The 72,089-nt window shown below is 38.5% G+C and overlaps 2 protein-coding genes, 1 non-coding gene and 1 pseudogene across 3 annotated transcripts; 2 read left to right on the top strand and 2 right to left on the bottom strand.

The window, feature by feature from the left end:
• Positions 1–17,549: 17,549 nt before the first annotated feature.
• LOC126016411 (kinesin-like protein KIF23) lies at positions 17,550–28,800 on the bottom strand (annotated as a pseudogene).
• Positions 28,801–30,227: 1,427 nt separating this feature from the next.
• LOC126015541 (putative olfactory receptor 2W6) lies at positions 30,228–31,175 on the bottom strand. The gene has a single exon (XM_049778082.1). It carries the CDS (start codon positions 31,161–31,163, stop codon positions 30,228–30,230), a length of 936 nt encoding a protein of 311 aa, XP_049634039.1. The 5' UTR covers positions 31,164–31,175.
• A 15,650-nt stretch (positions 31,176–46,825) lies between these two features.
• On the top strand, positions 46,826–46,931 carry LOC126017009 (U6 spliceosomal RNA). The gene has a single exon (XR_007498688.1). It is a non-coding gene; the product is annotated as a U6 spliceosomal RNA (small nuclear RNA).
• A 10,972-nt stretch (positions 46,932–57,903) lies between these two features.
• On the top strand, positions 57,904–58,829 carry LOC126016412 (putative olfactory receptor 2W6). The gene is given in 2 exon segments (XM_049778981.1): positions 57,904–57,964; positions 57,967–58,829. Coding segments are annotated over 2 exon segments (924 nt in total).
• The last annotated feature ends 13,260 nt before the right edge of the window (positions 58,830–72,089 follow it).

The raw sequence follows: 72,089 nt of genomic DNA on the forward strand, positions 1-72,089 counted from the left end.
ATCCTAAATACAATCAAAAAGCTTCTAGAAACAATAGATTCATATAGAAAGTGGCAAGCTTCAAAATTAATGCACACAAATCAATGGCCTTCTTATACACAAATAATGACAGAGGCAAAATAGACATTAAAAAGCAATCCCATTTACAAAACCAAGGAGTCAACATAACTAAAGAAGTGAAGGACTTATACAAAGAAAACTATAAAATATTGCTTCAAGAAATAAAAGAGGAACAAGGAAATGGAGATATATACACTGCTCATGGATTGGAAGGATTAGCATCAATAAAATAGCTGTACTATCCAAAGCATTTTAATTTAATGGATTTAATTGGACCATTAAATTGCATTGGATTTAATGCAATTCTTCTAAGAATTCCCATAAAATTTTTCAAAGAAGTGGATCAAACAGTCCTGAAATTCATCTTTAATAAATTAATTTTTGATAAAGGGGAAAGAAACACAAAATGGAGGAAAGAAAGCCTCTTTAACAAGTAGTGTTGGGACAACTGGTTAGTCAAATGCAAAAAAGCAAACAAACCTTTATCTAACACCATGCACAAAAGTCAAATCAAAATGGATTAAAGACCTTGATATCAGAACTAAAACTATAAGGTATGTAGAAGAAAAAACACTCTATGACATTGAAACTAAAGGCATCTTCAAGGAGGAAACATCACTGTTCAAATAAGTGGAAGCAGAGATGAACAACTGGGACTACATGAAACTGAGAAGCTTGGACACTTCAAAGAAAACAGTGACTAGGGTAAAAAGATAACTTACATAATGGGTGAAGCAATTCACAGAACACCATCAAATAAGGGACTAATATATGAGAGCTACAAGTTGCTGAGAGAGCTTAACAAGGAAAAAACATCTAACCCCATCACCTAGCCTACCGGCCTAGATTTTGTACAAAAACCAAGATCTCTAATTCCAGAGGTCAGACTTTGACGACTGTGACTGAACAGAACTTCTGGGATCATAAGGAAAGACGTTATACTAGGCTTTCTTCTACGATTCATGCAAAAACCAATATTACTAATTACAAAAGACTGACTACAGCAACCATGATAGAGCAGATCGTCTAGAACATAAAGACAGACTATCCTAGACTTCATTCTAGGAACTATCCTAGACTTCATTCTAGGATTTGTGCAAATACTAAGATCTCTAATGACAGAGGACTGATTTGTCAGCCACAACTGAACAGAATATTTCATGGCATCATATAAAGACTTTGGAGTTCAATAATGAGCATTTCCAGAGCCTGTAGTTGTTACCATGACAGTATGCTTCAAGAATGGAGAAACCCCATATCTCTTAGGACAAGGGAATTCCCTTTCTAAGATCCTCAATACTTACTGTGCCTATACAAAAACAAAACAAAACAAAACAAAAAAGCCTTGCCACATTAGTCCTTCCCCTATTTCTTTCCTTTCCCTTTTCCTTTTGTTCTTATTATTGTTTTTTCTTGTTGCTGTTGTGTTTTCTGCTGTGGCTGGTTCTGTTGTTTCCAACAGAACCACAGAACTTGAATCAACTTGGTCTGCCTCAAAAATTGAGGGGGGGGAGTGGACACTACCAGGAGAAAACAGTCACTTGAAATTTGAGCAAAAAAATTATCAGATCTAAACACCAAACCCAAAGTCAACGACAACAGTATCAATACCCAATTTACAACAAGCTATACACAAAGGGTACCTGTTACCCTAGCAGTCCAGAGGGCAAACGGAGAGGCATAGGATGCATGCTGGAAACATGGGTGGAGGGAGGACAACACTGGTGGTGGGAATAGTCCTGATTCACTGTCACTAGGTACCTTAAATATAATGTGAAAGATTTGAAATGCACATTGGTCACAATAAAAATTATTTTAAAAAATGGGGGGTGAACAAATATTTTTTCAAAGACTAAAGATGACCAAAGGCATATGAAAAAAAGCTTCACATCACTAGTCATCAGGGAGATGCAAATCAAAACAACAATGAGATATCATCTCATGCCACAGACTGACACACATCACAAAGAAAAGAACAGGGGAGTGTGTGGGTGATGCTATCCCTGTGCCTTGGTTGCTGCAGCTTCGGTGAGCAGGAACCAGGGAACAAACAGAAGGGATCCAACATTGCCTAGGGATGCACAGGAGGGACCATGCAAGAGACACCATCACTGTGCCTCAGTCACTGCAGGGTGTACATACACACTCTGGTTGTAACCTCGCTGCTCTACAAACCCTGCTGACACGACTATCACAGACAGTCCAAGGCAGAGCAGACCCAACTTTTTTTCTCCCTTTGAAAATATATATCTCCAAAACCTAACTAGATTCTAACACCTCTACTATACTTGGATAAATGCGTGCACCTCAAGTAAATAAACCCTAAAATAGATCTATCTCCAACCACCTCCTACACAAACAGACCCCTTAAAAAAACCTGAAATGACAGCAGCCCAACCCAACCTATGTAAAGAACAATGGGGAAACTAAAGAAGACACCAGCAGCTGGGAATATGGAGAGAAATCCTAATAAATTCTCAAGTCCTCCAAAACATATGAATTTCATAGATGAGGACCTAAAATCAGCATTTAATGTCCTAGCAATGGAATTCAAAGAATCACTAGCTAAAGAAATTAAGAAATTCATAGACAAAAAAAGAAAAAAAGAAATTCATAGACAAACAATTCATCCAACTCAAAGAAAACTCTATCAGAAAATGAGAGTTCATACAAATGGAACTGGGGGAACTAAAAAACATGCTAACAAGCCACAGTAGCAGAATTACACACATAGAGAATCGCATGGATGGACCTGAGAACAAAATACAAGCCAGCAACAACAAAGAATTCAACAAAAAAATGAGAGACGAAACATTGGAAGAAAATATTAGGTATTCAATGAACAAAGACAAAAGAAATAACCTACGAATTGTAGGAATACCAGAAGAGAAAGATAAAGGGAAAGGGGAAGAACAAGTAGTGATGGGAATAATAGCAGAAAATTTTTCCACCCTTTGAAAAGAGGCACCTATACAAATCCAAGAGGCAGAAGCCAATGGAAAAAACTGGGACAGCCATTCTTATATCAGACCAAATTACATTTTACCCTCAAAAAAGTGTTCAGAGACAAAGTGGGTCACTATTTATTAATCAGGGGAACATTAGACCAAGAAGTACTAACTCTGATCAACATTTATGCACCAAATGTAGAACCAGCAAATATGTAAGGCATTTGCTCACAAACCTAGAGAAACATAGAAGGAAATGTGATAGTAGTAGGAGACTTCAACACACTGTTATCACCACTAGACAGATCCACTGGGCAGTAAACTAGCTAAAACATAAGGGCCCTAAATAAGAAACTAGAAGAACTAGGTCTAATGAATTATGCAGAGCCTACCATCCTCAGAAAGTGGAATACACATTCTTCTCAAGTGCACATGGAATCTTCTCTAGAATAGACCACACCTTAGAATATAAAACTAACTTGCAAAAAGTCACAAACACAAGGATTAGAACAAGCACCCTATCAGATCAAGATCGACTAAAAAGAAAAGATATTGGAGAAAATCCAATATCTGGAGACTAAACAATGTGCCGCTCAACAACAGCTGGGTCAAAGAGAAAATCAAAGAAGAAATAAAAAGATTCCTTGAGATGAATGACAATGAAGAAACAAATTTTCAAAATCTGTGAGACATAGCAAAAGCAGTAATTAGGGGGAAACTCATAACAACACAGGCCTATACCAGGAATGAGGAAAATGATAAAATTAACAATTTAAAGGGACACCTTATGTATATGGAAAAACAGCCAGCAAAGAAACCCAAACACAGGTAAAAGAAAGAAATAATAAAAACCAGAGCAGAAATAAACAACAAAGAAACAAAGAAAACAATGCAAAGAATCAATGAGACCAGAAGCTGATTTTTTGAAAGAATAAAAAAGATAAACAAACCGCAGACAAGACTCACAAAGAAACCAGGGGGAAACACCCAAATAAATCAGGTCACAAACAAAAGAACAGAACCTTAAGAAATCCAAGACATACTAAGGGCTATTATCAACAACTGTTCTCAGTTAAGTTAGAGAACCAGAAGAAATCAACAGATTTCTGGAAAAGTATCATCTTCCAAGACTTCATAAAGAGTATGTAGAAAGCCTAAACAGGTCAATCACATTTAAGGAAATTGAAACAGTAATTAAGAATCTCCCAAAGAACAGAGGTTCAGGACCAGATGGTTTTAAATTCTATAAAACATTCACTAAGTACAGAAGATTGACTATGACAAATGCACCTGGGCAGAACTTTTCCTGAGACCAATAAGAAAGACCCAAGTCTAGGCTTCAGCCTAGAATTTGTACAAAAACCAAGATCTCAAAAAAAAAAAAAAAACCAACCAAAATCTCCAATTCCAGAAGTATGACTTTGACAACCGTGACTGAGGCAGAACTGCTGAAACCATAAGGAAAGACTATATCCTAGGCTTCATCTGAGGATCTGTGCAAAAACCAAGATCACTAATTACAGAAGACTGATGACAACAATCGTGATGGAGCAGAACTCCTAAAACCAATAAAGAAACTATGTCCTGTGACCTGTGCAAATCTGCACCTGTGCAAATACCAAAATATCTAATTACAAAGTAATGATATTGTCATCCACACTGAAAGGGACATATTCTGGCACCATAAAAAGACCTTGGGGTTCAATAATGATCATGTCCGGAGTCAGTAGTTGTTCCCATGACAGTATGCTTCAAGAGTGGAGAGAACCTATATCTCTTAGGCCAAGGAAATTCTCTTTCTAATTTCCCCAGTACTTACTGTGCCTATGCAAAAGAGAGAAAGAGTAAAAGAAAAGCCACAAAACCTTGCCACATCAGCACTCCTTCATTTTCTTTTTCTTTCTTCTTGTTGTTTTGTTGTTGTTGACTTTTTTGCCTTTGCTTGTTTTGTTTTTCTTTTTTTTACTTCTTTTAAGTTGATATTTATAGCTTCTAAGGATAGAATCCTCCCAGATTTCTTTCTTTTCTTTTCTTCTTTTCTTTTCTTTTCTTTTCTTTTCTTTTCTTTTCTTTTCTTTTCTTTTCTTTTCTTATCTTTTCTTTCTTTCTTCCAACAGAACTACAGAACTTAAATCATCTTGTTCTACCTCATAAATTGAGGGGGAAAGTGAATGGTACCAGGAGCAAAGTCACCTGAACATGGAGTAGAAATAAAAAATGATCAGACCTAAACAACAACCCCAAAGTCAACAACAACAGTATAGATACCCAATCTACAACAAGCTACACACAAAGGAGACCTGTTGACTAGTAGTTCATGGGAAAAGGAGGGGAAGTACAGAATATATACTAGGAACATGGGTGGAAAGATGACAACACTGGTGGTGGGAATGGCCCTAATTCACTGTCACTATGTCCCTTAAATATAACTGTGAAAGAGTTGTAATTCACATTGTTCACAATAAAATTATTTTAAAAAACCAACATGCTATTGAAATAAAGATTAATCCTCAAATTTGTGGAATAGACTTTAGTATTCAGAGAATGTTCCCCAAACACTCAATTAATCTTTGATAAAGGGAAATAAATGCAAAATAAAGCAACACATGGTGTTGGGACAACTGGTCATCCATATGCAAAAAAGCAAACTCAGACCTTCATCTAATACCATGCAAAAAGGTCAAATCCAAATCAGACCCAAAACCGTAAAACAATATGGGAGATTGGTGACTGGGAGAAGCTGAGGAGACCTGTTGGTTTTGTGTGTTTCTCTTCCTGGTCTCCTGAAGTTCTCCTCAGAGGGCCAGGAAGGGCCAAAAAAAACTGTCTCATGGAGCCACTCAGGCTGAAAGGCCAAGAAAGGAGTGAGTAAAAACCGGCTATCAGGGATGCCAGACAGAGAGGTGACTCCCTTATTTTTGAAGGAGTCCACCCTGCTGTGAGATTGGCGATTGGGAAAACCTTAGGGGACATGTTGGCTTTTTTGTGTTTCTCTTCTCTGGTATCCTAAAGCTCTCCTCAGAGGGCTAGGAAGGGCCCCCCAAAAAAACTGTCTCCTGGAGGCCCAGAAGAGCATGGCTGCTCCACTTCATGGCCCTGCGCTCTAACTAATGAACTCCACAACAACACGCAGAAAAAAATCACACTACAAGCGTGACAATAAAAAAACCTGCAGGCAAACACCATGCACAAAGAATGAAGATGATAATTCTAATAACCCAAAAAATACCAGCCATCTGATTAATCTCTCAGATAAGGAGTTTAGAATAGAAATATGGAAGATCCTCATGGAAATCCAAGAAAACATAGCTCTAGCTGAACAGAACACAAAGACAGAAATCAGAAAACTCCAAATTGAAATAACAGGTTTGAAAAACACGGTAGCTCAACTGAAAAACTCAATGGAAAGCCTCTCCTACAGGATAACAGCAGCTGATTACAGAATCAGTGAACTGGAAAATCAAATGCAGAACTACTCCAAAAACAGAAGAGACAGGAAAAGAACCTTAAGGCAAACGATCAGATAATGGGAAAGTACTCAAGGAATGTGAACAGATGAAAATAGAAGACTTTGATAAACTCAACAGAAACAACATAAGAATCATTGGAGTCCCAGAGGCCCAGGAAGGAGATCCCAGTCTCCTTTTTATCCCCAGAAAAATCAACAGTCAAATACATAATCACAAAGAAAATTTCAGAGCTAAAGACTGCATGCAATCAAATCCTGCATGCCCAAAGAGTACCATCTAAAGAGGCCCAAAGAAAAACACCCCAAGACACATCCTAGTTACAATGACGAATCCCACAGATAGAGTTAGAATACTGAAAGCAGCAAAATCAAAAAGGGAAATTACATTTAAAGGAGCATTCTTAAGACTTACAGCAGACATGTCACAAGAAACCCTCAAGATCAAAAGACAGAGGTGGGATGTAGCAGGTCAGCCCCTGAAGAGGTTGACTGATGGTGGGATGGAGAATGAGGCCCTTTTCTTCCAGCTCGGAGCACGCGTCTGCCACCCTGTCTAGCCCACGGTTCTGAGGTGAAACGGCGGGTAAACAGCTCCCCCTTTTGTTTTTAGTAAACAAACAATATTGTCTACAATTATTAAAAGAAAAATTAGTCACTAATAAAAGAGCGGCTGTTTGCATAAGCGCATCACAGGAAAATGTAAAGAAAAACTTCTAACCTAAGCACAGGGTGTCTAAAACCAGAAACATGTATCAAGGAATCAACTACAAGCTCCTGACAAGATAAATCTAAGACGGACATAGATCTTTCGAAGAGACACCAGAAAGGTTGTGTAGCAGGCAAGGAGAAGCACCTTTTCTTTATTTGTTGTTGTTGTTGTTGGTGGTGGTGGTCGTTTTTGGGTCACACCTGGCAGTGCTCAGGAGTTACTCCTGACTCCACGTTCAGAAATCGCTCCTGGCAGATACCGGCATTTGAACCAATGACCTTCTGCATGAAAGGCCAACGCCTCGCCTCCATGCTATCTCTCCAGCTCCATTTTCATTCAAGTTCAGGTAGACCAGAAAGCCCATCTTTGAGGGCATTGAACTAGGCCTTTATTTCGGAAGAAGTGGCACATACACCCTCTGCACAGTGGGGAGCCACTGCAATGATGATCAATAGGTATCTGAACTTAGTCCAAGTTCTTAATCCGGTCTGAAGTCCATAAGATGTCTGAAATTGATGTCGACTATTTATAGATGGGAGCTTAAGTCACAAACCAAAACAAAATGTTTAAGGCAGAGACCCTCCCTGTGTAAATAAACAACTTGAGGGCCCATCCAAAATGGATGGAACCTTCTATAAACCTAGTATTTTGCCTATGATGCGCCCACGCAAAAAACCCTGAGAACAGACAAAAATATCATTTGGGAAATTATAGACAATAATATCTAACTCACAAACCTAAAGTCAAGAAAGCAAAACCTTAATGTAATACAACATCGATATTAAAAACTAAAATAGAAAAACATTAATTACGATAGTCAAAAGAAGTGTAGTACCAAATATAACTTCAAAGGATTACAGTTATAGGAAAAACAACAGATGTAATTTCTACAGAGTTCAATACCAATCTGTAAATATGAGGGGTCTGGAACTCCAAAAAGACCGGCAGAAGACACTTGATGGGTCTGGAAAAGCGGGTTGAAGCCTTGTATAGGAGATAACATCAAGCTGAATGAAGAAGGAAGGCCAGTACAGTCATCCATGTGTTGGGGCATCCCCAAGCATTACATCATTACATCATAAGTTGGTTGGGCTTCTGTATTTCCTTTGGGATCGGTGCAATCTTGGGGTAGCCATTGTAGAAACGGTCAACAATAGCATTTTGTATGTGGATGGAAAACCAGAAATTCAGATAGCACAGTTTAACTGGGATCCAGAGACTGTGGGTCTTGTCCATGGATCTTTTCTCTGGTGTTACATTGTGACACAAATCCCAGGTGGCTTCATTTCCAACAAGTTTGCAGCATATATGGTGTAAAACTCCAACAGTCACGGATTTCTTCTTCCAATCGAGATCAGGAAGCTTGTAGTTGTGGGTGAAGGAGATGGATTGCACATGTGAAATCCTGAAAATTAAAATGTTAAGGACTAGGAAGAGAGAAGGAAGGATAAGGAAGACTAATTTGGGGAAGATAAAATTAGGAAAAAGGAAACTATATACAAAATATGTAGAACAGACAGACACTAAACAAGACATACACACACAGACTTCACAAAAATATGGCCATAACACTCACTCATACTAAAAAATATTTGTTGGAAAGGATCCAAAATAAAGCAAAAGAAAAGAGAATTCAGCTGAATCAACTAAAAGCTCCTTAAAATGTAATAGCCGGCAATTGTTTAGATAAATCATTTCAAATTCAAAAAAAAATTTTTTTTATGGTTTTGCCTAGCAGATCTGAAAGAGAATTTCATGCGTAATACAAACATGGAAAACTCTACTATACATGTATATCAGTATATATACAAAGTTATTGTATAACAGTAACTTTATGATAATCAATCATAGGCAAGAAGCACTGTGAAGAAAGTCCACCTAAAATTATCATTATGTCAGCGTCTTAAAACCTAAATTGAGGGAAATAAAGCAATGATGTTAAAATAAAAAGAGTGAAAGTCGTTAAATGAGTATACCTAGAAAGAAAAACAACATTAATATGATGAGAAATTTCTCTTTCAGGTGAACTTGACTAAATTAATTTGTAAAATTCCATGATTAACTGAGACCTAGAGCAATAATGAAATTAAGACATAAATCCATCCTACAAGGAAACACATTGGGGATTCATGATTTTCAATCTATAGTCATTGATCATGCCTGTGGAAAGAATCCTAGAGCATTAATAGCAACTGATAAGGAAGTGAAATGATTATCTGGTGTTCATATTAGATCTTTAAGAAGTATAAAACAGGATGTATGCTGCTGTGGATTTCACCAATGTATTAGGGACTTTTTTGATCTTCTTGTCATCAAAATTGATCCAGTGTTGTTTTGCAGCAATTTTACAGTATGAAGTACAGTGTCCATAGTGAACTTTACCATAATGGTTTGACACCGATGATAAGTTGTATTTCTTAATCTTGCTTTTATTCTCTGAAGTGAATTCCTCTAAATTGAGGTCTTCTAAAGGAAAATCTACATAAGTATGCAATTTTTTTTATTTGTTTGCCATCAAAGGCAAAACGTTTCAAGTGTATTATAAGTACTGGTGGCAGTTTCCATAAATACATTTTCTTTGAAAAATCCCTTCTATTTTTGCAACTGTTGCACAGAACTTTGTTGTCATTTCTTAATTCTTCTTCCTTAAAAAATTCAGAGAGGCATTCCTGTAATGTACATTTATCTGTAGATGTAACAGCCAAAGACAAATGAACAAATGTCTCATAAACCTCAGACTTTTGGTGGCAAGTGAGACACTGGAGTATAGATTTGAATTGTCCTTGAAACAGATCATAAATAATAGATTTGTGAGCCTTTTGGTGTTCTGGACTAAATTGTTCATAATTTTCATTTCCCATGAGATGTGTAGTTTTGTCTGTCATTAGATTTACAGTAAGCAAGTCCTGATGTAATCCCTCTATTAGGAACATCAGTAGTTCGTGAGGATCCTGCTGATTGTGTCCAGCAAACTGGTCGTTAAGTAAACCAATTGTTACTTTGAAGCTTTCAGGGTTAATATATCTATGAAATCCATTTCCCATGGTTTTTATGAGCCGACCAAATTCTTTGGCTAATTTACCTTCATGCCCCATCGGATTTTTCTTGTTAATATCCTTTTTATAATGATCTTTATAAAAATACTGAGTTAAGTCTGAAATATTATACAAGCATTGCAATATTGAGTTCATGTAGCAAGAGTTTCCTATATTTTGGAGCCCAGTTAAGACAGGTTCCTGTCTTTCCCTTTGCATCTCGGAGTGTAAGGGTTTATCACTACCATCAGTCTCACTCATTGTATGGTGTGTGACAGCTAAATCATTCCCTGCCCCAGAGACCTCAGTAATATTACTGCTGTTAGTGTCTGAAGTATTCTGCTTTTTCTCTCTAGGGGAGTTTGTAGTCTGAACCTGATCATTTGTGCTAGCCCGATTTCTAACAAGACGTAATGGAACCCAAAATTTCTTGGGAGGGTCATCATTTATAGAAACATAGGCATAACCCCTTCCTCTTAGGAGAAGATAGCCAGCTATCCATTTTTCATCCTCCTTGATCCAAATAGGTTTATGGGTTGTTTCTTGTCTCTGAATATCTTCTTTAAAATGTCTTTCCGCTGCAGTGTAGCTTTCCCCTTGGGGTAAGTTAAAGTAATTTAGTGTGATAAGAGTCAAAGATAGCAAATCCGTTGGTGGTAAACCTCTTTTTCTATTTTTTTGCAATTGAGTTTTTAAGGTTCTGTGAGTCCTTTCTACAATGGCCTGTCCCCTACAATTGTAAGGAATTCCTCTGAGATGTCTTATCTGCCATTCCTTACAAAAAAATTCAAAAGTTTTGCTAACATAGGCTGGCCCATTATCAGTTTTTATAGAATATGGAATACCCATCACAGAGAAACATTGTAAAAGAAAACTACAAGCAGCCTTAGATTTTTGAGAAGACATGGGAATTGCCCACATAAACCGAGAATAAGTGTCCACAACATGAAGATAAGGTTTCCTTGGAAATAAATCTGTTTGAGTTATATCCATTTGCCAAAGTTCGTTAGACTGTAAGCCTCTTGGGTTTGCTCCTGCTATGTGAGTCTTTTTTGTTAACGGTGCACATACGTTGCAGTTTTCTACAATTTCTCTAGCTTGCCTCCATGGAATTTGGTAATTCACATGTAAACGGCGAGCATTTGTGTGTAGGGCTGAATGTTCCTCTATAGGTGATTTAAATATAGGCATTGCTAGCAAGTCAGCAGTTTTATTTCCTTGAGCCATAGGTCCTGGAAGACCTGAGTGGGCTCTAATATGTGTGATGAAGATGGGCTCAGTTCGTTTTTGAAGAAGCTGCTGTAATTGTTTAAGTAAGTCCTGTATGATCAGGTTATTAGCATTAAGGGATGCAGTGGCTATCACATGACATAAATTTACCACATACAAAGAATCAGAAACTATATTCATGGCTTCAGATACATTTTCTAATAGGTAAATTAACGTTGCTAATTCAACTTTCTGTGCAGATTTATATTTGGTATCTATGGTCATATTAATGTTGTCTCCAGTTATTCCTCCTTTTCCATTTTGGGATCCATCAATGTAAAAAACCTTGGCATTGGGAATAGGGGAATCCCGAACAATTGAAGAAATAACAAACTGAGTTTTCTTTAAAAAGTCCCAAATTTTTCCTGCTGGATAATGGGAGGATATTTCTCCTGTGAAATCTGAGAGGGCCCTTTGTAGAGATTCATTAATTGGCAATATTGACTCAATTTCCTTTTTTGGTACTGGCAAAACTATTATATTTGGGTCAAAACCTAGTAAAGATATAGATCTGAGTCTTGCCTTGATAATAATCTCTGAAATCAGTTGCAAGTAGGGGACTACTGAGCGAGGTTGTTTGTTATGTAAATACACCCATTCCAAAGGTCCTGACTGTTGCATCAAGGCCCCTGTGGGGGTTTCTATAGTAGGGAAGATTAACAGTAATACCTTTTCTCCTGGGATGAATCTTGAGAGAAACGATTTTCGTAATCTGCTCAAGAAGATGTCCAATTCATTTTTGGCAGCTGTTGTTAAATATCTCGGGCTATCTAAAGCAGTGTCACCCTCCAACGTTTTAAACAGATTAGATAACTCTGCATTTGGGATTCCTAGTGCAGGGCGGAGCCAATTTACGTCACCTAAAAGTCTCTGAAAATCATTAAGCATTCTGAGGTTTTCTTTTTTGATAGAAAATTTTTGTGGACGTATAGACGTCCGGTCCAAAATAAAACCCAAATATTGATACGGTGGCATTATCTGTATTTTTTCTAAAGCTATTTTCAGTCCTAATGTTTGTAAACAGTCAGTAACATAAGAGTATAATTCCTGTAAATCTGTTTCATTGTTCATTGTGAGCAAGATATCATCTGTATAATGAAATATCATGGCTTGAGGAAATTTTTCACGAGCAGGACTCAAAACCTTATCTACAAAAAACTGACACATGGTTGGGGAATTCAGCATGCCTTGGGGGAGAACAGTCCATTGGAAACGTCTGCAGGGATGGGTATTATTGAGAGAAGGAACTGAGAATGCAAAACGTTTTTTATCATCTGGGTGTATAGGAATATGGTAGAAGCAGTCTTTCAGATCAATTATAATTAGTGGCCATTCCTTTGGAATAACTACAGGTGATGGTAAACCAGTCTGCAATTTGCCCATAGGTATCATGGATAAATTTATAGCTCTAAGATCCATCAAAAGTCTCCATTTACCGGATTTCTTTTTTATAGTGAATATAGGTGAATTCCATTAAGAAAAAGATGGTTCAATATGTCCTAAACTTAGCTGTTCCTCCACTAATTCTGTCAGCACCTTTAATTTATCAGTTTTAAGGGGCCACTGACCTGTCCAAATTGGTTCATCAGATTTCCATTTTATTTTTATTGGTGCTGGTGTTTTTACGGTAGTGGCCCCCACTAAAAATTTTTGGTTTTTAAATCAAAAGAAGGTTCAGGCTCTTCTGGAGCTAATGGGATGTGGAATTCTGCTTTCCACTGTTTGTGTAGGTCACGGCCCCACAGGGATGGTGAAAATGGGCCCACGTGAGGTCTGATTATTGCTTTTTGATTTTCTGGGCCGTAAAATAGTATAGTCCTCGTACTCAACAGACAGGAACTCAGGCCTCCTATTCCTTCTAGGGAATACGGGATTTCCTGAAGAGGCCAATTTTCTGGCCATTCTTTATCAGAAATTACGGTAACTTGAGCACCCGTATCTATCATTCCATCAAAGGGTTTGCCTTCCAAGTGAAGTTTGATCATTGGGTGTTCATCTTTACATTTAGTAACCAGAGCCACGATTGGGTTTTGAGCAGCACCCGGATCTGTGCTTCCAAAACCTCCAATTCTAGTCTTATCTGATGTCCCAAATTTGACATAAGCACTATTACTATCTGGGCAATCGCTTCTCCTTTTTTAAAGGTCCATGTAACTGGTACAGTAATAACTACAATGATTTCTCCCATGGAATCTGAGTCAATGACACCAGTGATTACTGATATACCCTTTATGTTGAGGGAACTTCTGCCAAGAATCAAACCCCTGGTATCTGGGGGTGGCGGCCCTACAATGCCAGTTTCTAACATGTAAGGGCATGCTCCTGGGTAAATTGTAATGTCCTCTGGGCATAATATGTCTAATCCGGCACTCCCTGAAGTAGAGTGGATTAATTCCCTTATCGTGATGAATTTTCTTGGGCTGGGCTTGGAAGGATTATTGTCTGTGAACTTTGCCCCTGATTTGGAAGGGCCTGGGGGGAGGCCCTGTAGGCGTTTCCCTGCATCTTGTATGTGTGTTCTTGGGGAGCTGAATTTATAAGGAGACGACAATTTCTTTTGATATGTCCCTGTTTTCCACAATGGTAGCAGGCGATTTGCCTCCTGGGGACTGTGTTGAAACCTCTACTTAGGTTATTATTAATGAGGTTTCTGGATCTGCAATCTTTCGCCCAGTGGCGACCCCTTTTGCATTTTGGGCAAAGACCTGGTTTCCGGAAAGTGTTCTGTCCCCGAGGGGAGTAAGGCATTTTTCCCTTGGTAACTGGGAAGGTTTGTACTGAGTCTAAGTGGGGTGGGGGTTGGGGTTCCACATAGACATTCCGGCAGGCATAAAGGTAATCATTCAGATCTGACTTTTCATTTAATGTATTCAATACTAATCTACAGGCTGAATTTGCATTATGATAGGCCAAAGATTTTACTAGGAAGTTTCTAATCTCCTCATCTTCCACCTGTAACTTCAGAGCATCTTTAATCTTACCTACAAACTCTGCAAATGACTCATAAGGGCCTTGGGTAATTTTTAAAAAGTTTCCTCTACCAATGCTGTTAGAATCAATTTTTTCCCATGCTGACAATGCAATCTCCCTGATTAAATTTAAGATTTCCTTAGGTAAAGCTGCTTGTGTCTGAATATTTGCAAATTGATTTTCTGCCATCAATAATTCATACGATAGAGTAACACCTGCCACTTGCTTTTTCATACCATCCGGACTATATAATTTAGCTTTTACGCCTTCTGAATAGTACATTTCCCATTCAGTTCGCCGTTTAGACGACAGGCATATTTCAGCGATTCTTTTAAAATCATACAAAGTCCAAGATGAGTTATGACTCCAAAGTCTTAATAACTCCACACTGTATGGCGATTTTGGCCCATTTTCTTTACATGATCTTTTAAACCGATCTAATTCTTCCATCTGATAGGGTACATAGTTAGAAACATTTACCCCGTCTATAGGGGATAAGGCCTGATTAGCAAAATTACTCTGAATAGAGCTCTGAGACCGAGCATGTGGTTCATCATTTGAATCTGCTCTGCTCTGCGATTCAATTTTGTGACTAGAAGGAGGCATCCCTCGTGGAGTTAGCACTGGAGGTAGATCATTATCTGAGTCACTACTGTCAAGCAATTCACTAGAATCAGGCTTAACATTCTGAGTTGTTTTTCTTCCAGCAAAAATTTCTATATTGTTGATGGTGGGGCTGGATTCGTCAGCCTGCACCTTGGTCTGAGTTTTCGTCATATAAATTTCCTTATTATCTATACTGGTTTTAGCCTCACCATTTCTACACTTTCTATTTCCTAAATAGAAATAACAGCAAATAACTATGCTCATAATAATAACGTTAGTCAACACAGAAATTCCACAAACTATGATGGCTAGAGACACTACACTTTTCATTTGAAATATAGACCACAACCATCCAACTGCAGTGATTGTCCTTAGATCAAAACCAATTAGTTTTAAACAAAATGGAATGATCCACTTGTATACTAGAGCACCAATGCGTAAGACTAAGGGTGGTAAAATCCACATGACTAACCACAGAAACCATTTGATGGTCAGCATAGGAAATTTCCAATGAAGTATTTCACTTACAGTTCTGAGGGTCCAGGGTTCAGGTCCCTGTCCGGGCGCCATTATGTAGCAGGTCAGCCCCTGAAGAGGTTGACTGATGGTGGGATGGAGAATGAGGCCCTTTTCTTCCAGCTCGGAGCACGCGTCTGCCACCCTGTCTAGCCCACGGTTCTGAGGTGAAACGGCGGGTAAACAGCTCGCAGACAATCAGGCTCGTGGAAATATTTGCTTTATTCGGATGGACAAAACTGAAGTCCAAAGACTCAGATTCAGTTCCAGGCAGCAAAAGGCCCCCGCCTTCCACAGACCCTTGTTCTTATACTCCAGAGTCAGGTCCCACCCCATGGTGGGATCAGATACCAACCAATGGTGGAAGCAGAATCAGGTCCTACCCTAGGGTGGGGGCAGAATGCCAGGTCACACCCTAGGGTAGGGCACAATCACCTAATCAGATTAGGGTGAGCAACATAGTAATCCCCCAAAATATTTACATACACAACAGTGGGATAGTGACAAGACTGAAAGAAATGGATGCTTGACCTAGAATACTGCACCAAGCTTGACTCATGATCAGATTTGAAAGAAGGATAAATAGCTTCATGGATAGGAAAAAGCTCAGAAACTTCACAGATGCAAAACCATCCTTAAAGGAGAAACTGAAAGGTTTACTTTAAAACAAGACAGACCAACAAACACAACAAACATAAACAAAGATGAAATTAAATCCTATGGCAATCATCTCCATCAATGTCAGTGGACTTAAATGCACCAGTTAACAGACACAGAGTGGCAAAATGAACAAAAAAAAAGTTGAACCCAAACTTCTGCTGACTACAAGAAGCACACCTGAATAGTCAGAACAAACATAGACTCAAATTCAAAGGCTGGAAGAAAATCATCCAAGCAAACAACACAGTTAAAAAAGCTGGAGTGGCCATATTAATATCTAATGACACCAACTTTAGAATCAGAAAAGTTGTAAGAGACAAAGATGGACACTTTTTACTAATCATGATACTCTACTTAGGAAACCCTAAGGACTCTACCAAAAATTATAAGTTGGTTTTTTGAGAAAAATAAACAAGATTGATAGACCATTGGCAAAACTCACAGAGAAAGTGAGAGAGAAACTTGATAACTCATATTAGAAATGAAAAGGAGATCACTACAGCTATTACAGAGATTCCAAGGGTAATTAGAAACTACTTTGAAAAACTCTATGCCACTAAACAGGAGAACCTGGAAGAAATTGATAAATTCTTGAACTCTTATAACCTTCCATGGTTGAATAAGGAGGATTTAGCATATCTAAAAGCCCCCATCACTACTGAGGAAATTAAAATGGCAATCAAATGTCTGCCCAAAAACAAAAGCCCAGGCCCAGATAAATTTACTAATGAATTCTTTCTAACATTTCAAAAGAAACTACTACCAATCCTAGCCAGGCTCTTTCCTAAAATTGAAAAAACGGGAACACTTCCAAACAGCTTTTATGAAGCCAACATCACCTTGATACCAAAAACAGAGATGCTGCCAAAAAAGAAAATTACAGACCAATATCCCTGATGAACACAGATGCAAGGACCCTCAACAAAATCCTGGCAAATAGAATCTAATGCCTCATCAAGAAGATCATTCACGATGATCAAGTAGGTTTTATCCCAGGACTGTAAGGATGGTTTAACACCCGTAAATCTATCAACATAATACACAACATCAACAACAACAAAAATCACATGATCATATGAATAGACACAGAGAAAGCATTTGATAAGGTCCAACACCCATTCTTGATAAAAAAAACTCTCAACAAGATGGGAATGAAAGGAACCTTTCTCAATCTAGATAAGGCCATCTACCACAAGCCAATGGCAAATATTATCCTCAGTGGAGAAAAAAGCCTTCCCCCTAAATTCTGGTGAAAAGGAAGCAATCCCTCCCTTCACCCCCTTAACAGAAAAAGCCAATCCCTCCCTTCACTTTTCATTTGCAACAGACACTGTGATGGCTTTAGGGACATGTGGCTGCATGACTGTCTCAGTTTGCACGTTAGAGGCAGGCTTATGATCTACCCATCTGTCTCCCGCAGAGCGTGATCATCTGTGTCATTGATGGATTGGTGGTGCATTCCCGCAGGAATGATCCTCTTCTATTTCTAGCTCATTTCTGAATGTGGGAACAACCTCCCTGCCTTCAGTCAGGTACATCCCTCACCTGTCTGACATGATACAAGCTTTACTTTGTCCTGGCTCCTACTGCCTACGCCTTGCAATAGATGTGACATTGACAGGTGTGTTGTATGAAGGAATTTTCTGCTCCCACTCCGAAATACAGGAAGCTACAGAAATGCTGCTGCAAGAGTTAGAGCGCCTATGTAGCTGTGGCTGGCTCATGAGTTGCTGAACGTTGGGAATCTGGGCAATATAGTTACTAGAAAGAGGTTCTGGCGATAGAGAAACAGATCTTGGAGTAATTCGTTCTCGATCCCTCTCCCGAGAGGGCCTCTCTGGCTTTTCAGCTTTAGGTTCAGTGACTATAGCCTTCAGCTGTTTAAGTTTTTCGTCTTTGACCCAGAGTTTATTTTGCATCTCCAGCTGTTTGGCTGCCACTCGAAGTTCACATTCTTTTTCCCACTTCATCATCGTTTCTGTCACCATGCCTTGCAACCTGGCTTCCAACCTCTTTTTGTCAGAAAACTGTCACTGAAGTTTTTGATTCTGTGTTTCAAGTTCCTGTTGCAGAGTGCGTTTATCTTCTTCGTATATAGTAGGTTTTTCTAGAATTTCAATCTTATATTCTAAAGTTTTGTTTTTCTTCTCCAGTTGTTCTATTTCCATCTTTTGTCCTGAGATCACCTTTTCTTTCTCATTTAGTTTTTCTTGGACATAGTTTTCTTTATTTAAAACACTACTTTCAAGTTCTTGCAATAAAGCTTTAAAATTAATAGCTTGTTTGTTAAACTCACTGATCATCATTTGTCGTAGGCTGTGTCGTTTCTCTAATGCTTCAATCAGTTTGGGAAGAGTCTGATCGTCATTGATATCCAAAATCTCACAACTTGGCAAAGGTGGAAAACTCTGTAGAACCACTTCTGTAACCAACAGTTCATCTCCAACTGGACCTCCCTGAACCTGGTTTCTATATCGTCTTCCAGGCGTTAAACCACATATAGCTTTGTCTACTGGTCTTGTCACTTCAACTTCTTGGGACACTTCTGCAAATCTCATGACTTGCAAGCTCTCTTCATAATCTTCAGCCTTTGGATTCACACACACGATCATCCGTACTTTTCCTTCCCCATCAAAGTAGTTCTTGAACTAATTTTGAATCTCGATATGGAACCATCTTGTTAGTTCCATATATTTGATTCTCTCTCAGGACCTCCATGCAAGTCCTCAATGTCATTACTGATTGATTAATGTTACCTGCTTCACGCAATCTATTCCATTCTGCTTTTGTCCGGTTAGTTCTTTCACTTCCAGCAAGATTTACCAAAGACAACTGGCTTATAGTGATTTGTTTTTTTTCCTGCAAGACATTGTCTCCATCTGCATTATTATGCAAGGGAGCCTGAACCAATTTAATGTTGAATACACTATGTGAACGACTGGACTCACGGTTCAGATGTGTATTTGCAATGTGTCTCTTTTTCTGTCCTCTGCAGAAAATCTCAAAAGCCTCTTCAGTTGTTTTAACTTCTAATTCTGTACATCCTGCAACATACATGTTATGGTTCTTATCTTCACGGAGCACTTTAGATTGTGGAATCCTAGGGAAAGAAAAAAGCATTCATTTAGGCTTTATGGGATCAAACGGTGCCTCTTCCAAAAGATCATATATGTAATCGTTATATATTTCAATATAGGAAACAAATACACCGTAGACACTGTCTTCATCCACTTCTACTTTGCACAATTCCTGTACATTTATCATATCTACAAGCTCTGGATCTATTTGTCGCTTGTTGGAGGGGGTCTTTGGATTGGGCATGGCATCTCTTTTCTGCCGTTCTAATAAAGCTCAACTTCACACTGTATGTCCGTCCATACTGTTCCTATCATTAGATTTAAAAACATATCGTTTAGCTCGAAAGGAACCAATGCTGTTAAATGTCATGTCCAAGCAACGAGGAGGTAGTCCTCCTTCCCCTGGAGAACCAGTCATTGTATGTGTTTTTCCACTTCCAGTCACACCGGATGTGAAAAGGAGACCGTTTTTGCCATGAAGGAGGTTTTCTACTAAGGGATTAGCTACAACGTCAAAGAGCTCCTTCGGGGTGGCATGAGTACCAAATACTTGTTTGAATGTCTACTGAGTCTCCTTAGAGTCACCATCTCTGTTCCGTCTGTGACCCTCCGGAGTGTGTAGCTGGGCAGTTGTGTTATTGATCACCTCTACGCAACACTCCCGGTCAGCGAAGTTCAGTGGCGCACCCTACAATGGACGCGGACTTCATGGCTCAGGCGAGTCTCCCGCGGACCCCGACGGCGCCGCAGGGTGGGCGGGCGGGCGGGCGGGAGAAAGTGACTCCGGCCGGCGGAGGCGAGAGCTCCGGGAAGAGCCCGGCAGGCGGCGGCAGCGGCGGGGGCCGGCGGCATAGTGGACTGAGCCCCCAGGTGAGCTCGCTCCACCCGGCGCTTTTCAAACCGGCCAATCAGGGGCCGCCCACCGCGAAGGGGCGGGGCCTCGGCCGGCGCCCCGCCCTCCAGGAAGTGGTGCCGTCGCCTAGGTGACCGCGCCCAAGGGTGATCCAGAGGCTCCGGGAGGGCCAGGAGGGAAGTTTGAGCTTCCCGACAGAATGGAGAAGAAAAAAGGAAAAGAAGGGAGAAGAAGAGGAGGAAGAAGAAGAGGAAGAGGAGGAGGAAGGAGGAGAAGAAGGGAGAATAAGAAAGCAGAAGAGGAAGAGAAGGAAAGAGGAGCAGGAAGGAAGAGCAGAAGAAGAGGAAGAGAGGAGGAGGAAGGAGGAGAAGAGGAAGGAGAATGAAGGAGGAGGAAGGAGGAGGAAGGAGGAGGAGAAGAAGGGAGAATAAGAAAGCAGAAGAAGAGTAAGAAATGGCTGACCGTGGGGATTGCCAGGTGAAGTGCTGATTGACTCACTTGCGGAGTACCCGGCTGGCTGTGCTTCTTCTGAGGAAACTGAGGACCTGAAGGGAGCCCTGCCCTGTGCTTCTCTGTCTTTTCTGAATCCTGAAACTCTCCTCAGAGCCCTGGGAAGCGAACCCCCAAAAAACTGCATTCGGAAGCTACCCAGCGAGCCGGTGAGTGAGTAAGAAATGGCTGATCATGGGGACTGCCAGGTGAAGTGCTGACTGCTCCACCTGCAGAGTCTCTGCCCTGCTGTGCTTCTTCTGAGGAACCTGAGGAAACTTAGGACCTGAAAGGAGCCCTGTCCTGTGCTTCTCTGTCTTTTATGAATCTTTGAAGCTCTCCTTAGAGCGCTGGGAAGTGAACCCAAAAAAACCTGCATTCTGAAGCTACCCAGCAAGCGAGCGAGTGAGTAAGAAATTGCTGACTGAGTGGGGCCCGACTGTGAAAAACTGTGAGTGATGCCTCAGTGTGTCTGTCTACTGTCCTCTTACATGAACCTCTTGGGAGTGGGCAGAAAAGAGGCTCCAGCAAAGCACTTAGCTCTGCTTCGCTAAGCGGCCTTGCGCTCTTTCTAAGAAAAGAACACCATCGCAACAAGAAGAAAAAATCACACTAAGAACCGTGCTGGATCACAGAAGCAAGCATTTCTCTCCAGACTGTCTTCTCTGCTGCGTGCTTGGGCCTAAGATTTGATCGTGTGTGAGGCTTCATCCACGGAGGACTCCCCTCCATTACAGGCAAGTTGGCCCATCCAGAAAGGGCGGAGCCAGAGGAGTGTGCTGCCTGCATCATATAGCCAATGAATTCCACCACAACACGTAGAAAAACCCACAATACAAGTGTGACAATGGGGAAACAACGCAGACCAGCATCAGACATAGAGAATGAAGATGACAATTCTGAGGACCAGATAATAACCAACCAACTAATCAACCTCTCAGATAAGGACTTTAGACTAGCAATATGAAAGATACTCAAAGAACTCAAAGAAACCATGGATCGAGTTGAACAGAACACTAATAAGAACCAAGAAAATATGAAGACAGAAATCACAAAACTCCAAACTGAAATAACATGTCAACTAACAGGCCGAAAAAGTCAGTAAACGAAGTGAATGACAAAATGGATAAGCTCTGGGATAGGGTATCAGAAGGTGAGAATAGACTTGGTGCTGTGGAAGATGACATACATAACAATTCCATACAGCAGGAGAGATTGGGAAAAAAAACTTAAAGCAAATGAACAGACAATGGAAAAATTAGTCAAAGAATGGGAACAGAAGAAAATAGAAGTCTATGATAAGATCAACAGAAACAACTTAAGAATCATTGGAGTCCCAGAGACCAAGGAAGAAAATTTCCAGGAAGAATCAACGGTCAAGAACATCATTAAAGAGAAACTTCCAGAGCTAAAGAATATATGTGATCAAATCCTGCATACTCAAAGAGTACCAACCAAAAGAGACCCCAGAAAAACCACCCCAAGACACATCCTAGTCACAATGACAAATCCCACAGATAGAGACAGAATTCTGAAAACAGCAAGATCAAAAGGGGAAATTACATTCAAGCAAGCATCCTTGAGATTTACAGCAGACCTGTCACCAGAAACACTCAATGCCAGAAAGCAGTGGTGGGATATTGTGACAAGACTGAATGAAATGAATGCTTCACCTAGAATACTGTACCCAGCAAAACTCACTTTCCGGTTTGACAGAAGAATACATGGTTTCACAGACAAAAAACAGCTCAGAAACTTCACAGACTCAAAACCAGTATTAAGAGAAAAACTGAAAGACCTAATTTAAGACAAGACTAACCAAAAGACATACCAAATTTTGATATAAAGATGGCATTAAATCCCAGGACAATTCTTTCTCTCAATGTCAATGGACTAAATGCACCAGTTAAGAGACACAGAGTGGCTAAATGGATCAAAAAACTCAATCCAACCTTCTGCTGCCTATAAGAAATGCACCTGAATAGTCAGAACAAACATGGACTCAAAATAAAAGGCTGGAGAAAAATTATCCAAGCAAACAACACCCATAAAAAAGCTGGAGTGGCCATACTAATATCAGATAATGCAAACTTTATACTCAGGAAGGTGGTAAGGGACAAAGATGGACATTTTATATTAATCAAGAGGTATGTAGAGCAGGAAGAAATAACTCTCCTAAACATATATGCACCGAATGAGGGGCCAGCAAAATAGTTAATACAACTGTTGACAAATCTGAAAAATAATATCAATAACAACACAATAATTGTGGGGGACCTCAACACGGCTTTGTCAACACTGGATAGGTCAACCAGACTGAAACCCAACAAGAATATACTAGACCTGAGGAGAGAAATGGAAGAAAGAGGCCTAGTAGATATATATAGGACACTCCATCCCCAGAAACCTGGGTACACATTCTTCTCCGATGTACATGGGACATTCTCCAGGATAGACTACATGCTGGCACATAAAACATACCTCCATAAGATCAAGAGGATAGAAATTTTGCAGACTACCTTCGCTGACCACAAGGCTCTGAAATTATTTGTAAATTCCAAAGGGACTCAGAAGAAAAACTTTAATACCTGGAAGTTAAACAGCCTCATACTGAATAACCAGTGGGTCTGAGATGAAATCAAGGAGGAAATCAAAAGGTTCCTGGAAACAAATGACAATAAAGACACAAACTATCAGAACTTATGGGACACAGCAAAAGCAGTACTGAGAGGAAAATTTATAGCTTTGCAAGCACACATCAGGAAGGAAGAAGGAGCTTAACTGAGTAGCTAAATGACACAGCTAATAGAACTAGAAAGTGCTCAACAAAAGGACCCAAAAATAGGGAGACAGAAGGAAATAACAAAGCTGAGAGCAGAAATCAATGAATTGGAAACCCAAAAAACAATCCGAAAGATCAATGAAAGCAGAAGTTGGTTCTTCAAAAAAATAAACAAGATTGATAGACCACTGGCAAACCTAACAAAGAAAGAGAGAGAGAGAGAAACTTGATAACTCATATTAGGAATGAAAAAGGAGAGATCACTACTGATATGACAGAGATTCAAAGGGTAATCAGAAACTACTTTGAGAAACTTTACGCCACTAAAAATGAGAACCTGGAAGAAATGGATAAATTCTTGGACTCTTATAATCTTCCACGGTTGAAGGAAGAGAATGTAGCATATCTAAACACCCCCATCTCCATCGATGAAATTAAAACGGTAATCAAATGTCTGCCCAAAAACAAAAGCCAGGCCCAGATGGATTCACTAATGAATTCTTTCAAACTTTCCAAGAGGAACTACTACCAATCCTGGCAAGACTCTTTCATGAAATTGAAAAAACAGAAACACTTCCAAATGCTTTTATGAAGCCGACATCACCTTGATACCTAAACCAGACAGAGATGCTACGAAAAAAGAAAATTACAGACCAATATCGCTGATGAATGCAGATGCAAAGATCCTCAACAAAATCCTGGCAAATAGGATTCAATGCCTCATTAAGAAGATCATCCACTATAATCAAGTAGGTTTCATCACAGGAATGCAAGGATGGTTTAACATCCATAAATCTATCAATATAATACACAATATAAACAACAAGAAAAATAAAAACCACATGATCATATTAATAGATGCAGAGAAAGCATTTGATAAGGTCCAACACCCATTCTTGATCAAAACTCTCAGCAAGATGGGAATGGAAGGAACCTTTCTCAATATACTTAAGGCCATCTACCATAAGCCAGTGTCAAACATTATCCTCAATGGAGAAAAACTGAAAGTGTTCTCTCTAAATTCTGGCACAAGACAAGGCTGTCCTTTCTCACCACTCCTATTCAACATAGCACTGGAAGTACTTGCTACAGCGATTAGGCAAGAAAAAGATATCAAGGGAATCCAGATAAGAAAGGAAGAAGTCAAGCTCTCATTGTTTGCAGATGACATGGTACTCTACTTAGAAAATCCTAAAGACTCTACGAAAAAGCTTCTAGAATCTATAGACACATATAACAAGGTGGCAGGCTACAAAATTAACACACAAAAATCAATGACCTTTCTATACACCAATAGTAATAAGGAAGAAATGGACATTAAGAAAACAACCCCATTCACAATAGTGCCACACAAACTCAAATATCTTGGAATCAACTTGACTAAAAATGTAAAGGACCTATACAAAGAAAACTATAAAACTCTGCTCCAAGAAATAAGAGAGGACACACGAAATGGAAACGCATACCCTGCTCATGGATTGGCAGGATTAACATCATCAAAATGGCAATACTCCCCAAGGCATTATACAGATTTAATGCTATCCCTCTAAAGATACCCATGACATTCTTCAAAGAAGTGGATCAGGCACTTTTGAAATTCGTTTGGAACAATAATCACCCTAGAATAGCTAAAGCAATCATTGGGAAAAAGAATATGGGAGGAATTACTTTCCCCAACTTTAAACTTTACTACAAAGCAATAGTTATCAAAACAGCATGGTATTGGAATAAGCACAGGCCCTCAGATCAGTGAAATAGGCTTGAATATTCAGAAAATGTTCCCCAGACATACAATCACCTAATTTTTGATAAAGGAGCAAGAAATACTAAATGGAGCAGGGAAAGCCTCTTCAACAAGTGGTGTTGGCACAACTGGATAGCCACTTGCAAAAAATTGAATTTAGACCCCCAGCTAACATCATGTACGAAGGTAAAATCCAAATTGATTAAAGACCTCAATATCAGACCCAAAACCATAAGATATATTGAACAACACATAGGCAAAACACTCCAGGACATTGAGACTACAAGCATCTTCAAGGAGAAAACTGCACTCTCCAAGCAAGTGAAAGCAGAGATTAACAGATGGGAATATATTAAGCTGAGAAGCTTCTGCACCTCAAAGGAAATAGTGCCCAGGATACAAGAGCCCCCCCACTGAGTGGGAGAAACTATTCACCCAATACCCATCAGATAAGGGGCTAATCTCCAAAATATACAAGGCACTGACAGAACTTTACAAGATAAAACATCTAATCCCATCAAAAATTGGGGAGAAGAAATGAACAGACACTTTGACAAAGAAGAAATACAAATGGCCAAAAGACACATGAAAAAATGTTCCACATCACTAATCATCAGGGAGATGCAAATCAAAACAACAATGAGATACCACCTCATACCCCCAGAGAATGGCACACATCACAAAGAATGAGAATAAACAGTGTTGGCAGGGATGTGGAAAGAAAGGAACTCTTATCCACTGCTGGTGGGAATGCCGTCTAGTTCAACCTTTATGGAAAGCAATATGGAGATTCCTCCAAAAACTGGAAATCGAGCTCCCATACGATCCAGCTATACCACTCCTAGGAATATACCCTAGGAACATAAAAATACAATACAAAAACCCCTTCCTTACACCTATATTTATTGCAGCACTATTTACCATAGCAAGACTCTGGAAACAACCAAGATGCCCTTCAACAGACGAATGGCTAAAGAAACTGTTGTACATATACACAATGGAATATTATGCAGCTGTCAGGAGAGATGAAGTCATGAAATTTTCCTATACATGGATGTACACGGAATCTATTATGCTGAGTGAAATAAGTCAGAGAGAGAGAGAGAGAGAGAGAGAGAGAGAGAGAGAGAGAGAGAGAGACGCAGAATGGTCTCACTCATCTATGGGTTTTAAGAAAAATGAAAGACATTCTTGCAATAATAATTTTTAGACACAAAAGAGAAAAGAGCTGGAAGTTCCAGCTCACCTCATGAAAGAGAAATAACTACATTTTGAACTGTCCTAATAATGAGAATATATGAGGGAAATGGAGACCCTGTTTAGAGTACAGGCAGGGGTCAGGTGGGGAGGAGGGAGACTTGGGACATTGGTGATGGGACTGTTGCACTGGTGATGGGGGGTGTTCTTTACATGACTGAAACCCAAACACAATCATGTATGTAATCAAGGTGTTTAAATAAAAATAAATAAATAAATAAATAAAAGAAAGCAGAAGAAGAGGAAGAGGAGGAGAAGGAAGAAGAAGAGAAGGAGGAAAGAGGAGGAGGAAGGAGGAAGGAGGAGAAGAGGCCAATGGCCTTTTTATACACCAATAATGAGAGGGAAGAATTGGACATTAAGAAAACAACCCAATTCACATTAGTGCCACACAAACTCAAACATCTTGGAGTCAACTTGACCAAAGACATGAAGGACCTATACAAAGATAACTATAAAACCTTGCTCCAAGAAATAAGAGAGGACACATGGAAATGAAAGCGCACACCCTTCTCATGGATTGGCAGGATTAACATCATTAAAATGGCACTACACCCCAAAGCACTATACAGATTTAATGTGATCTCTCTAAAGATACTCATGACATTCTTCAAAGAAGTGGATAAAACAATTCTGAAATTCATTTGGAACAACAAACCCACTCGAATAGCTAAAGCAACCTTGTGACATGAAATATCGGAGGCATTACTTTCCCCAACTTTAAACTCTATTACAAAGCAATAGTTATCAAAACAGCATGGTATTGGAATAAAGACAGACCCTCAGGTCAGTGGAATAGGCTTGAGTACTCAGAGAATGTTTCCCAGACATACAACCACCGAATTTTTGATAAAGGAGCAAGAAATCCTAAGTGGAGCATGGAAAGCCTCTTCAACAAGTGGTGTTGGTACAACTGGTTAGCCACTTGCATAAAAGCAAACTTAGACCCCAGATAACATTAAGTATGAAGGTAAAATCCAAATGGATTAAAGACCTTGATATCAGACCTGAAATCATAGGTATATAGAACAACACATAGGTAAAACACTCTGTGACATTGAGACTAAAGGCATCTTCAAGGAGGAAACAGCACTCTCCAAACAAGTGGAAGCAGAGATTAAAAGATGGGAATATACTAAGCTGAGAAGCTTCTGCACCTCTAAGGAAACATTGCCCAGGATACAAGAGCCACCCACTGAGTGGGAGAAACTATTCACTCAATACCCAGCAGATAAGGGGCTAATATCCAAAATATATGAGGCACTGACAGAAATTTACAAGAAAAGAAACATCCAATCCCGTCAAAAAATGGGGAGAAGAAATTGACAGATACTGACAAAAAAGAAATACAAATGGCCAAAAGGCACATGAAAAGATGATCCGCATCATTAATCATCAGGAAGGTACAAATTAAAACAACTGTGAGGTACCATCTCATGCCACAGAGATTGGTGCACATCACAAAGAATGAGAACAAGCAGTGCTAGCAGAGATGTGGAGAGAAAGGAACTCTTATTCACTGCTGGTGGGAATGCCATTTAGTCTAACCTTTATGGAAAAGGATATGAAGATTCCTCCAAAAACTGGAAATTAAGCTCACATACAACCCAGCTATACCACTCCTAGGAATATATTCTAGGAATACAAACATACCATACAAAAATCCCTTCCACACACCTATATTCATTGCAGCGCTATTTACAATAGCCATACTCTGGAAACAACCAAGATGCCCTTCAACAGATGAATGGCTAAAGAAACTGTGGTACATATACACAATGGAATATTATGCAGCCGTCAGGAGAGATGAATTCATGAAATTTTCCTATACATGGATGTACATGGAATCTATTATGCTGAGTGAAATAAGTCATAGGAAGAGAGATAGACGCAGAATAGTCTCACTCATCTCTCAGGTTTTTTTTTTTTGTTTTGTTTTGGTTTTTGGGCCACACCCGGCAGTGCTCAGGGGTTACTCCTGGCTGTCTGCTCAGAAATAGCTCCTGGCAGGCACAGGGGATATCTATTGGTTTTAAGAAAAATAAAAGACATTCTTGCTATAATTTTCAGAGACAAAAGAGAGGAGGGCTGGAAGTTCCAGATCACTACATAAAGCTCACCACAAAGAGTGATGAGTGCAGTTAGAGAAATAACTACATTGATAACTATCATAACAATGAGAATGAATGAGGGGAGGGGTGAGGAGGAGGGAGATTTGGGACAGTGGTGATGGGAATGTTGCTTTGCTGTTCTTTACAGGCCTGAAACCCAACCATAGTTATGTTTGTAATCAAGGTGTTTAAATAAAGATATTAATTTAAGAAAAAACATAATGTAGGTAAAACCTACATGACATTGAGACTAAAGGCATCTTCAAATAGGAAGCAGCACTCTCCAAACAAGTTGAAGCAGAGATACACAAAGGGACTATATTAAGCTGAGAAGCTTCTACACCTCAAATCAAATAGTGACGAGGATACAAAAGACACCCACAGAATGGGAGAAGCTATTCACCCAGTATCCACCAGATAAGGGACTAATAAAAAATATACAAAATACTGACAGAACTTAACAAGAAAAAACATCTAGCCCCATAAAAATATGAGAAGAAATGAACAATTTCTCAAAGAAAAAAGACAAATGGCCAAAAGCACATGAAAAAAATGCTTTACATCACTAATCACCAGGGAGATGCAAATCAAAAGAACTATGAGGTACCATATCACGCCACAGAGACTGGTACACAAAGAACAAGAACAATCAGTGCTAACAGGAATGTGGGGAGAAAGGAACTCTTGTACTTTGCTGGTGGGAATGTCCATAGAAGAAGTGGCCCACCACAAAACCTATTTCTGAATATCGAATTCTTACAGACCACATTCAAAGTCTTCACGTATACAGCACTTAATATTATTCTCATTTGAATTTGGAACATATTTACTTACCTTTGAATATATGTATTGAATCTTTTCTATGTTATTATCATGTCAAAATTCAAGCATGATTTAAAGGTGACTTGAAACTAGAAATGAGGCTGGTGATGTAAGATTTAGGGTAAGAAGAGAGCTTAAGACTCAAAAACCATCTCCTAGTCACATCTGGGGTAATAATTCTAACAATCTTTTATTTTAGGCATGGAAAGATATTTATAATGTGTCTCAGCCAATTAGGTTAGGAGGAAAACAAGAAAAGTAGAGAAAACAGGATCCAATCAGGTAAGGAAAAATAACAGAATACAGTCAGTTTAGGAGGAAAACAGGAAAAGTGCTCTGTTAAAGGGAAAAACAAGATGTTTGCTCTGTCTAGGGAGAAAAAGATGTTTGTTTTCTCAGGCTGCATGTTTAGCTACAGAAATGTTTTAGGAACAGAAAGTTTTCTCTCTTATTCTAATGTCATTTTAATGAAATATTTAAATCAATAATATCTGTCTTAATAATTAAATTCTCAAGGCACTTCTATATCTGACACTTATTCAATAATATCAATGTCCAGAATACACAACAAGTTGTATCTTTAATAAGCCCATTGGAAAAATCATCAAAAACTCCAGGATATCCGTGTATAAATATTTAAGACAATAAAAATTGTGAACAATGACCTGTATTATAAACTTTTTATTAGACTGAAATTTATATGGTGGATGGAAAATTTACACTCAACATACATTTAGTATTTATGTTTCAGTACGTTTGGGATGAAATCTAAAAATAAAATCTAAAAATCTGATATTTTCCCATTATTGCACTTCCTTAATAATTTCTGTGATCCAAGTTCCAGAAATAATCAGTCTTCAGTAGAATCTTTCCACAAAATTTTTCTAATTGCCCTCTTTACATCTTTGTTCCTCAGAGTATAGATCAGTGGGTTTGTAGAGGGAGCAACAATCATGTAAATAAGGGCCAGGGCTTTCCCCTGATTTTGAGAGTAGTTATTTTTAGGTTGAAGATACATGAACATGACGGTTCCATAGAAGACAAAGACCACCATCAGGTGAGATGCACAAGTCCCAAAGGCCTTGCGTCTTCCTTCAGCAGATTTCATCCTTATCACAGCCCGGGCTATGCAGGCATATGAGGTGAGAATGATGGAAACTGGAACAATAAGGATGAGTAGGCGAGGAGCGAACATCTTTGCCTCTGTTGGACGAGTGTCCACACAGGAAAGCTTTATTATAATCAAGACTTCACAAAAGAAATGATCAACACGACGATGACCACAACGAGGTAAAACGATGGCCAGTGAAGACTGAAAGAGAGAGTTGCCAAATCCCCAAATCCAAGATATGGCAGCAAGGATGCGGCAGATCCGTGGGTGCATAATTGTAGTGTAGCGGAGGGGCCAGCAAACGGCAACATAACGGTCAATAGACATGACAGCAAGAAGAACACATTCAGTGGAGCCAAGAGCCAAGGCCACAATTAACTGAACCATGCAGCAAAGATAACTGATTTTATTATTTCCCCACATGTTCACCAGCATCTGAGGAACAATAGAAGTTGTGAAAAATATGTCCAGGAAGGAGAGGTTTCGGAGGAAGAAGTACATTGGGGTATGGAGGCGGCTGTCCAGGATGGATACCAAGATGATGGCTGCATTTCCTGTCAGTGTCATTGTGTAGAACCCAGAAGCAAAGAGAGAGAGGATAAACTCAGCCCGGGGGTATTCTGAAAAGCCGATCAAGATGAAATGCTTCTCTGAGCTCTCATTTATTTTCGTCATCTCAAAAATTTTCAGGTATGATTGAAATGGAATTAGTGTTCTCTATGTATCAACAAAACAAAACAAAATTAAATGAGAATTGTGATGTTATTATATGTAATTGTTACATATAATATTCAGCATATTCATATTCATTTGTTTAATAATATATATTTTAATTTAAAGTGTAAAATATAAAATTATGTAATATAATTATTTATATATCATATTTGTTCATTTAGCATAATGTTATTATATTACCAAATACTGCTTTTTAAAAATAAATCCACATAATGTGAACTCAAAGTTTTTTCTGTAAAGAATTATGATTATTTTGCATTTTCAAATAAAGTTTTAATTTAATCATCATGAGATACAATTACAAGGTTATCCATGATTGAGTTTCAGTCATAGACTGTCTAACTTCCATCTCTTTATTAGTGTACATTTCATGTCACCAATGTCCCTAGTTTCCCTCCTGCCTCCCCTTTGCCTATCTCCATGGCAAACATTGCAAAGAATTATTAAATGAATGGATTATACATGAACACCACAGGGATTTGGTCCCAGACCATTGCAGTAAAATATTAAACCTATTTACTTTGATATTTTCATTTTCCCACTACTTTTAAAAGTCATGTTTATAAATGACTTTAAGCGGGTAATATAGCATTATAGTTTTAACAAAGAAAAATGGGACTGGAAGACAGTCCATTGTTATCCAATGACAGCAATTAGGGCATATTTCTAGCATGCACCTGTCAGGTTTGATCTCCAGCCCCACATAATCCCAACCATTGCTGTATGCCCTCTGGAGGTACTTGAACATTGCTGAGCTGCTGGTGTGGCCATTGGAGGTTCCTAGCTTGGGTGGTCAGGTATCCGTGGCACTGTAGGACTATGCAGTATCCCCAAGCCTTTGTACTCAACCAGTGTCCAGGTTCAAAAATCACTGGTGGGTATTGGCCAGCTTCATATATTCACACTATTCTCAGAAGAGATGAAGCCAAGACACAAAAAGTCATGGGTATACCAGTGTCACAGCTAAACACTTTGTGGAACCCTTGGAAGAAAGGTGTGTAGCATACCAGCCCTGCTGATGCCCTGGCAGCCACATTCACACACCACAGTCTCTGTTATTCCAATGTATCCACCTTCACTGCTTCACCACTAATCTCTGAGAAATACCAAAGTGACAAAAGCTCTAACCATGCTGCTTTTGGGTATGAAAACTCTGGGGTTTTCTTGGAGTGGGATGGGCAGTCTCCTTTTACCCTCCATACTTCCAGAAATCACAGCAGGCATAGCCATCCCACCATGTATTCTCACTGGCCCAGATCCATAGGTCCTGAAATTCCTGGAGTGTTTGGCTGCATATGCAGCCATGCAACATCTCCAAATTCAGCAGTACTGATGCCCCAGTAGACGCACACCAAATTAGATGTGAAAGTAGCATATAACCACCTAAACTCAGCAAAGAACAATACAGAATGCACAACTTGCAACAAACAGCTTAATAAACCTAAAATCTATGACTCAATTGTGAGATATCACAACTTTTACAAATTTTATGTTATTGAAGTTTTTATAAAAATTAACATTTAGTTGTAACAAACAATGTAAGGTAAATTATTTCCTGTCTGCCAAGGGGAAAGATTATGGTGGTGGGTATGAAACTGGGACAATGATGGAGCAAAGGTTGCACTGGTGCTAAGACTGGTATTGGAACAGTGAAGCCAGAAACAACCGTATTATGAACAACTTTGTAAACCCTGGTGTATAAATAAAATAATTTTTAAAAATCATTAGTAAGGCCTTAGGAACTCCTGAGAGCTGCGGGGAGATCACCCTCAAGAAATATATATCTTAAATAAATTACTGTTAAAATGTGCTCTCATCTAAGATTTCCTCTGACCTAATCTTTTTCATGATAGAAGATTATGTCATGATGGTTACTTCCTGGGACATTTGCCCAAGTTCTGGGTGAGAGCTATGACCATTTCTTAAATTATGACAATAATGAGCTTTGCCATTCAATTTGACTATTTCTATCAGGGACTTTGCCTATAATATGTTGTACTGTAGATATTAATTACTCACAATTGAACTTTCTATTTGAACTTCATTCACTCAACCATGCCACTGTTGTATCAACAAAGTTTATGTAATATTTTAAATCCTTGACATTTCAATAATATTCATAGAATATGCAATAGGAGTAAATCCATCTCATAAAAACGTTTCTTTGTTCATTTAATCAACTCCTTATTTAATAATGTTTTATCATGAAATTATAGCAAATTTAGTCATATTTTGACACATTTATAACCCTAGATCTTTTTTCATTCTAGTACAGTTACTTATTTCACTAAAATTGGGAGCCCCTTAAAATCACTGAAAGTTAGAATGTTCTAATATAATTGTTTCAGGCACTAATGCTCCAAAACCAATCCCACCACAAGTGTAATCTTCCCTTGACCAAAGGCATAAACTCATATTAATGCTGATTTTTATCTCCTGTAATGAATCACAATAAAGGTTTTTTGTGAGGATAAACATTAAACATTTTAATGATTACTTTAAGCACTAAGTTACAAAATTATTCATAATTGAGTTCAGTATAGAATAAACACCACCTTTCACCTTTTCACTGTTCCCAACATCAATGCCCCCAGTTTCACTCCCATCCACCCACCCCACTTGTCTCTGGGCCATTTTGCCTCTCTCTGTGTGTTCTTTTTTAACACTATGGTTTGTAGGACATTTGCTTGCATTTGTTCTATCCCAAGCATCCTACCTGCTCTCCCAAGGAGTTCAAGGGAGTAATTCCAAAATTTGGACACAGGTGTAAGCCCTGAGCAAAGCCTAGTCTAGAGCCAAAATAGTCCCCCCCACACACACACACTCACACACACACACACACACACACACACACACACACAAATAGTACTTTCTTTGTAGGCCTTCTTTCTTCAAGGCCATACCAATTTATGATGGTTTACACATGCATAGTGGAATTTGTTGTGTTACTGGAATATAGGCATTGAGTTGTTTTATGGTATTATTTCAAATTCTGTCAATGAATGTTTATTATCCTTTGCTGCTGCTTATCATTCATTGGATTGAAGCACCCTACCTGAAAGACCCCAGGGTGTGGTCTTTTGCTTCCCAATACAGAACCCAGGTCTCGGGGAGAAATTTCTTATGGTTTCAGTTTTCCACAACTGAGCATCTGCCTGCTGGCTTTAGTATTAGGAATGGAAAGCTCATAGTGGAAGTTCCTGAACCTGTTTTATCTCCGTAACTGTGTGTGGATTACTTCCTGTGTCAGTGTTGCTTCCAGACGTGCATCTCCCCAATCCCTTGGAATTGGGGCAGGAGGATTCCACTTTAGGGTGATATCTAGGTGTTATTTGACTAATGCCTTAAAAGAATAAGCTTAAATATTTTTATAATAGTACTTAATATTATTGTAAAATTATATAAATATTGTATCTTGTATAAATGTATAATTGTGAGATTTTGCTGGTAGTAGTGACTGAGAACTCTCTGATTATTGCTATTTAAGTTGCAAAGTGAAAAAGACTTAAGCTTAAAAGTGATTCAGAAAAGAAAATAGAAATTGAGTAGGCAATCAGAGCAAAAATAGTGTTCAAACTGTTCAGACTTTCATTTGATATTGAGAGTTAGTTTTTTGAAATATATTTTTAATTATTTGCTGGAGCTAATAATGTTAGCTATAATTTGATTTATAATTGCAGTTTGGCAAAGAATGGTAAATGGTGTGTAAATGGAACTTGACTGAGATTTTGTACATTTTATACTGGTTTGTAGGGTAATTAGATTATATGCTCCGAGTTTGAATTTTAGTGCCAAGATGAAACCTTAAAGAGTAATTGACAATAGCATAATTATTAGATAATGAAACCTAAGTATGCCTAAAATAATTGTATTAAATTGAATCTAGAAAAAAATACCCAACTAAAGGGTGTAGGATGTAATAAGAATATTATTTGAGCACTAGTAACAGCCATTAAGGAAGCAGGAGAGCTTCTGTGGGGCTTAGGCTTTGTGTATGACATGGTAGCCACTTCAATCACTCGATATTGGGATCTCCATCCTATAAGGAAAGGGATGCCTATTACTGCTCAGCAGTCAATGAGACACGAAGACATGATTACAGGTGCTGCTTTGAATAGGCCCTAATTTTTCATATCTCTTCTTTACTAATAAGTTGTGGACACTACATCTGGGTCATGTGACTATTACAGCTTTAAAGAACACCATCTTTCTGGCCCCATATTAACTCATCAAAATTCTCTTTGACTTTGGTGTAGGGTCATGTTATTGTAATCCAAAACCTGAGACCCAGTATGATCATTTAAGATACCTGAAGAGCTGAAGTGTATGGCTAAAATTTGTTCCTTTGTCAACAAATTAGTATTTATACTGCTTTAATTTTATACTGAAATAATATTCATACTATTTTTCAGTCCCCTGAACACCACCATGACTAATTTCTTAATGCAAAACTAAATATAACCCCTGAGCATAGCTGAGCATTGCCTCCAAACAAAAGAAAACCAACTATGGGGGCCAGAGAGATAGCACAGCGGTAAGGTGTTTGGTTCAAATCCCGCCATCCCATATGGTCCCCCGAGCCTGCCGGGGGTGATTTCTGAGCGTAGAGCCAGGAATAACCCCTAAGTGTTGCCGGATGTGACCCAAAACCCCCCCCAAAAAATGAGGAAGGTAGTTCAAAAGACAGGAGTAATGCTTTGCATCAGAAAACTTGAGTTCAGTCCCTGGCTCAACATGGACTTCCAGCAGTCTATCCAGAAGTGGCCTTCATGCTCTTCCATATATAGGGAAAACGTGAAAATATATTATTTGGACAACTATTTTGTCAGTTTGAAATAATCCTTTTTCTGAGAACATAAATACTGAGGTGGAATTTAAGTTGATGTTGAAGTGTGTATAATGATCTGGTCATGCTGGACAGCTTCCTCTGGGTACACTTATTACTAGAACTCACAGTTTTTAGCTTCTTGCTTTGGGCTCTCCTGCATGCTTGCCAGGTGGTCAGAAGGTGGCAAATGGCAGACCTACTATCTATTTAATTTAAAAATTTATCACCAGCATTATTTTTTTGAACATTATTTTTGAACTCAGAATTTTACTATCTAGCTTTGCACTCAGAGTTACTTCTGACAGTGCTTGGGAGACCATGTGAGATGCCAAGGAATGAAACTGGATAGACTATGTGAAAGGCAAGTGCCCTGCCCACTTTACTTCGGCCCCTTAAAATTTTTACTAAAACACTATGATACACTAAGTGCTCATAATACAGTTCTTTTAGGCAGCAAATGTTCCAAATCAGTCCCATCACATGTATGACCTTCCCTCTCTCAATGTCCCTAGTTTTCTACTCCCACCCTATCCTGTCACTTTGCCAGTACAAATTTACTTCATTATTGATGATTGGCTCATTATTGATTATCTCAAGTCCTTGAGGAAAGATTTTTTATGACCTGAAAATGATATTTCTATTTACTATTTTTCTTATAATATAAAATGTTGTTGGTTCATATACTTTTCCTGTATTTAAACATTCTTGATATATAACTAACCTACAAATGAGCATTCTCACTTACACATTACACATTGCTGGGGTTATAGACTTGACATAGAAATTGAATTAAAAATAGGAAATTTTGATTGTACCTGGTAGCAGAATGTTCCTTCTTCAGTTGAAAGGAGTGAACTTGAGTTGACAAATGGATCTTATCTTACACAAAAATATGGAAAATACAATAGACACATAGAGCTGACAGAAAATTGCCTTACATTGAAGTCCTCTGGGCTTCAGCCTCCTATGGCTAATTAGTGTGAGGAATAAGGAAGCCCTGGAGAAGAAAACCAAAAAGTATCATGGAGAATTTCTCTAGAGACCTAAAACTAATCATGTATTTCCTCATTTTTATCTTTATCTTAGATTGCCATCATAGCTTTTTCATATTTGGTGCCTTTGGAGATTCTATAATTTGTCTATAATTAGATGTTTAAATGTTTCTAGATAACAACTTGTAATTACAATTTTTATAAATAGGTCCTTATCAGCTTTTAATTTGCAATGATGTAAAATTTAAAGCCTCCTTTTCCTGTAAATTTTTTGGTTTTTGTTTTATTTCAAAGTTAAAGAGTAAACTATATATATTTGATTCTGGGGGGACTAAAAAGCCAGGATACTTTAATTGTCAGAAAAGACCACTTAATTTTTCTAATGTGGAATCTAAGGAATAACACTTGGTATAACTACCAGCCAACTCAAATTATTGCATGCCTAAATTTAAGATGGATGATCCAAGCTGAGCTCAATTTAGTCAAACTTAATAAAATGTTCTTGAAATAAAGCTATGCTCTCTTTTTTAAGTGGTATATGGGCGTTTTTTATGCAACAGGGAAATGTTGAGTAGAAACAACAGCACTTTATGTCCATAAAATAATATTTACTATCTACTTATCTATGTAGAATGTTTTGTATATATTGACAGATATTGCTTATGCCCACCCAAAGGACAGTGGTCGGCAACCTTTTTTTTTTTCAACTGAGCCAAATCGCGCCAAAACCACGATTGAAATTTATTTTGAGTCACATTTTTGGGGGGTTTCTGGGGTTTTTTTTGGGGAGTTGGTATTTTTGGCAGCTCTCAGGGGTTACTCCTGGCTCTATGCTCAGAAATCGCTCCTGGCAGGCTCAGGGGACCATATGGGATGCCGGAATTCAAACCACCGACCTTCTGCATGAGACGCGTTCCCTCCATGCTATCTCTCCGGCCCCAAGAGCCACATTTTTAAAATCGAAAATACATAGGATGGTACACTGTTTTTATTTTCAATAAGTTTTTATTGAGAATATTCTGCATGCAAGTATCCACATAGGTCAGGAGGATACAAATAACATAACTAATAAAACAAAAACTTTAGAACAATATTATTTATCAATAACGTTAACTTTCATAAAATTTGCCTTACAATGTAGAGAAAATTACATCCTGACAATGACTGACAAAGTCACAAACACTAATGTGAACATTGGCCTTGCATTTCCTTGGATAGTTTGAGTCAGTCATCTTTGTATGTTGTTTTTAATTTTAGGCATGATTCCAGGTTCTCATCGATGAGAAGATTTCTCAATTTACTCTTGATAAGTTTCATGCTTGAAAATGATTGTTTGCATAAATATGTAGACCCGAACAAGGAAAGAATAGCAAACGCTAGCTTTTTTAGTTGATTATATGCATCAGGAATACTATTTGAGGTGTTAAAACTCAACATATCTTCCTTCTCCAGGTCTTTCAAAGCAGACCACTTGTGCTGTGAACTAAGTTCACATTTGTGTTTCTCCAATCTTTCTAAATTAGCACAAAGACGTTCAAATTTCGAGCTGCACAGTTCTTTTTTTTTAAATTCATAAATTGCATTTAAATGTTGCCAATGTCGCTATTAAAGGGAGAAAATTTAGTTCCATTACAGTGGCATCCAGAGGTTGTTTTATTTTAACAAAGGCAACGTCACTTTGCTGTTTCGAAATCCTGAAACCTCTTGAGAAAAGCTTCCCTCATATTTAAAAGTGCTGTTTTAAAATAGGTAATTTCAGTATCAGAATTATTTTCTTGGTATGTTTCAACAGGCTTGGAAGGTGAGTCAAAGTTTCTCTGCCAAAATCTTGAGCAAAAACAGATAATTTGTTTTCCAATGAAATAACTTCTTCTAACATCGAAAAAAATTGTGTTTCCTTTCCCCTGTAGTTTATGATTAAGCTGATTTAGATGTGAAGTAACATCCACCATGAAATAGTTTTGGAATCCACTGATCGTTTGTTAATTCTGGATAGTGAACACCCTTCTCGAGGAAAAATGCTTTGATTTCTGATAATAAGTAAGCAAAACGTTTCAAAACAAAATGTGCTGAAAATTTGAAACCCTACAATATGGAGATGAAACAGGTAAAAGAGAAAAACCTTTTAACAATCTTTAAAAGCATGAACAGTGTTCCAAAGAAAAGTAGTGATTTCACTGAAAGGAAAAAAATCTATTGAGACTTTCGTGTGTGCTGCAAGAAACCAAACTAAAATACACACAAAAACAAAAATGGCACTTTGTTAAAGGCATATGATATATCATAAAGGAATTATGATAGAGTGCCTGAAACATTTTAAAAATAATTTTTTATTTAAGCATATTTGTTACAAAATTATTCATACTTGAGTTTCAATCATAGAATGTACACCACCCTTCACCAGTGCACTTTCCCCACCACTAATGTCCCTTGTTTCCTTCCCCTTCACCCTCCTCTGCCTATGTCACGGGCAGGCATTTTGCTTTCTTTTTTCTCTATCTCTCTTTTCCTTTATGACACTGAGGTTTGCAAATTTTTCTTTATGACACTGTGGTTTGCAATATTGTTAATTAAAAGGTATCATGCATGTCACTTATCCATTTTCATCATCCAGTTCTTGTCCAGGATGATATGTTCCAACTATCAATGTCATAATGTACCTTTCTCTATTCTAACTGAACTCACCACTTTTTATGGCAAGTTTCCTATCATGAACTAGTCCTCCTGCCCCTCATCCCTATTTTCTCTAGATATTATTACCATATTGCCATTTATTATTCATATATGCTACAAATGATTATCCTGTGTCTATACCTCTTCTTCTGACTCATTTCACTCAGAATAACAATCTGATGTGTTGATGTATATACAGATGATGCACTGTGCATGGATCCACAAGAAACAGAAGTTGCACACCTGTACATTGTATCCACTCATTGTATGATAGACTGGATTCAAAAAAAAACTTCCTGCTGAACTAAACTCTGTGAAAGATGACACAGTAAAGATAATTTGTGAAATTCACAATTGTGATCAAATCCAGGCTATTCACCACCCTGGGTGAGAGTATGGATGCCCACTACTAGCATCTTCTCCATGAAGAAGTGAAGTGACTGTTCAGGGGAAGGGTGCTCTCTCGCCTTGTTGGCAAGAGGGAAGAAGTAGTGCAGTTCCTGTGAGAGCAGAACTCTGACTTTGTACAGCCCCAGTTGGACAAGGAATGGGTAGCTAAGCTTGTGTATTTGGCAGACATTGTTCATTTTCTCTGTGAACTTAATATTTCTCTGCAGGAGAGTTTAACAAGTAGTTTTTACAGTGAGACATAAGATGGATGTATTCAAAAAAGAATCTGATTCTGGGATAGCTGTGTCTGAGGAGATATTGAAATGTTTCTTGCAAAAAATTTCTGATTGCCACTTATATTATGCAGAAAGTCATAATCAATATGAAAAACAGCATTTAAGGGCATTAGCTCACAACTTTAATTATGAGTACTCTGAACATGAGAATCCACGGAAAAGAAAACTCTGGGTTGAGAATCCTTTCATGGAAGATGCCCACTCTTGTGCAAAATAAAACATGTGTTTTAAGATCACGCCAGGAACTGTATTTCTAACCCCCACCCAGACTGGTCTGAAGAAGCAAGGTAGCAGGAAAGAAATAATAAACCAAGCTAGCCAGGAAAGGATGATCATGGAGTCCATGGCCTTTTACCTTGTACTCTCTGCCTCGAACCCAAAAACCTAGAACACCTCTTTCTTTAATAAAACCAATTCCCAATACCAGGAGGCTTCGGGTCGAGAGAGAGAGACAGACAGACAGACAGACAAAAGTACATATTTAGTGAACTTTTACATATCAAAGGAAGAGGTTTAAGAAAGGATGACGTTGGGGGAAAACCTTTGTTTAGGGTTGATACTGGGTATCATCTTACACTCTTGGAGCTGGCCAGCAGAGCTGCACACAGGGCGAGCACTGACAAAGGCTAGGAGCAGAATCTTGACTCCTGGAGAGGCTGCCCGGCACACAAAAGAGCCAAATTAAAAGTGTAAAGAGCCACATGCGGCTCGCGAGCCGCAGATTGCTAACCACTGCCCTAGGACAAGCATCAATAAACTTTGGCAAATTTTAGGCAATATTTTTTAATTATATTTTTCCTCCTTTTCACTCTTCTTTTCTCAGGTACCCATTATACATCTATCAATATTTGATGGTGTGCCACTGGTATCAGTTTTCTTCACATTTTTCCTTATATTTTATTGCTGTACCTCAAAACAAACACAATTAACTTTATTGACTTTGTTGATTATTTTTATCTGCCTCCTCAAAAATTGAGCTCCTTGATAATTTAAGAAAAAAGATGGTAGAAAATGGTCAGATAATTGAGTGCATATTTTCCATGAAGCAGGTACCATTTCAATTCTCAGCACTACATGGTTTCCAAAACACCACCTGGAGAACTCAAAGTCCAGTGATCAAAGCTGGTAGTAATCCATGAATACCACTTGATGTGGCCCCCAAAACAGATAAAAAAGAAAATAAGAGATGTAGGGCACCACAGCTAGAAGTAAATACACCTCAAAACAAACTATTATATGGTAAAGTTGAATTCATAAAATACATAGCTAAATATAAAAAATAGTCTAAGATATTGATTTTAGTATTACTTCAGTATTCATTAATTCAATGTTAGTAATTAAACCTCAGTAATTTCATCAATAATTTAACCTTAATAGTATTTTAAGCTTAGCAATGAACAAAGGCAAAAATAAACATTTTATGAAGCAAACAAAATCTCTTGCACTATGAAAAACCTCAGACAATCCAAGAACACAGCAAAAACAGTTCTCAAGTGTCTCCACCCACAAGAATGGGGGCTAATTCCTGCTGGCTTTGGGCTAAAGGGGACATTTTAAAAAGTGACACCTGGGACTACTTTCTGATCCCTGGTAACAATCAAAGAAGAATACAGTACACACACACACACACACACACACACACACACACACAGCGTGGCGGCAGAGTGAAGTGGATCAGCCACGCATTTCTCGTAGAACATGAATCCCATCGCAACATGGAGTAAGAATCACACTTCAAGCATGGCAATGGGGAAAACAACGCAGGACAATAGCATGCATAGAGAATGAAAATGGCAGCTCTGGGCCCGGAGAGATAGCACAGCGGCGTTTGCCTTGCAAGCAGCCGATTCAGGACCAAAGGTGATTGGTTCGAATCCTGGTGTCCCATATTGTCCCCCGTGCCTGCCAGGAGCTATTTCTGAGCAGACAGCCAGGAGTAACCCCTGAGCAATGCCGGGTGTGGCCCCCCCAAAAAAATGGCAGCTCTGATGACCCAAAAAATACCAACCACCTAATTAATTTCTCAGATAAGGAGTTTAGAATAGAAATATGGAGGATGTTCATAGAACTCAAGAAAGCATAGATCAATCTGAACAGACAACAAATATAGAAATCAGAAAACTCCAAACTGACATAACAGGACTGAAAAACGCGGTAGAGGAAATGAAAAACTCTATGGAAAGCCTCTTCAATAGAGTAACAGCAGCTGAAGACAGAATTAGTGAGCTGGAAGATGAGATACATAACTCCATACAGCAGAAGAGATTGGAAAAGGAATGATCAGGCAGTGGGGGAAAAAAATCAAAGATTGTGAACAGATGAAAATAGAAATGTTCGATAAATTCAACATAAACATAAGAATTATTGGAGTCCCAGAAACCCAGAAAGAAAATTCCTATGAAGAATCAACAGTCAAGAAAATTATTGCAGATAAACTCCCAGAGCTAAAGATTGTATGCAAACAACTCCTGCATGCCAGAAGAGTACCAGCTAAAAGAAACCCAATGAAAAGCACCCCAAGACACATCCTAGTAATGAATCTCACAGATAGGGATAGAATATAGAAAGCAGCAAGATCAAAAAGGGAAATTCCGGGGCCGGGCGGTGGCGCAAGAGGTAAGGTGCCTGCCTTGCCTGCGCTAGCCTTGGACGGACCGCGGTTCGATCCCCCGACGTCCCATATGGTCCCCCAAGCCAGGAGTGACTTCTGAGCGCATAGCCAGGAGTAACCCCTGAGCATCACTGGGTGGGGCCCAAAAACAAAACAAAACAAAAAAAAAGGGGGAAATTACATCCAAAGAGCATCCTTAAGATTTACAGCAGACCTCTCACAAGAAACCCTCAAGGTCAGAAGGCAGTGGTGGAATATAGTGACAAAACTTAATGAAATAAATGCTTCACCTAGAATACTACACCTAGCCAGACTCACTTTTAGGTTTGAAGGAAGTATATATGGCTTCATGGATAAACAACAGCTCAAAAATTTTACAGACTCAAAACCAGCCCTAAAAGAAAAGCTGAAAGGTCTACTGTTTTTTTTAAGGCAAACCCTTTTATTCCTTTTTTTTATAATTATCTTTATTTAAACACCATGATTACAAATATAATATAGTTGTATGATTACAGTCATGTAAAGAACACTCCCCTTCACCAGTGCAACATTCCCACCACCAATTTCCCAGATCTCCCTCCTCCCCACACCCCCACACTTATACTCGAGACAGGCTTTCTACTTCCCTCATTCATTCACATTGTTATGATAGTTTTCAGTGTAGTCATCTCTCCAACTGCACTCATCATTCTATGTGATGAGCTTCATGTCATGAGCTGCACCTACCATCCCTCATCTCTCTTGTCTCTGAGATACTGTTAAAAATGTCTTTCATTTTTCTTAAAACCCATAGATGAGTGAAACCATTTTGCATCTTTCTCTCTCCCTCTGACTTACTTCACTCAGCATAATAGATTCTATGTACATCTATGTATAGGAAAATTTCATGACTTCATCTCTCCTGATGGCTTCATAGTATTCCACTGTGTATATGTACCACAGTTTCTTTAGCCACTCATCTGTTGAAGGGCATCTTGGTTGTTTCCAGAGTCTAGCTATTGTAAATAGCACTGCAATGACTATAGGTGTAAGGAAGGGATTTTTGTATTGTATTTTTGTGTTCCTCCAGTATATTCCTAGGAGTGGTATAGCTGGATCGTATGGAAGCTCAATTTCCAGTTTGTGAAGGAATCTCCATATCATTTTCCATAAAGGTTGTACTAGACGGCATTCCCACCAGCACTGAAAGAGTTCCTTTCTCTCCACATCCCTGCCAGGATGAAAGATCTACTTTAAAGAAAGACCAACAGATACACCAAACTTATACACAAAGATGACACTAAATCCCATGACAATTATCTCTCTCAACGTCAATGGACTAAATGCACCTGTTAAGAGACACAGAGTATCAAAGTGGATCAGAAAGCTGAATCCAACGTTTCACTGCCTATAAGAAACATATTTGAATAACCAAAACAAGCATATACTCAAAATCAAGGGCTGGATGAAAATCATCCAAGCAAACAACACCCTTAAAAAGCTGGAGTGGCCATATAAGTATCAGATAAAACAAACTTTAGACTCAGAAAAATTATAAGGGACAAAGACGGTCATGTTGTACTAATAAAAGGATGTGTACAACAAGAAGAAATCTTAAAATATATATGCACCATACATATTTGCACTCCTAAACATATATGCACCCAAATAATGGATCTGCAAAATATTTGTTTTTGTTTTTATTGTTATTATTATTATTTTGGTTTTTGGGCCACACCCGATGACGCTCAGGGGTTACTCCTGGCTATGCGCTCAGAAGTCTCTCCTGGTTTGGGGGACCACATGGGATGCCAGGGTATCGAACTGCGGTCTGTCCTAGGCTAGCTTTGGCAAGGCAGACATCTTACCTCTAGTGCCACTGCGCAGGCCCCGGATCTGCAAAATATTTAATATATTTAATATAACTGCTGACAAACCTGAAAGACAATATCTGTACCAGCACCAGCACAATAATAGTGGGAAATCTCAATGCTGACACCCCTTGATAGGTCAACCAAGTTGAAACCCAACAAGAATATATTAACTCTGAAAAGAGAAATGAAAGAAAGTGGAAGAGTATATATATATCCATACCTAGAAAACTGAATACACATTATTCTCCAATGCACATGGGTTATTCTCCATGATAGATCACAAGCTGGCCCATAAAACATAGCTCTATAAAGTCGAGGATAGAAATTGTACAAACTACCTTCACTGACCACAAGGCACTGAAATTAGATGTGAAATACAAAGAAATACAGAAGAAAAACTTTAACACCTGGAAACTAAAGAGTTCACTACTGAACAACCAGTGGGTCAGAGATGAAATCAAAAAGTAAAACAAAACAAATGACAATGAAGACACAAATTGTCAGAATTTATGGGACACAACAAAAGAAGTACTAAGAGGAAAATTTATAGCACATATCATAAAGGAAGAAGGGGCCTATATAAAAAGCTTAATGACACAGCTTTTAGAACTAGAAAATGACCAACAAAAGGAACCAAACGTAGGTAGGCAGAAGGAAATAACAAAGCATAGAGCAGAAATCAATGAAATCGCTTCTTTCTGTGGAAGCCAGCCCATAGACACCAAGGATCATAACCTCTCCAGGACCCACACCCGGTAAGATGTCCCACACAACTAGTGTGGGGCCGATTCCTGCCATGTGATTGGGCACCCAGAGACATTATAAAGGATTGCTGCCCTGCTCCCTGCCTTCTTTCTGCAAGAGCCAGTCCAGAGACACCAAGGATCATAACCTCTCCGGGATCCACACCCAAGGAGCGTGGCCGCGGAGTGAAGTGGAGTGGCCACGCTTATCTTTTAACACCTGAACCCACTTCTCCACATTATAAAAAGCAATCTACAACCTTAACTTTGGGGAAATTTTGCCGTACAACCCCATGTTTAAAGAACCAAGATGGCTGCTCTGATAATCCAAAAAGTACCAAACAGTTAGGTATCCTCCCAAATAAGATGTTTAGAGTAGAATTATGGAAGAAGTTCAGGGAGCTCAAAAAAAAGCACTGATAGACTTGAATGGAGCACAAATAAGCATCAAGAGGATTTGAAGATTGAAATTATAAATTTTCACACTGAAATAACAGGTCTGAAAAACTCGGCTTATGAATTGAAAACCTCAATGGAAAACCTCTCCACTCGAGTAACGGTAGCTGCAAACGGGGTCAGTGAGCCAGAAGATGAGATGCAAAACAACTTCATACAACAGAAGAGATTGGAAGAGAACGTTAAAGCAAATGATCAGACAATGTTTAACCTACTCAAATAATGTGAACCCATGAAAATAGAAGTTTTTGAGAAACTCAACAGAAAAAACATAGGAATCAATAGAGTCCCAGAAACCCAGAACAAGAATAATAAGAGGAGTTGGAGGAAGAGTGAGAACAGAAAGAAGAGAAAGAAGAATTTTAAGAAGAATAAGGCAAAGAAGAGTAATAAAAATAAGACGAAGAGTAAAAATAAGGTGAAGAGGAGGAAGAAGAACATTGTGGAAAATAGTAAGAATAAGAGGGGGAAGATGAAAAGGATTTATTCTTTTCTTCTAAAAAGAAGAGGAGGAAGGAGAGTAAGAAGAGGGCAAAGAATAGTAAGAAAAGAAGAAAAAGAAGAGGAGGTTAGAGGGGGAAGAAGAGGAAGAAGAATAGAAGGAGGAAGAGGAGGGAGAAGAATAAAAGGAGGAAGAAGAGTAGGAGGAAGAAGAAAAAGAGGAAGAAGAGGTGAAAGGGGAAGAAGGAAAAGAAGAGAAGAAAAAGACAAGAAAAGAGGAAAAGGAGAAAGAAGAGGAAGATGAAGAAAGGAGGAGAAAGTGCTCGCTTCGGCAGCACACATACTAAAATTGGATGATACAGAGAAGATTAGCATGGTCCCTGCGCAAGGATGACACACAAATTTGTGAAGTGTTCCATATTTTAAAAAAAAACGGAGAAGAAAGAAAAAGAAGAGGAAGAAGTAGAAGAGGAAGAAGAAAAGAAAGAAGAGGAGGAAGAAGAATAAGAGAAAGAAGAAGAGGAAAAAGAGTCTAAAGCCATACCATCCTGAATGTACCAGATCTCGTCTGATCTCAGAAAGAGGAAGAAGGAAAAGAAGAGGAAAGAAAAAAGAAGTAAATGGGTTGAAGATTTATTTTTAATTTATTTTCTTATAATAGTGTCTCTGTTTAAACACCTTGATTATAACATGTTTGTAGTTGGGTTTCAGTTAAAAATTAAAAAAAAAAGAAATGGTTAGACATTTTAAGCTTCAGGGAAGAATTAAAGAATAAAAGACTACATTCAACTGGACATCTTTACTCACATCCATAATGTGCAAAGAACCTGACAAAGTTTTCAAGTTGAGAGTAATGTCTAGACAACAGTTGTGTGTCTTCTTACTAATGAGTTAGCTTCCTAAAGCTCCATTTATTTGCAAGCTGTGCTTTCACGAGCACAATCCCTTCTGTCTGTCATCAGCCCCTGGAAACCTGAGATTCCACCTGAACCATCCTTCTTCAGGACACTTCACCAGCAGAACTGCCAAGAACCATAAATAAAGACCTCTGCGAATGGCTTTTCTGTCTGACCATTTAACCTGAAAAAAAAAAAAAAGCTTGGAGAATGTAAAAAAGAAAAATAAAGAATGAAATCAAAATCCTAAAAAAAAAAATTCAAAAGATCAACGAAAGAAAATGTTGGTTTTTTGAAAAATAAACAAGATTAATAAACCAACATTTATAGAATATGAAACTAAAACTCACAAAGAAATGGAGAGAGAGAGAAAATTAATACACCAGATCAGGAGTGAAAAGGGGATATTGCTATAGATACTGCAGAGATTCAAAGAGTAATCAGAGACTACTTTGAGAAACTCTGTGACAAAAACATGAAAACTTGAAGGAGATGGATAAATTTTTGAACTCATAATCTTCCACAGCTAAACCAGGACAGCCTTGCATATCTAAACAGACACATCACTAATGAGGAAATTAAAATGGTCATCAAGAGACTTCTCAAAAAATCAAAAGCCCAGGTCCAGATGGATTCACTAGCAAATTCTTTCAAACATTTTAAGAACTTCTACCGATCCTCTTCAGGCTCTTTCATGAAGTTGAAGAATCAGAAACACTTCCAAACAGTTTTTATGAAGCTAACATCACCTTGATACCAAAACTAGATAGAGATGCTGCAGAAAGAGAGAAAGAGAGAAAGAGAGAAAGAAAGAAAGAAAGAAAGAAAGAAAGAAAGAAAGAAAGAAAGAAAGAAAGAAAGAAAGAAAGAAGAGAAAACCACAGACCAATATCCCTGATGAACACACAAATGCAAAGATTCTCAACAAAATTTTGGCAAACAGGATCCAATACCTCATCAAGAAGGTCATTCACCATGACCAAGTAGGTTTCATTCCAGGAATGCAAGGATGGTTTAACATCCATAAAACTATCAACATAATACACAACATCAACAACAAGAAAAATAAAAATCACATGGTCATATCAATAGAAGCAGAGAAAGCATTTGATAAGGTCCAACACCCATTCCTGATGAAAACTCTCAGCAAGATGGGAATAAATGGAACTTTTCTCAATATAGTAGAAGCAATCTACCACAAGCCAATGGTGAATATTATTCTCAATGGAGAAAAACTAAAAGCCTTTCCTCTAAATTCCAGTCCAAGACAAGGTTGCCCTCTCTCACCACTATTATTCAACATAGTGCTGAAAGTTCTTGCCATAGTGATTAGGCAAGAAAAAGATATCAAGGGCATCCAGATAGGAAAGGAAAAAGTCAAGCTCTCACTGTTTGCAGATGACATGATACTATATTTAGAAAATCCTATAGACTCTACTAAAAACTTCTAGAATCAATAGATTCTTATAGTAAAGTGTTAGGCTACAAGATTAACATGCAAAAATCAATGGCCTTTTATACACCAATAATGATAGAGACAAATAGATATCAAAAAAATCCCATTTACATTAGTTCCTTACAAACTCAAATATCTTGGTGTCAACTTAACTAAAGATATGGCATACTTATGCAAAAAAAACTACAAAAACCTGCTTCAAGAAATAATAGAGGCTCTTTTCTACTCTTTATTCCTCTTTCCTTCCTTCTTTTCTTCCTCTCTCCCTCATTTCTTCCTTCTTCACTCCTTTTCTTCCTTCTTCCCTCTTTTCCTCCCTCTTTTTTCCTTCTGTCCTTCCTCTTTCCCTTCTTCCTTCCCTTCCTCCCTCCCTCTCTTCCCCTTTACTTCCTCCCTCTTTTCCTTTCCTTTCTTCCTTTCTCCTTCCCTCCCTCCTTTCAAAGAAAAAAAAGAAATAAAAGAAATAAAAGAGGATACACGGAAATGGAAGCAAATATGCTGCTCATGGATTGGGAAGATTAACATCATTAAAATGGCAATACTCCCCAAGTCATTGTACAAATTTAATGCAATTCCTTTAAGGATACCCATAACATTCTTCATAGAAGTGGATCAAACACTCCTGAAATTCATCTGGAACAATAAACACCCAAGAATAACTAGAGCAACCCTTAGGAAAAGAAATATGGGAGGCATCATTTTTCCCAAGTTTATATTGTATTACAAAGCAATAATCATTAAAACAGCATGGTATTGGAATAAAGACAGACCCTCAGATCAGTGGAATAGACTAGAGGATTCAGAGAATGCTCCCAAGATATACAATCAATTAATCTTTGATAAAGGGGCAAGAAATACAAAATGGAGCAAGGAAAGCCTCCTCAATGAGTGTTGTTGGGACAACTGGTCAGCCACTTGTGAAAAAACGAACTCAAACCTCCAGCTAACACCATGCACCAAGGTCAAATGCAAATGGATTAAAGGCCTTGATATCATGCCTGAAACCATAAGGTATATAGAACACAAGTAGGAAAAACACTCCATGAAATCTTCAAGGAAGAAACAGCACTCTCCAAACAAGTCAAAGCAGAGATACACAAATGGGACTATATTAAGCTTAAAAGCTTTTGCACCTCAAAGGATATAATGCTTAGGATACAAAAGTCACCCACAGAAAGGGAGAAGCTATTAACCCAATACCCATCAGATAAGGGACTAATATCTAAGATATACAAGATACTGACAGTATTTAACAAGAAAAAAGTCTAACCCCACCAAAAAATGGGGAGAAGAAATTAACAGACAGACATTCAAAGAAAAACTACAAATAACCAAAAGGTACATGAAAAAATGCTCCACAACTCTAATCATCAGGGAGATGCAAATTAAAACAACAGTAAAGTACCATCTCACACCACAGAGACTGGTACACATCAAAAAGAACAAGAACAATCAGTGCTGGTGGGGATGTGGGGAGAAAGGAACCCTCATTCATGTCATCTAGTTCAGCCCTTATGGAAAACAAATGGAGATTCCTCAAAAAACTGGGAATTGAGCTCCCATTGATCCAGCTATCCCACTCCTAGGGATATACTTTAGGAATACAAAAACACAATGCAAAAAAAAGCCTTTCTCACACTTATATTCATTGCAGCACTAATTACAGTAGCCAGAATTAAAAAAAAACAGCCAGATGCCCTTCAACAAATAAATGGCTAAAGAAACTGTGGTACATATACACAATGGAATATTATGCAGCCATCAGGAGAAAAAGTCATGACATTTTTCTATATATGGATGGGTATAGAAACTATTATGCTGAGTGAAATAAGTCAGAAGGAGATATATAGACACAGAATAGTCCCATCTATGGGTTTTTAAAAAATTAATGACACTATTGTAATAATGCCCAGAGACAATAGAGATGAGGGCTAGGATAGGCTCATGATATGAAACTGACCACAAAGATTGGTGAATGCTGTTAGAGAAATAACTAAGCTAACAACTATCATGAAAATGTTTAAATAAGTGAGAGAAGTAGAATGCCTGTCTCGAATATAGGCAGGAGGTGCAGGAGGAGAGAGATGGGGGCCTTGGTGGTGGGTGGTGGGTGAAGGGGGTGTTCTTTTTATGACTGAAGCCAAATTACAAAAGTGATCATGGTGCTTAAATACAGATATTATTTTTAAAAATGGTAAAATAGAAAAAGAAAAACAAATCTCTGATCAACAACCACACACACACAAAAAGATTTTTGTTTTGAGGTGCGTTTACTTCGAGTTATGGTGCTCTATGTCTCTTATCTTCTTTTTTTCTATGTTGGAGGGCCCCACCAAGTGGCGTTCATGGGTTACTCCCAGCTTTGATCACTGGACTTTGAATTCCTCCAAGAGGTGCTTGGATAGTGCTGAGAATTGAAACTGTGCCTGCTTTATGGAATATATGCACTCAATTATCTGGATATTTTCTCCCCTTTGGGGGGGTTGAGCCACTCTGGTGATGTTCAGGGGTTACTCCTGGCTATGTTCTCAGAAATTTCTCCTGGCTTGGGGGACCATATGGGACGCTGAGGGATTGGACCACGAACCTTCCTAGATCAGCTGCATGCAAGGCAAACTCCGTACCACTGCATCACCGTTCTAGCCCCATCTCCCATCTTTTTTCTTAAAGGGGAGCTCAACTTTGAGGAGTCAGATAAAAATAATAAGCAAAATCAATAAAGTGTGTTTGTCTTGAGGTACAGCAATGATAATATAAGGAAAAATGTGAACAGATCTGAGACCAGTGGCACACCATCAAATATTGATAGATATATAATGGGTCTCTGAGAAGAGAGAAGAGGGAAAATACAATTTAAAAATAATGCCTAAAACTTGCCAAAGTTTATTGATGCTTGTCCTAGTATCAGTTTTTCTTTGGGTGGGCTTAAGTTGTATCTGCCAAGATATATAAAAACATTTTATATAGATGACTGGATAGTAAACATTTATTATTTGGTGGACATAAAGTGCCTATAGTATTTACCCAACATTTGCACTGTTGAGTGAAAACATCCATATACTACATAAATAAGAAAGCATAGCTTTATTTCAAGAGGACTTTATTGTTTGACTAGATTAAAGTCCTTTAAAGCTCAGCTTGGATCATCCATCTTAAACTTAGGCATGCAATAATTTGAGTTGGCTGGTGGAGTATACCAAGTGTTATTCCTTAGATTCCACATCAGAAAAATCAAGTGGTCTTTTCTGACAATTAAGATATCCTGGTTTTTCTCTCACTCACTAACATTGCATTTTATTTGTCAGTGTAGTTATTTCTCTAACTGAACTCACCTCTCTGTGGTAAGCTTCATATTGTGGGCCGGTCCTCCCAGTCCTCATTTCTATTGTTTCTGGGTATTATTACAATAATATATTTTACTTTTCTTAAAACCCATATATGAGTGAGACTATTCTGTATAGGCAGGGAATGAGGGAAGAGGGGGATGGAGGCATTGGGGGTGGGAAGGTTGCACTGGTGGAGGGAGGTGTTCTTTTTTTTATAACTGGAACCCAACTACAAACATGTTTGTAATCATGGTGCTTAAATAAAGATATTATTTTAAAAAGATCCCAGAACCAAATATATAACTAGTTTACTCTGTAACTTTGAAATTAAAGAAAAAAAAACAAAAAAAATTTACAGTAAAAGGAGGCCTTACATTTTTATATCCATTGAAATTAAAAGCTGATAAGGATTTAGTTATAAAAATTTGTGATTACAAGTTGTTACCTAGAAACTTTGAACTATTTCTCTGATTATGGACAAATTATAGAATCTCCAAGGGCACCAAATATGAAAATGCAATTATGGCAATCTAAGATAATGATAACAATGAGGTAATACATGATTAGTTCTAGGTCTCTAGAGAAATCTTCTATGCAACTTTTTGGTTTTCTTCCCCAGGGCTTCCTTATTCCTCACTCTAATTAGCCAAAGGAGGCCGAAGTTCAGAAAACTACAATGTAAGGCAGTTTTATGTCAGTTTTATGAGTCTATTGTATTTTCCACACTTTTGTGTAAGATAAGATCCATTTATCAACTCAAGTTCACTCCTTTAAACTGAAGAAGGAACATTATATCAGGTACAATAAAATTTTTATTTTTTAATCCAATTTCTATATCAAGTTTAAAACTCCATTAATGTGTAGTGTGTGAATGAAAGAGGGCTCATCTATAGATAAATTATATTAAAAAGCTTTATAAATAGGAAGCTTGTATCAACCAACAAAATTTTATGTTGTAAGAAAAGGGTAAATAGAAATACCATTTATAGCTTTATCGTGGACAAACTCTTGATCTTACACTATGATATATGTTTTTTTATTTCTTCACGATTTTATGACTTATCTTAACTAAAAACTGGATTTAAAATGGATTAATAAAAGTACTGTAAGTAGATAACTATATTTTCAACCATATTTTTGAGGGCACATAAGCAATGATCCATGACCACAAAGGCCAGTTCTGGCAATACTTGGAAAACCAGAAATGCAATACTGTTTATGTTCAGTGTTTCTGGGGTCAACCAGATCAACTCTGGCAAATTCCTGGGAGCACAGGAACATATCCAGTTCTGCTTAGCAGTCTCCAGGCTACACTTCAAACTGTGGGAAATTTTTCTGCTAGGGAAATCCCAAATCTAAGCAGTAACTGACTTTTTAGGACAAGTATGGAACCAAGGAAAAATTCTGCTAGGGAATGTACAGGCTTTAATAGAATTATGGAAGCTTTAACAGAAACCACACAGAGAGAGTTCTGTAAAAACACAGATGAGTATTCCCACAGTCTCGATGCTAGGGCTTACCTACTATATATTGTATTTTTCATGCCATAAGACACACTCCCACTTCCCCAAAGTGCATCTTATGGAGCTAATGCTTCCTGGAACTGAAGCCTGAGTGCAGGGGAGGAGATCGTCTCAAAACTGTGTGTGTCTTATGGTAGGTGGATATTATACAGCAAAAATTACAGTACGTTCTGTGCCCACAGTTGAAATAAGTTTACCCCTAGTTCTGAGTACTTACTGACTCATTAGCAATAGTGTGTGTGATGGATAGAAGAATGAAAATGGGTCAAATAAAAGTTCACGAAGCTCACGTTTCTGGGATTATGAGACTAGTTTGCTCCCTGAACAAGTCACTGTGTCTGTCTTACTCTTACTTACTGGCCAAAAGTCAAAGGAGCCAATCTAATTCACTTTATTGTGACAATCTGCCACAATCATGGCCAGTGGAAACCTTCTGAGTGATGAGTGGTGTAGGAACCTTCAAAATCAGATGGAAGTATGTTGGAGGCTCCATGGTATAAGTGAATGTATTGGGTGCTTTCTAGCATGACAACCTCATAAAGGACATTATAAGGAAGGCGAGAAGTAGTGGCCCATGCAACAGACATGCCCTTCAATCTTGTTGTAAAGGGAACTTCTGACCCCTTTTTAGGTGGGAGGAGACTGGCAACTCTCAAGTTGTCAGCCAAATTGTCTCCTGATCAGGGATGGCCATGCTGACCTTGTCATTTCCACACTGGGGTCAGTTGAGGACAGAGAAAAACTCAGAAAACAATAGAGTGAAAGATTGGGCTGAACTCTCTCAGGGGGATTATCATTGGGGTAAGAACTTGTTAAGAAATTTGCTCTAGAACTGTGCAATAAAATGGCCTAATCCCCAAAGTTAGGTTGTGATAGTGTCTCTGAAAATGAGAAAATTCTATCAAGTCTTTCCTGTTTGTGACAACCTGGCACAAACATTTTTCAAATACTTGAAAGTTTTCCTCAAGGACTTGAGACAATCAATAATGAAACAATAATCAATAATAAAGTAAATTTGTGTGGGCAAGGTGACAGGCTACGGTGTGGGTGGAAAACCAGGGACATTGGGAGAGGGAAGGTCACACATGTGGTGGGATTGATTTGGAACATTTGCTGCCTGAGATAACTGTATTCTGAGCAGCTTGGCACATCATGAGTTTAAATAAAAAAATTTAAGTGGCTGGAGTGATAGTACAATGGGTAGGGCACTTACCTTTCACATGGCCTATCCAGGTTCATTTCTTGGCATCCCACATGATCTCCCAATCACTGCGAGTAGTAACTCTTGAGTGCAGAAACAGGTATAACCCAAAAACCAAAAAAACTAATGCTGATGATAATTTTTTTAAAAATGAACAGATATAAAGTCTGCCACTTGCCACCTTCTGACCACCTGACAAGCATGCAGAGCCCAGAGAGAAGCTGAGACTATGAGTTCTAGGAATAAGAGTACCCAGAGCAGGTCTGAGAGATAGCCTGGAGGTAAGGCATTTGCCTTGCATGCAGCAGGGTGGTGGTTCAAATCCCGGCCTCCCATATGGTCTCTGAGCCTGCCAGTAGGGATTTCTGAGCATAGAGCCAGAAGTAACCCCTGAGCACTGCCAGGTGTGACCCAAAAACCAAAAAAAAAATCTTTTTTTAAAAAAGAGTACCCAGAGGAAGCTGCCCAGCATGACCAAATCATTATACACACTTTATCATCAACTTAAATTCCACATCAATATGTATGTTTTCAGACAAGAGGGATTATTTCAAACTGACAGGATAGTTGTCCAGATAATTTTCAAAGGGAGATATGAAACACATCCTGGGAAAATGGGTAGAGGGGGGACAACACTGGTGGTGGAAATGGCCCTAATTAATTGTCACTATGTACCTTAAATATTACTGTGAAAGATTTGTTATTCACTTTGGTCACAATAAAAATGATTAAAATATAAGTAAAAGATACCCTGTAACCCCCTCCAAACAAGCTTCATATTGTGAGTTGGTCTTTCCGGCCCTTAACTCTATTGTCTCTGGGCCTTATTACAGTAATGACTTTAATTTTTCTTAAAACCCAAAGATGAGTGAGAATATTCTGTTTCTATATCTCTCCCTCTGACTTATTTCACTCAGCATGATAGATTCCATGTACATCTATGTATAGGAAAAATTCATGAATTCATCCCTCCTGACAGCTATGTAATATTCCATTGTGTATATGTACCACAGCATAACATATTATAGGCAAAGTCCCTGATTGAAAGAAATAGTCCACTTCAAGGCACAGTTTACTATTGCCATACCTTAAGAAATCCTGATAGCCCTCACCCAGAACTTGGTCAAATGTCCCAGGAAGTCAGCAATCAACATTATGACATAATCTTCTATCATGAAAAAGATTAGGTCAAAGGAAATCTTAGATGAGAACATATTGTAGCAGTAATTTATTTAAGGTATATGGATTTCTTGAGGTTGGTCTCCCAACAGCTCTAAGGAGTCTCTAAGGCCTAACTAGTGATTTTTAAAATTATATTAAACACCATGGTTTACAAAGTTGTTCATAATACAATTGTTTCTGGCCTTTACTATTCCAATACCAGTCCCGCCACCAGTGTGACCTTCATTCCATCATTGTCTCAGTTTCCCATCCACCACCATAGTCTTCTCCCTTGGTAGACATGAAATAATTTACCTTATATTGCTTGTTAAAACTAAGTGATAATTAAATTATATAAAAAATTCAATAACATATAATTTGTGAAAGTTGTGATATCTCACAACACATTTACTAAGCTGTTTGTTGCAAGTTGTGCATTCTGTATTGTTCTTTGCTGAGTTTAGGTGATCATATGCTACTTTCACATCGAATTTGGTGTGCGTCTACTGGGGTCTCAGTATTGAGAAATTTGTAGGTGTTGCATGACTGTAGATGCAGCCAAAAACTTAAGGAATTTCAGGACCTATGGATCTGGGCCAACGAGAATACATGGTGGGATGGCTATGCCTGCTGGGGCATCTGGAAGTATGGAGGGTAAAAAAGACTGCCCATCCTACTCCAAGAAGACCCCAAAATTTTCATACCCAAAAGCAGCATACTTAGAGTTTTTGTCACTTTGGTGTTTCTCAGAGATTAGTGGTGAAGCAGTGAAAGTGGTTACATCAGCATAACAGGGACTGTGGATGTGAGTGTGGCTGCCACAGCATCAGCAGGGCTGATCCTCCATGTACCTATCTCCCAACAGTGTCCCAAAGTTATGACACTGGCGTACCCATGACTTTCTGTGTCTTGGCTTCATTTCTTCTGAGAATACAGTGAATCTATGGATCTGGCTGGTGCCCACCAGTGATCTTTGAACCTGAACTCTGGTTCAATACGAGAGCTTGTACTTAGTCCTGTACCATGGAAACCTGACCACCCCAGGCTAGGGGAATCCAAGCACCACACCCCGCAACACAGCAATAGTCTAGTGCCTCTACAGTGGTTGGGGAATTATGTAGTGCTGGAAATCAAACATGACAGGAGTATGCTAGGAATATGCCCTAATTGCTGTCTACTGGATAGCAATAGACTGTCTTCCAGTTTATTTTTTCTTTGTTAAAATGCTATATTGGACATTTTAAGTTATTTGCAAACCTGACTTTTAAGTGTACTGGGAAAATGAAAATATCAAATTAAAAATTTTAATATCTTACTACAATGGTCTGGTACCAAGTCACTATAATGTTCATGTATAATCAAGTCATTTAATAATTCTTTATAGGGGATACTTTGACTTCTCATTATGTAAATTTGTTTAAAAATATTTGATTATATAATACATGCATGTTAAATGAACAAATAGGATATATTAATCATTATAATAAGTAAATTTATATATTGGTTTTGGGGTCACACCCGGCAGTGCTCAGGGGTTACTCCTGGCTCTATGCTCAGAAATCGCCCCTGGCAGGCACGGGGGGTCATATGGGATGCCAGGATTAGAACCACTGTCCCTCTGCATGAAAGGCAAACACATTACCTCCATGCTATCTCTCCGGTGTAAATTTATATTTTATTACATCTAAAATATATTATTAACAAATGCAAATAAAAAAATCATATGTAAAAATTACATATAATAACTTCACACTTGTCTTATTTAATTTTGTTTTGTTTTATTGATAGAGAATAATTAATTCCATTTCAATTACACTTGAAAATTTTTGAGATGATGAAAATAAATGAGAGCTCAGAGAAACATTTCATCTTGATTGGCTTTTCAGAATACCCCCGGCTGAGTTTATCCTCTCTCTCTTTGCTTCTGGGTTGTATACAATGACACTGACAGGAAATGCAGCCATCATCTTGGTATCCATCCTGGACAGCCGCCTCCATACCCCAATGTACTTCTTCCTCCAAAACCTCTCATTCCTGGACATGTTTTATACAACTTCTATTGTTCCTCAGATGCTGGTGAACATGTGGGGAAATAGCAAAATCAGCTATCTTGGCTGCATGGTTCAGTTTACTATGGCCTTGGCTCTTGGCTCCACCGAATGTGTCCTTCTTGCTGTCATGTCTATTGACCGTTACGTTGCCGTTTGCTGGCCCCTCCGCTACACTACAATTATGCACCCACGGATCTGCCGCATCCTTGCTGCCATATCTTGGATTTGGGGATTTGGCAACTCTCTCTTTCAGTCTTCACTGGCCATTGTTTTACCTCGTTGTGGTCACCGTCGTGTTGATCATTTTTTTTGTGAAATCTTGATTATAGTCAAGCTTTCCTGTGTGGACACTCGTCCAACAGAGGCAAAGATGTTAGTTGCTCGCCTAATGATCCTTATTGGTCCAGTCGTTGTCATTCTCACCTCATATGCCTGCATAGCCCGGGCTGTGGTAAGGATGAAATCTGCTGAAGGAAGACGCAAGGCCTTTGGGACTTGTGCATCTCATCTGATGGTGGTCTTGCTCTTCTATGGAACCATTATGTTCGTGTATCTTCAACCTAAAAATAACTACTCTCAAAATCAGGGGAAGGCCATGGCCCTTATTTATATGATTGTTGCTCCCACTATGAACCCACTGATCTACACTCTGAGAAACAAAGATGTAAAGAGGGCAATCAGGAAAATTGTATGGAAGGATTCTAATTAAAATTGCATGATTTCTGGAACTTGGGTCACAGAAATTATTAAGGAAGCAAAATAATGGGAAAATATCAGATTGAATTTTATATTTCATTCTAAACTTACTGAAACATAAATACTATATGCATGTTAAATGTAAATTTGTCATCCACCATAAAAATTTCAGCCTAATAAAAAGTTTATGATATAGGTATTTCTTCAGTTTTATTGCCTTGAACATTTATACATGGATATTCTGAAGACTTTGATGATTTTTCCAATGGAATTATTAAAGCTATAACTTATTCATATCCTGGACATGGAGTTTATTGAATAAGTGTGAGATATAAAAGCTGCCTTGAGAATTTAATTACCAAGAGAAACTATGGATCTATATATTTTATTAAAATGAGATTAGAATGGAAAGAGGGCCCAGAGGGAGTGTGCAGGGGTCGCCAATTCACTGCCACAGTCTAGGCACCCCTGGGAGGCCGTGAGTAAGGGGAGCAAGTCCAGAGGGCCCGGAGGGATTGCGTGAGGGGCCATCATCTTGCTGCCTCTGCCTAGGCACCCCTGGGAGGCCATGAGAAAGGGGGAGCGAATCCAGAGGGCTTGGATGGAGCATGCTAGGGGTCACCAATTCGCCACAACAGCCTAGGCACCCCTGGGACACCATGAGTCAGGGGGACCAGTATTTAGAGGGGTCCCATGCTTGCCCGAGAAGAAAAGCAGGAAGCACAAGCTGGTTCCCAGGTGGGGGGGGACAAGTAATCTGGGCCCTCTACTATTTTGGCTAGGAGCAGAACTGCACTGTCTGGTAGGAAGAGGGGGAGGGCAATTGACCCAGGCTTATGTGAGGACATGGGATGGGCCAAACCTCAGCAACCTCAGCCAACATACCCACCTAGAGCCGCACTCCAGAGAAGGGACCCAGCCCTACCCCACAGGTGGCAAAAGAGGGCTGAAATATGAAGGCACTGTACTCCAAGCCAAACCATTAAATGCAAAGAAATATGGGTAAACTAAGGAAGACACTAACAACTAGGGATGTGGAGAGAAATCCTAACAAGTTTCCAAGTCCACCAAAACACACAGAGCCAATAGGGGAGGACCTAAAAGCAGTCATGACAAAAGAAATGCAAGCCCTGGTAAAAAGAAATTAAACAATCACTAGCCAGCGAGTACAAGAAGTTCATAGGTGAACAAGTCAACCAACTGAAAGAAGAACTATTACAGAACATGCAAGATTCGGTACAAATGGAATTAAAAAACGTCTTAGAAAGCCATAATAGCAGAATCCACAGTTGGACAATTGCATAGAAGACCTCAAAAAAAAAACTGCAAACAAAAAAACGACGAAGAAGCCAACAAGGAAATAAAAGGTATAGCACTGGAGGCAAAAGTTTAGTATTTAATGAACAAATACAAAAGAAATAATCTAAGAATCATAGGTATACCAGAAGGGGAGGAATAGGGAAAGGGGAAGAACAAGTATTCAGGGAAATAATAGTGGAAAACTTTTCCACCTTCTGAAAAGTGGCTTCGGTGCAAATCCAGGAGGTGAAAAGAGTCCCTAATAAAATAGACACTAATAAACCCGCACCTAGACATATAGTAATCCAAATGGCAAAAAAAAAAAACCAAAAAACAGAAAACAAATAAACAAAAATAAAGAGAAAGATGAACTTCATAAAGCAATAAGGGAGAAAAAACCTGAAATACAAAGGAAGAAACAGAAGAATCAAACCAGATCTCCCATTTGAAAAATTTCAAGCAAGACTGTGAAATGACATATTTAAATGACTGAATGAAAGAAATTTCCAACCTAGAGCCCACTACTCAGAAAAACTCTCATTCATATGAGAAAACTACAAACATTTTCAAACTAAAACAAACACATTATTTGTGCAAAAAAAAAACTGATTCTAAATGACCTACTCAGAGACGAATTATACAATCTAAACCCCCGATTGTAACAACCGCCCTACACAATACAACTGCACAGCAGCCCTCTCTGTCAATAATCTCCCTAAATGTCAATGGACTAAACTCTCCCATTAAAAAACACTGCCAGACAGTGCAGTTCCGCTCCTAGCCAAAATGGCAGAGATGGCTATTTTTATATCAGACCTAATTTTATTCAACCTCAAGAAAGTGATCAAGGGGGTCGGTGTGGTGGCACTAGAGGTAAGGGTGCCTGCCTTGCCTGCGCTAGCTAGGATGGACCTCATCCCCAGCGTCCCATATGGTCCCCAAGCCAGGAGCGACTTCTGAGCACATAGCCAGGAGTAACCCCTGAGCGTCACCAGGTGTGGCCCAAAAAAAAAAAGAAAGAAAGAAAGAAAGAAAGAAAGAAAGAAAGAAAGAAAGAAAGAAAGAAAGAAAGAAAGAAAGAAAGAAAGAAAGAAAGAAAGAAAGAAAGAAAGAAAGAAGAAAGAAAGAGAAAGAGAGAGAGAGAGAAAGAGAGAAAGAAAGAAAGAAAGAAAGAGAAGAAAGAAAGAAAGAAAGAAAGAAAGAAAGAAAGAAAGAAGAAAGAAAGAAAGAAAGAAAGAAAGAAAGAAAGAAGAAAGAAAGAAAGAAAGAAAGAAAGAAAGAAAGAAGAAAAGAAGAGAAAGAAAGAAAGAAAGAAAGAAGAGATAGAGAGAAGAAAGAAAGAAAGGAAAGAGAGGAAAGAAAGAAAGAAAGAAAGAAAGAAGAGGAAAGAAAGAAAGAAAAGAAAGAAAGAAAGAAAGAGAAAGAAAGAAAGAAAGAGAGAGAGAGAGAAAGAAAGAAAGAAAGAAAGAAAGAGAGGAAAGAAAGAAAGAAAGAAAGAGAAAGAAAGAAAGAAAGAAAGAAAGAAAGAAAGAAAGAAAGAAGAAAGAAAGAAAGAAAGAAGAGAGAAGAAAGAAAGAAAGAAAGAAAGAAAGAAAGAAAAAAGAAAGAAAGAAAGGGAAAGAAAGAAAGAAAGAAAGAAAGAAAGAAAGAAAGAAAGAAAGAAAGAAAGAAGAGAGAAGAAAGAAAAGAGAAGAAAGAAAGAATGAAAGAAAGAAAAAAGAAAGAAAGAAAGAGAAAGAAAGAAAGAAAGAAAGAAAGAAAGAAAGAAAGAAAGAAAGAAAGAAAAAGAAAGAAAGAAAAAGAAAGAAAGAGAGAGAAAGAAAGAATCAAACAAAGAAAGAAAGAAAGAAAGAAAAGAAAGAAGAGAAAGAAAGAAAGAAAGAAAAGAAAGAAAGAAGAAAGAAGAGAAAGGAAGGAAGGAGGAGAAGAGAAGGAAAGAAAGAAGAAAAAAGAAGAAAGAAGAAAGAAAGAAAAGAAAGAAAGAAAGAAAGAAAGAAAAAGAAAGAAAGAAAAAGAAGAAAGAAAGAGAAAAGAAGAAAGAAAGAGAAAGAAAGAAAAAGAAGAAAGAAAAGAAAGAAAGAAAGAAAGAAAGAAAGAAAGAAAGAAAAAGAAAGAAAGAAAGAAAGAGAAAGAAAGAAAGAGAAAAGAAAGAAGAAAGAAAAGAAAGAAAGAAAGAAAGAAAGAAAGAAAGAAAGAAAGAAAGAAAAAAAGAAAAAGAAAGAAAGAAAGAAAGAAAGAAAGAAAGAAAGAAAAGAGAAAAGAGAAAGAAGAAAGAAAGAAAGAAAGAAAGAAAGAAGAAAAGAAAGAAAGAAAGAAAGAAGAAAGAAAGAATAAGAAAGAAAGAAAGAGAAAGAAAGAAAGAAAGAAAAGAAAGAGAGAGAGAGAAAGAAAGAAAGAAAGAAAGAAAGAAAGAAAGAAAGAAAGAAAGAAAGAAAGAAAGAAAGAAAGAAAGAAAGAAAGAAAGAAAGAAAGAAAGAAGAAAGTGATCAGAGACAAAGAGGGTCTCTACTTATCGATCAGAGAAACACTAGATCATGAAGTACTAACCCTGATTAATATTTATGCACCAAATGCAGATCCATCAAAATATGTAAGGTAATTGCTCACAAACCTGGAGAAACACATGAAAGGAAATGTAATTGTAGTAGAGATCTCAATACTTCACTATCACCACTGGACAGATCCACCAGACAGAAAACTAACAAAGAAATAAGAGCCCTAAATAAAAAATTAGAACAACTAGGGCTAATAGACTTATATATGGCTCTCCACCCCCAGAAAGCAAAATACACATTCTTCTCAAAATACTCTATTATTCTCCAGAATAGACCATGTTTTAGGATATAAATCTAACTTGTATAAAATCAAAATATAAGGATCATTAGAAGCACCCTATCAAAGCACTATGCAACAGAGGTCAAAATTGACTATAAAAAGAAGCAATGGAGGAAATCCAACACCTGGAAATTAAACAACATGCTGCTCAACAAAGGCTGGATCAAAGAGGAACTCAAGGAGAAAATAAAAAGATTCCTTGAGATAAAGGATAATGAAGAGACAACTTGTCAAAATCTGTGGGACACAGCAAAAGCAGTAATTAGGGGGAAACTCAAAGAAATACAGACCTATGACAGGAGAGAGGAAAATGACAAAATCAACAGTTTACAGGGACACCTTAAGGATCTGTAAAAACAACAACAAAGAAACCCAAACACAACCAGAAGACAAGAAATAATAAAAAGAGTATAAATAAACAACATAGCAACTAAGAAAACAATACAGAAAATCAATGAGACCAAGAGCTGGTTTTTCAAAAGAATAAACAAGATAGACAAATCGCTGGCAAGACTCACCAAAAAAGGTGGGAAACACTCAAATAAGTAGGATCACAAATGAAAGGGGAGAGATTACAACAGAACCCAAGAAATCAAAGACATCATGAGAGCATACTATGAACAACTATATTCAGTTAGGCTAGAGAACCCTGAAGAATTCAACAGATTTCTGGAAAAATATCATCTCCTGAGACTGATTAAAAAGGATGTAGAAAGCCTAAACAATCCAATCACATCTGAGGAAATTGAAACAGTAATTAAGAAACTCCCCAAGAACTGAAGGACCCCTTTCCTTCCTGGGAGCCGAGCCGTGAGGTTCTGCCAGCATGGCGTTTGGCAGCCCTCCGCCATGCCGAAGGCTGCTTTAACCAGGCCTAGGAAGGGGGTGCGGGACATGGGTCACCCCAGCACCCCCCTACCTCCTTCCTCCGGTACTCCAGGGCTTTGCCTGGCCACATGGCGGGGCAAACCAGAGAGGTGGGTCCCTTGGAGGGGTTTATTGGTGTTCCTAGGCTTGCCCCATTTCCCTCCCACTTCCAAAGGGAGGGTCTGGGGGAGGGGGCTCTGACCTCCCGGCCTTCAGGCTCGGGAAGGACTCCTTTCCTTCCTGGGAGCCAAGCCGGGAGGTTCTGCCAGCATGGCGTTTGGCAGCCCTCCGCCAAGCCAAAGGCTGCTTTAACCAGGCCTAGGAAGGGGGTGCGGGACATGGGTCACAATAGGTTCTGGCATTAGTACTTATCAGGGAAGTTCCCTTATTAAACCTGTCCATTGCTAAACCATGCGGGGAACATTATAAGAAATATATGTATATCATTGTGTTTCATCTGCTAGTCATTTTCTGAACATTGTCCATGTGCTCCTTTTATTCCTTTGCTCTCTCACTCCCATCTCTTTTTACCACACATTTAACCATTTTCTGTACTAATGATGGCCAAAACAAAAAAAACAAAACAAAACAAAAGGTGGATTACATATCTTTCACAGTAATTTTTGGGTGGAGTCTGAAGCTTCAGCAGGCAATACGTCTCAGGGTTATTCCTGAACACCTGCTCAGGGTCCCAGCAAGTGGGTTCCAGTGAGATGCAATTTAAAAGAGACCCCAGGTTTCCTTGTTCATGCAAGGGGCTGGGAGGGGACTGGCTGAATTGTCAACTTCCAGCAATTAGTAAGCAAAAGCCTCTTGGGGAGTCGGAAGCTTCAGCAGGCAACAACAGCAGAGGACATGGCTCCATGCTCTCTTTGTTTGTCCAATCACAGACCAAAGTGGTGTCTCGGAAACACCCCCCTCCCTCTTGACTGTTTCCAAAACATAAAAGGTTCACGTGTATCTCCTTTGTATATCTCAGATGTATTCCCTTAACATCTATAACTCTTTTCGAATATCCTCATATAGTGACAATTTTGCCCACTGGATTTGTTATTTGATTGTTTGATTTTCCCCCTTTGAGATATGTTTTATAAGCAATACTGGTAGAAGAATATCTCTGTATAGATTTCATGTTTGTACCAAGTTACGGGGAATGTTGGACTTTATTCGTCAGCCCCCAGATGCATCAACAATATCTTGTGGCATTGCTTCTCTTTTGCATAGGCACATTAAAATGGGGAAATAATACATATGCAAACAAGTTCTTATCTAATAGAGATGGGGACACAAATTTGGTAATGTAATTAGGCCTTTTACCCTGAACATTGACATAATGATTCGTCTCAGGCCTCAGAAGAATGGGCATCGCCCACACACACCTGAACAATGGATCCCATCTATGGAAACAACCACAATTGCCTTTAACATTACCAGGATCCAAGCCTCTACCAGGGAAGACCTACCACCGCTTTGGCAGTGACTTACTCCAAAGAGTGCTCCCAACACCCAGACGACTCAGCAACAGTCTGCATGCAGGGCAGATCGCTTCGCATTTCATGGTATGCTGAAACTAGAGGATGCTCCACATCAGCCTGACATCGATGAAAGTAATGTACAGAATCCAGAGTCTTTAAATATAAGAATCTGATACCAACAACAGCTAAAGTGTGAAAAAGTTTCACCGGGACCTTGAGAATGACTGGAGTTGGACGGACTGGTTTGCCTGGAACCCAGAGTCTGTCTTATGCCAATAAACTGAGGTGAGGCCTTTTTAGTAATCAGGTCAAGGATTTTTTTCCATTTTCCCCATTTTTCTGGACCTATGCAAACAGCGGCGATTGCTACTATCACACCTTTACTTTTTTTTTTTCCTTTAAGGAAAAAAAACACACAACTTACTAAACTTAAAAACAATTGTATTAGAATGCCTGTCTCAAATATGGGCAGGGAATGGGAAGGGGGAAGGGGGTAATATTACACTGGTGAAGGGGGGTGCTCTGGTTATGATCATGTTATAAAAAATATATTAAAAAAAAAAGAATGAATGAGGGGACTGGAAACCCTGTCTAGAGTACAGGTGGGGGGTGGGATGTAGGGATATTTGGGACATTGGTGGTGGGAATGTTGCACTGGAGATGGGAGGTGTTATTTATATGACTGAAACCTAATCACAATTATATTTGTAATCAAGATGTTTAAATAAATAAAATATATATATAAAAAAGAAACTCCTCAAGAACAAAAGTCCAGGCCCAAATGGTTTCACAGGTGAATTCTATCACACATTCTGAGAATTACAACCGCTGATTCTCAGGCTCTTCCAAAACATTGAAAAGGCAGGAATCCTTCCTAAATCTTTTTACAAGGCAAATAACACACTCATTCCCAAAACAGCAAAGATACTGCCATGAAAGAGAACTACAGACCAATCTCACTAATGAACATAGATGCAAAAATCCTCAACAAAATCTTAGCAAACCGAATCCAACAATACATCAAAAAGATTATACAACATGACTGAATAGGTTTTATCCCCGGGATGCAAGGATGGTTCAACATATGCAAATCAATCAACATCATACACCACATCAACAAGAAGAAAGACAAAAACTACATGATCATATCAATGCAGAGAAGGCATTTGACAAAATTCAACTCCCATTCATGCTGAAAACACTCAGCAAAATATGGTTAGAAGGAACCTTTCTAAAGATAACGTATTTTGCGGGGGCTCGCGCCCCCGTGCACACTTTAAGCATTAAGAGTATTCCTTATCCTTATGTTATGTTTTGCATATCTAGAATGTTCATTTCGTATTCTGCCCTATCCCAGAACCCTACAAAGCTCTTTTTTACTCCTTTACTCTCTAACCCCCCCAAACATCACTAACCTACATTACTCTTTTTAACTTCAGTACTGTACAATCCTAATCACAGACCAAAGCCGTGCATTGTGTGCAACAAACCCAAACTGTTTCAAAATACATAAAATGGACATGTATTTCTTTAGAATATTTTGTGTTTTTCTCTGACAGCTATAATTCTTACTAAATGTTGTCTTATACAGTGATGATTCTAACCACTTTTTATCTTCTCTTTATGAGCTGTTTAACAAGGAAGTTTTGTGAAAGAGTCCCCCAGTTTAATGCTTATGATTGAACCATATCATGGGAATCAGTTGGACTTGTTCTTATGGCCTCCATATGTGCCAATAACACCACGTGGCATTGCTCCTTTTTTTGCATAGGCACATTAAAATGGGAAAATACTATACTTACAAATAAGATCCTATCTAATAGAGATTGGAACACACAAATCTTGTAGTGCAAAGGGACCTTACACCCTGAACATTGACATAACGACCTGGCACAGACCTCAGAAGAAAGGGCATTTTCCATTCACCCCTGAACCAGGGAAGCCATCCACGAAACATCCAGGTTTCTCTATAACATCACCTGGAAGTAATCCTCTACCACGGAAGACCCTACACTGCTCTGACATCAACCTGCTCAAAAGAGACTTGCCTTAACACTGAGAAGACTTAACAACAACAACGACCTGCTTACAGGACAGGGCTCCCTGCATTGCCCTTTGATTGTGAGGTGAAAGGAGAGGACGCTCCACATCCTGACTTCAATGTAGGATATGCAGATTCCAGGATCTTTAATACAAAAACATTATACCAACAACAGAAACTGTGTGAAAAATAAAAGTGTGTTGGCACTACAGACAATGTCTTGGATTGGACGATCTAGCGTGCCTGGAGCCTAGAGTTGGTCTTGTGCCAGGAAACTTCAGGGGTCAGGTCTCTTTGTATTTAGGCCAAGGTTATTCCTTTCCATGTCCCTCATATTTTGGTGGGCCTATGCAAACAACAATTGCCACTCTAACACCATTTTTACTGTGCTCCTTTGACTCTAATCCTTAAAAAGAACCCATTTAAAATTTGAGTTTAACTTAAGCTAATATGCATGTGCATGGAAATGTAGAAAAATACTATGCCTGTAATGTTTAAGAAGTTACATAAGTTTTATGGCTTTAGATTGCCTTGTGTGCTGTTAAGAAATATTATAATGTGTTACAATCTGGGGACTTGAGGGACAAAGTAATTGTACATGGATTCTGTCTTATTTATCTTAATGTTCTTTGGCTGAAATTTCAAAGTTAAGATATCAGCAAGGGGACTTCTGAGAATTATGTTATGGGTGACTGTCCTTCCACTGTAACTTTACCTTGTCCTCTTTCTTTGCATCTTTGTTCTCATAATTAAAATTAAAAATTAAAAAAATAATGTATTTTCTGTCATATAATGTGACTTTTGAAATGAAAAAAAAGTCAACCGAAAATTGGGGGTCGTCTTATACGCCGAGTATATCCTGAAAAATGTTTGATATACCACTAAACAAAAATCGTCTTTATATTGCCATGAAATGAATTTTCCAACTCGATCCTGCACCAATCACTGCAAGGCTGCTCAGACTGCCTCTCTAACTCAGCCAATCCAAGCAGGCTTTTTATGCATGCAAATTATACAATGTTCTGTACCCAAATCTACACTGTAAAAAGCCTGCTCAGATTGGCCAGAGTCAGAGAGGAAGTCTATGACAGTATAACCTTTGAACCTTTGCTTGTTGTGATTGGCTCACTGTGGTACATACAGTTGCAGCACAGGAATGTTCTGTCTTATACAATGAATATAGGCCTAAACCTATGTTTTAACTGTAAAATTAGGGGATCGTCTAATACGATGGCTGTCTTACACATCGGAAAATACAGTAATTACAACTATCTATAAAAAGCCCACAGCCTACATCATTCTCAATGACAAAAAACTGAAAACATTTCCACTAAGGTCAGGAACTAGGCAAGGCTGCCTACTTTTTCCACTCTTATTCAACATAAGTTGAAGTACTAGCAATCACTATCAGACAAGAGAAGGGAATTCAAGGAATGAATACACATAGGGAAAGAGGAAGTCAAACTATCTCTTCTTGCAGACAATATAATCATATTCATAGAAAACCCTAAAGAGTCCACAGTAAAGCTCTTAGAAACAATAACCCAATACAGCAAAATGGCTGGCTATAAAATCAACATGCAAAAAATAATAGCATTCCTCTATACAAATAACGAAGTAGAAGAGAAAGACAATAAGGAGTCAATCCCACTTAAAATAGTATCTAAAAATATCAAGTATCTTGGATTCAGCCTGACAAGAGAAGTGAAAGACCTCTACCATGAAAACTTCAAAATGCTCCAGAAAGGAATTGAAGATGACCTAAGGAAATGAAAGAACATCCCCTGCTCATGGGTAGAAAATCAACATAATGAAAATGACTATCCTACCTAAATTACTCTATACATTTAATGCAATCTCTATCCAAATTCAGACATCATTTTTAAGGAACTAGAATAATCAACTATAAAGTTCATCTGGAACCAAAAAAATCTAGGTTAGCCAAATCTGTACTGAAAAAAAAAGAAACAAAAACAAAAAAAAAAAAAAAAAAACAAGAAACTGGGTGGCATTTCTTTACCTAACCTGAAGCTCTATTATAAAGCTGTTGTCATCAAAACAGCATAGTACTGGAACAAAGACAGAGTATCAGACCAGTGTGTTAGAACAGAATATCCAGAGGTATACCCACAAGTATATTTTACGAAAGATCCAAGAGCCTGAAATGTAACTAAGAAAGTCTCTTCGCAGCCGATCCAGGACCAAAGGTGGTTGGTTCGAATCCCGGTGTCCCATATGGTCCCCCGTGCCTGCCGGGAGCTATTTCTGAGCAGACAGCCAGGAGTGACCCCTGAGCACCACCGGGTGTGACCCAAAAACCAAAAAAAAAAAATTTTTAATGACTACACTGAAAATTATCATAACAATGTGAATGAATGAGGGAAGTAGAAAGCCTGTCTCGATTACAGGTGTAGGGGGGTGGGGAGGAGGGAGATCTGGGAAATTGGTGGTGGGAATGTTGCACTGGTGAAGGGGGGTGTTCTTTACATGACTGTAATCATACAACTATAATCATGTTTGTAATCACGGTGTTTAAATAAAGATAAAAAGAAAAGAAAGAAAGTCTCTCCAACAAATGATGTTGGAACAACTGGATAACCACATGTAAGAAAATAAAGATTGATCCACGCCTCACACCCTACACAAAAATCAACTCAAAATGGATTAAACACCTGAAAATCAGAGCTGAATCTATAAAGTTTATTGAAAGAAAAATAGGCAGAACACTACAAGACTTATACCCAAAAAAATCTTTAGGAAAAAAAATCTTTGGGGCCGGAGAGATAGCATGGACGTAGTGCATTTGCCTTGCATGCAGAAGGACATTGGTTCAAATCCCAGCATTCCATATGGTCCCCCGAGCCTTCTAGGAGCGATTTCTGAGTGTAGAGTCAGGAGTAACCCCTGAGTGCTGCTGGGTATGACCTAAAACCCCCCAAAAAAGTGATGATGGAATGTGGCAAGAGTAATAGCATCAAACTTAAACAAATGATTACATAAAACTAAAGAGTTTCTGTATGGCAAAAGAAACACTGGCTAAAACTAAGACAGCTAACAGAATGGGAAAATTTTTTCACATTCGACACATCAGACAAAGGATTGATATCTAGGATATACAAAGCACTCAGAAAGGTGAGTCCCACAAAACCCAATAAAACCATGGAAAAATGGGGGGAAATGGTCAAGAGACATAGGAAAACATGTTCACCATCACTCATCATTAGAGAAATACAAATCATGACACAATGAGGTACCATCTAACACCAGTGAGGATGGCACACATCAAAAATAATGGGACCAATTTCTGTTGGCGAGGATGTGGTAAGAAAGAAACTCTCATCCACTGCTGGTGAAAATGCTGCCTGGTCCAACCCCTATGGAATTCAGTATGGAGGATGCTTAGTAAACTCAGAATTGAGCTGTCATATGATCCTGCAATTGCACTCCTGGGTATCTATCCCCAAGATAGAAGAACATTTATCCCAAAGTTGTATGCACCCTCTATTCATCGCAGCACTCGGCACAGTAGCCAAGAATTGGAACCAACCTTGGTGCCCAACTACAGATTAATGGATCATAAATATGTGGTATTTATACATGATGAAAAACTACACAGCAGTTAGAAATTATACAATCATGGATTTTGCAGCAACATGGATGAATCTTCAAAATATTCTGTTAAACAAAGTAAGCCAGAAGAAGGAGGATCAATACAGAATGATAGCACTTCTTTGATATATTTAACCCATAACTATGGAAGCAGAAGTTTTGGGTGAACAGGTATGTAATCAACCTCTAACCACAAAGGTCTATTATAATGTGCTATTGTATTTATCAACAGATCCAGGTGCAGAATATAATGGGAAGCCTGGACTCCTGCTGCAGTGATTACTAACAATATGCCTTAATGCCTTAATATTATCAAGTATAAAATAACCCTTCAGCTTCTTTGCCCACATGGGGACCTTGGAAACAAAAGGTGGACACCCTAATTTTAAACCACGACATTCAATCACACTGGTTACCATATACAGTGCCCACTATGTCAGTATCTTGATAAAATACTCTAAATTACTCAGTTACTTTTGTTTATGTCTTCTATTAGGACCCAAATCAGGTGACATTCAGACCACTGGAACAGTCAATGGTGCACCACAGACCTAGGTTACAGGTTCCACTCACCGAATACATCCTGGCAAATCACTACTTCCTTTTTTTCTTTTTCTTTATCTTTTCTTTCTTTTTAAGTTTCTTTCTCTTTCTCTCTTCTTCCCTCTACTCCTTTATCCTTCCCCATCAATTTAATCTGTTAAAAAAAAAAAGAGCTCTAGCTGTCAGTTGCTCTGAAGAAAAGATACCTCTATACTTAAGATGCAGCAGACGAAACTACATAGGGTAACCACATCCTATAGTCCTCACCACCACATTGCTTAGTACTCTAGATGCGAAAACTGTGCTTATTCTAAAAATTTCCAGCCACTATATAATCCTGAAACCTTTATTTAGCAAAGACCACCCCCATCAGGGATGAAGAGCCTCAAAAAAAAAAACCCAACTTGGCTCCCTGTGTGTGACACCAGGCGGGGAAAATCCGCGAAAGTACACCGGCCCAGTGGGGCTCAGCTGTGAAAGACTGTGAGTGTGACCTGTCTATGTCTGTCTACTGTCCTCTTGCGTGAAACTCTTGCGAGTGGGGCAAAAAGAGGCTCAGAGGAGCACGGCCGCTCCGCTTCGCTACGCGGCCGTGCACTCTTTC

This window comes from Suncus etruscus, chromosome 8 (assembly GCF_024139225.1).
Source record: "Suncus etruscus isolate mSunEtr1 chromosome 8, mSunEtr1.pri.cur, whole genome shotgun sequence".
Taxonomy (NCBI): domain Eukaryota; kingdom Metazoa; phylum Chordata; class Mammalia; order Eulipotyphla; family Soricidae; genus Suncus; species Suncus etruscus.

Excerpts from the sequence above, each read along its gene's own strand:
- LOC126015541 (XM_049778082.1), bottom strand. The coding sequence starts at position 31,163 with ATGACGAAAATAAATGAGAGCTCAGAGAAGCATTTCATCTTGATCGGC.